The following is a 72,089-nucleotide window of genomic DNA, read 5'->3' as shown; positions in this document are numbered from 1 at the left end:
TCGAAATAGAAAGAAAGCGCCAAAATCACAACCCAACCATACGTGCCAACCCGTTTGACTAAGGCCAAAAGCCCCACTGTCGTCGTTAATGCAGGTTCAGTGGCAAACGGGTTTGTATGGCATACTATTCACAAGAACACGAAAGTTCCAAAATCGCAATCCGACTATAGGTTAAGATAAGATTTTTATTTATTTATTTGGTTGATCTGTGTTATGACCGCGAGTGCTTTGTTCCGTACAGATAACTATTTCGAGTTAAAGTACTTTTACTAGACAAATTATGCGAATGCTTTGTTGAAGAGAAAAGTTTTAAGTCTAGATTTAAAATTATCGACTGTGTCTGATTCTCGGACATCGGTTGGTAAATCATTCCAGAGTTTAGGGGCTAAGTAGGAAAATGACCTTCCACTTTTAGACACTTTTGAAAGTCTGGGGATAATCAAGAGACCAGAATTTTGCGACCGTAGTGTGCGTGATGGATTGTATTCTGATAGTAATTCTCTAAGATATGAGGGTGCTAGGCCATTTAAAGCTTTGTAGGTGATTAGTGATATTTTAAATTGTATGCGATATTTAACTGGTAGCCAGTGTAAAGATGCCAGAATTGGACTTATGTGGTCATACTTTTTAGATCGAGTAAGTACCCTTGCGGAAGCGTTTTGAACTAGCTGAAGCTTGTTTACTTGATTTGCATGGCATCCCCCGAGTAGCGAGTTACAATAGTCTATTCTAGAGGTCATAAAAGCATGGATAAGCTTCTCTGCGTCAGATGTAGACAGTATATGGCGTATTTTCGAGATATTTCTAAGATGGAAGAATGCTGTGCGGCAGACGTTGGCGATATGACTATCGAAGGATAAGTTGCTGTCGAACATCACACCTAAGTTCCTAACCGTGGAAGATGGCACCACAGTGCAGCCATCTATGTGCAACTTGTAATCTGACATATTATGTTTGTAGCGATTCGGTTCAATAATAAGTATCTCTGTCTTATTGGAGTTCAGCTTAAGAAAGTTATGTGCCATCCAGTCACTAACATCGCTAAGGCAGTCTGTTAGCTTAGAAAACGTGTGTGTTTCGCTGGGATGTGAGGAGATGTAAAGCTGGGTATCATCCGCATAGCAGTGAAAACTTATGTTATGTTTCCTGATAATGTCTCCTAGAGGTAACATGTATAACGAGAACAGGATAGGACCTAAAACCGATCCCTGCGGTACACCGTATTTAACCAGGGAGTGATATGACTCTTCCTCGTTTACATAAACAAAGTGATAGCGATTGGTTAGATACGACCTAAACCAGGCTAGCGCCTGACCACTGATACCAACATAGTTTTCTAGTCTATTGAGTAAGATTGTATGATCTATTGTGTCAAAGGCTGCACTAAGGTCTAATAATATAAGAATTGAGATTTCACCACGATCGGATGTTAATAGGAGGTCGTTTGTAACTCTAAGCAACGCTGTCTCTGTGCTATGGTGGGGCCTGAATCCTGATTGGAACTTTTCATATGTACTATTATTTGTCAAGAATGTGCGTAACTGGCTTGCTACTACCTTTTCTAATATTTTCGAAAGAAAAGGGAGATTTGTGATAGGTCTAAAGTTATTAAGCTCTCCCTGATCAAGCTGCGGTTTTTTAATCAGCGGTTTAATAACTGCTAGTTTGAAAGCTGCTGGAACGTATCCTATTTCTAGCGATGAGTTAAAGATATTTAGAACCGGGGTTGACACTACAGGGAATACCTCTTTAAGCAGTTTTGTGGGAACGGGGTCTAATATACAGGATGATGATTTGGATGATGTAACTAGTCTAGAGAGCTCATCTATTGTAGTAGGTTTAAATGAATCAAGATGTTCGTATGGTAGTCTAGTGTTAAGTGAACTAACGGGTTGAGTGGTGGCTGCCTGGGTAGCTACGATGTTTTCCCTTATAGCCGTAATTTTGTTAGAAAAGAAGTCCATGAAGTCGTTACTATTGTGTTGAAGTTTACTATTGGTTTCTGTTTGTTCTTTATTTCTAGTCAGTTTTGCAACCGTGCTGAAGAGGAAACGAGGGTTATTATGATTCTCATTTATAAGCTTGCTAAGATAGGTAGATCTGGCGGTTTTAATAGCCTGTCTGTATTGTTTAACACTCTCTTTCCATGCTGCACGCCATACCTCTAACTTTGTGCTTCTATAATTTCTTTCCATTTTCCTAGTTGCCTTTTTGAGTGCTGCGGTGTGATGATCATACCATGGAGCTGGCGGTTTTTCTTTGATTCTCTTTTTTCGAATGGGAGCAACGGCATCCAATGTGTTAGAACAGACATTGTTTAGGTTTTCTATTACAATATCTAGATCGTCAGAGTTATCTGCTACATGTTTAATTTGGGACAGGTCTGGAAGAGTGCTAATAAATCTATCTTTAGTGGTGGAAATTATTGTTCTGGCTAATCTGTAGCATGTTGTGGATTGACTGATCCTATCTAGAAGTACAGTGTATGACACAAGGTAATGGTCAGAAACTGCATCACTCTGAGGTGATATTTTGATGTCATTAATATTGAGCCCGAGTGACAGAATTAAGTCTAATGTGTGCTTACGAGTATGCGTTGGCCCTGTCACGTTTTGTCTAATATTGAGAGAATTTAGAACATCCATAAATGCACGTCCTAGTGCATCTTTTGGGTTATCCACATGAATATTAAAATCACCAACGATAAGAGCTTTATCTACAGTGACTACAAGCTCAGACAGGAAATCTGCTATTTCTTTAAGGAAATCTGCATGGTGGCCCGGAGGTCTATAGATTGTAGCTAAGGCAAAAGAGAGCTGTTTGTGGTTACGATCGGTTATTTCCATATTTAACAACATTAGTTCGAATGATTTAAATTTTACTTCAGATTTTTGGTTTACTTTAAAAATTTTGTTGTATATTGTAGCTACACCACCCCCTCTCCCCTTTAATCGAGGTTCGTGTTTATAATAATAGTCTTGTGGGGTGGATTCGTTTAAACTAATGTAGTCGTCTGCTTTAAGCCAGGTTTCTGTTAAACAGAGTGCATCTAAGTTTTGGTCTGTAACTATTTCATTGACAATAGGTTCTTTATTGGTAAGCGATCTAATGTTAAGAAGGCCGAATTTTAACATTCGAGGTTTATCCGTTAAAGTATTGTTTTCTAATTTTATATTAATCAGATTTGTACCAGATGTGGCAAGCGGTGCTCTGTATTTATTTGTTCGGGGAACAGATACAGTTGAAATGTGTTGATATTCTGGTAAGATTGACTCGAAGTGCTGGGATATAAGTGATCTTGACATATCACGGCAGCTAACAGATGGACGGTTAAGCCGATCCGTCTGTACAAACATACCTTTCTCATCTCCGTGCGTGCTGTAACTTTGTCTGAAACAGCCCCCGCTAGCTTAGCTTAGCACAAACACTGCAAGTGAATGGCTCCTGCTAGCAAACTGCTCCCAATAATTGACAAAATAATGCAAACATTTTCCTATTTATGTGTTGTTGTTTGTATAGTCACAATGTGTACAAATAACAAGGTCATATGAGACACAGCCATCTTTTAACAGTATACATACTGGGAACTATATTCTCAGAAGGCGAAGCACTGCTGCTTGGGCGGAGTGATTATAGTTATATAGAATATAGTATATAATTATAGAATATAGTTCCCAGTATGTATACTGTTAAAAGATGTCATTCTTTAAGAAAATCTGTGTGGTGGCCCGGAGGCCTATAGATGGTAGCTAAAATGAACGAAAGCTGTTTGTTGTTACGATTAGTTATTTTCATATTTAACAGTATTATTTCAAACGAATTACATTTTAGTTCGGATTTATGGTTTACTTTAAATATTTTGTTGTATATTGTAGCTACACCACCCCCTCTCCCTTTTAGAGGAGGAACGTGTTTATAATAATAGTCTTGTGGGGTGGATTTGTTTAAACTGATGTAATCGTCTGCTTTAAGCCAGGTCTCTGTTAAACAGAGTGCATCTAAGTTTTGGTCTGTAATTATTTCATTGATAATAGGGTCTTTATTTGCGTTTCATCTGTTAATGTATTGTGTTCTAATTTTATGTTAATAAGATTTGTACGAGACGAGGTAAACGGTGCTCTGTATTTTTTTGTTCGAGGAACAGACACAGTCGAGATGTGTTGGTACTCTGGTAAAAAAGGCTCTATGTGCTGCGATATATGTGATCTTGACATGTCAAGGCAGCTAACAGATGGATGGGTAAGCCGATCTGTCTGTTTCCTGACCTGGGCCCTGGATAGTCAGACAATATCAAAAGTAAGACTATCGGTCAGATTTCTAGAGAGAATAGCACTTCCTTCCGGAGACGGATGGAGGCCACTCTCTTTAGCAGGTCAGGTCTTCCCCAGAAATGCTTCCAATTGTCTATAAACCCTACATTATGCTGAAGGCACCACTTTGACATCCAGCCATGAAGAGACACTAATCTACTGTAAGTTTCATCCCCCCGGTAGGCGGGGAGGGGACCAGAGCAAATTACATTGTCTGACATTGTTTTTGCAATTTCACACATCTCTTTAATAGTATCTTTGGTGATCTCCGACTGGCGGTGTCTGGTGTCATTCATGCCGGCGTGAATAACAATCTTAGAAAACTTACATTTAGCATTAGCCAGCACTTTAAGTTTGGATCTAATGACAGACGCTCTGGCTCCCGGTATACAATCGACTATGCTGGCTGGTGCATCAATGTTAACGTTCCTGAGTATAGAATCTCCAAAAACCAGGGCACTTTTAACAGATGTCTCAGCCGGTGTATTGCTGAGTGGAGAAAATCTGTTTGATTTTAAAACAGGAGCGTATTTTGGGCGCCGAGTGTGACTATGCCGCCTGACAGTCTGAAGTCAGAACCGAGCCATGTGCATTACGCTTATGTTATGACCCCAGTCACATCCGGGTAATCGACACGCCGAACTTCCTTACAAAAGAACGCCAAAACGCTTTCAAATCATATTAAAAAAAAAGTTCGACGAGCCCCCATTTGTCACGGTCGGCTCGCAAACCGTGACAAAGAAGGAGACAACGCGTGAGGTAAGGGTGAAAGAATGAATTACATTTATTAAAGTAAATAATAAAACAGGGATTAAAGGTAAAGCAAACAACTAAACAGGAACTAAGACGGCACAGGAAGCGAGGGGAGCGAGCGACGTCACTCAAAAGGGAACTGCTTTTATCCGCTGGCGCCAGCATCCACACAGGTGTAAGTCCTCACAATCATGACGTCACACACTCGGACACCGTCCTGCAAAACAAGAAGACAAAACACACACCAACACTTTGACCCGGATAAAAGCAGTTCCCTTTTGAGTGACGTCGCTCGCTCCCCTCCCTTCCTGTGCCGTCTTAGTTCCTGTTTAGTTGTTTTTATTGCCGTGGGAAAGGTCATTGGAAAGATGAGTGCCCTGTGTTAAAATCAAAGGGTAAAGGGGGCAAAACGCGTGTCAAACCAGCTGTCCTGGTAGCACCGGTGTTAAATCCTGCTAGGGTTTGTGAGGTTTCTGCTACAACACAGAAAATAAATGATGGTGAGTTTTCACCGTTTATTAGTTATGGGCATGTATCTTTTGTTGGGGAAGAGAAAAACTCCCTGTAACAATATTGAGAGACACGGGAGCATCTGAATCTTTTATCTTGCAAGATGTGTTGCCTTTTTTCTCTTTGAGTAGCACTGGTACAAATGTGCTTATTAGAGGTATTGGATTGAATGTCCTGTCTGTTCCACTACATAAAATAATGTTGACTTCTGAGATTGTGAGTGGAGAAGTAGTGATCGGAGTGCGTCCATCTTTGCCAGTAAATGGAGTACACATAATACTGGGAAATAATTTGGCAGGGGACAAAGTTTGGCCTGATGTGTTATCTCCTCCTGTAGTTTCATCTGTTCCCATTTCAGGTCCTGATGAGAGCGGCAGAAGTTTTCCAGATGTGTTTACTGCATGTGCTGTGACTCGCTCAATGACCTCTGCACAACCAAAGTTGTCATCTGATTCTGTTGTGGTAAAACCGACATTTACCTTGCCTGATGACTTTTCTGTTTCTATTCCAGAATTGGTACAGGAGCAGCAACTTGATATTTCTCTTCAGAAACACGGGGAAAACAGTATGTACAGGTAGCCTTGCTTTCAAATTTTCTGATAATATTGTCACCCACTATCAGCGTGCTTGGCTCGGCTGCTGTCTGAGCGGAGCGCCGCTGCCTGTATGATATTGAGCGTCTGTTAGCTCTGTAAGCTACTGACTGATGTGATCTGTGTCCATTAACATTTGGGGATTCTTCACCCAAACTTATTAGTGCTTCAAATCTATTTTCAAGCTGTACAGGGGGTGGTAGAATACCAATATTGGCTACTCGAGTTGTACCCATATCTGGGGTAGATGATGCTAATGCAGCAATTTGTGACACTCGTGACAGTCTAATGTCTTGAGCACTTTTGGGTCTCGCACCCTGTTTATGCCATCGGTTTGTGTCTTCAATTACTTTAGGTTTCTCTGAGCTCACTATGACCTGTTTATAAGCATTAGGTTCACAGGACTCACCAGCTTTATGTTGAGATGGACCACGATGAAGCTCCGCTGTATGTTCTTGCAGGGTCGGCAGCGCCACAAGTAACTTTGTTTCGAGAACCACAATCTTTTGTAAAAGTCTGTGGCAGTTTGAGCAGCAGGTGGATTGAGATCCAAAGGAAGGCATTTTTTCTTCTTTTCTTCTGTTTGAGTGTGGGCAGCTGTTTTGTCCTGTTTTAGGATTGTCAGCTGCCGGCAATAGCAGACTGGTAGACTGCTATGATAGAAACCCAAAGTTGTTGAATATTCCAAATATCAATATAGTTCCAGGAATTTGTAGTTTTAGTTTGAGAGCCCAATTGTTTAGTTTGAGCACTGTGCTGAACTGCTGGTAGTTGAATCAAAAGATAAAAGATAAAAGCGCAAAGCACAGAGCGCAAGTAAAAGCGTCCGAACAGTAGCAAAGCAGGAAACAAAAAAAAACATGTTGCTCATGGTTACTTTTTACAGGATGGAATGTTGGTGAGGAAATGGGTTCCACATGGAAATGATTTTGCTGGAGATCCTATTGTACAAATAGTTGTACCTGAAAAATATCGCTCTCTGGTGTTGGAAATTGCTAATGACAAAGGTCATTTGGGGGTTAAAAAAACCTATGACAGAATCCTTCATCATTTTTTCTGGCCAAAATTGAAGAAGGATGTATCAAAGTATATCAAGACATGTCATACTTGTCAATTGACAGGCAAACCTAATAAAAAAGTAAAACCTGCTCCATTGTTTCCCATTCCAGTGGTTAGTCAACCTTTTGAGCATTTAGTTGTTGATTGCGTTGGCCCATTGCCGAGGTCAAAATCAGGGAGTATATATTTATTGACTGTTATGTGTGCATCAACTCGTTACCCTTCTGCTTATCCTCTTCGTACCATTACTGCTAAGTCTGTAGTAAAGGCCCTGACCCAGTTTATTTCTATTTTTGGCATTCCAAAGATTTTACAAAGTGATCAAGGTTCTAACTTTACCTCTCACCTATTTTCTCAGGTTTTGAAGTTGCTGCGCATTAGGCACAACAAGGCTAGTGCTTACCACCCTCAAAGTCAAGGGGTGTTGGAACGTTTCCATCAGTCGTTGAAGTCGTTGCTGCGTGCCTACTGTACAGAGATGAAGGGTGATTGGGAGGAGGGATTGCCTTGGTTGCTATTGTCTGCACGTGAGGTATGTCAAGAGAGCACAGGGTTTAGTCCCAATGAGTTGGTTTTCGGCCATACCGTTCGTGGGCCATTAGCTGTGTTGGGTGATAGTTGGACGGAGGGCACACCACCTCAGAATTTGTTAACTTATGTTAATGGTTTTAAGCGTCGGCTGTATGAGGCAGGTGAGATGGCCAAGAAACATTTAAAGTGTTCACAGACCCGCATGAAGTCCCTGTATGATAGACGTTCAGAGAAACGTCAGTTTATGCCAGGTGACCAAGTTTTGGCGTTATTACCTGTGGAGGGCTCACTGTTTCAGGCTCAGTATTCTGGTCCATTTGTAGTGGTGAAACAAGTCTCTGATTTAAATTATCTGGTTGCCACTCCAGATAGAAGGAAGTCAACACAGCTGTGCCACATTAATCTATTAAAACCATATTATTCCCGTTCTTGTCCAGATTACAATTTCAAGACTGAAGTAAAATCAGTCTTAGTAGCTGAAAGTACTTTGCCTGTTCTTTTGGAGAAAATCGATGAGGGGGTTTCTTTTCCAGAGGATACAGTACTGCCGGGGCATTTTAAAAACTCAGAGACTCTTAAAAATTTGCATGCCATGTTGGCCCATTTGCCAGAATGTAAACGTGCTGACATAGTTGCTCCTATTGGTCGCCATGTCTCTTTGTTTGGGGATGTGCCTTCACGTACGCACTGGTTGGAGCATGATATTGATGTTGGGAATGCTGAGCCCATTCGCCAACATTTTTATCGCGTGTCTCCAAATAAACTCGTACATCTTAAAAGTGAGGTTAAGTATATGCTGGATAATAATATTGCACAGCCATCTTTTTCTAGTTGGGCCTCTCCTTGCTTACTTGTGAATAAACCTGATGGCACTTATCGGTTTTGCACTGATTACCGGAAGATAAATAGTGTAACTAAACCAGACTCTTTTCCGCTTCCTCGTATTGAGGACTGTGTTGACCAGGTTGGGTCGGCCAAGTTCGTAAGTAAGTTCGATCTACTAAAGGGCTATTGGCAGGTCCCTTTGTCCGAGAGAGCGAAAGAAATTTCTGCTTTTATTACATCATATGGATTATATTCTTATAACGTAATGAGTTTTGGCCTTAGAAATGCACCTGCGACCTTTCAACGTTTGATGAATAGGGTTATTTTTGGGTTGGAGGGAGTTGCAGTCTATCTGGATGATGTGGTGGTTTTCAGTGACTCTTGGGAAAAGCACTTGGTGGGTATAGCAGATTTATTGTCACGTTTTGAAGAGGCTGGATTGACCGTTAATTTGGCTAAGTGTGAGTTTGCCAAAGCCACGGTGACTTACTTGGGCAAAGTTGTTGGACAGGGCTTTGTGCGTCCAGTTCGCGCAAAGGTTGAGGCTATTGACGGGTTCCCTTCTCCTACTACCAAGAAGGAATTGATGCGGTTCTTGGGTTTAGTGGGTTATTATCGGGGGTTTTGTAGAAACTTTTCCACTGTGGTAGCCCCACTTACTGATCTGTTAAAAGCTAAAGTAGCTTTTGTTTGGACCTCCGCCTGTCAGGAAGCTTTTGATGCCGCCAAATCATTACTTACCACCTCTCCTGTGTTAGCGGCTCCCTGTTTTGATCGTCCCTTTAGGTTGTGTGTGGATGCTAGCAACGTGGGTGCGGGAGCTGTCTTGTTGCAAGCTGACGATTCTGGATTTCATCGTCCGGTCAGTTACTTCTCAAAGAAGTTTTCATCATATCAGCTAAACTATTCTGTTGTGGAGAAGGAAGCATTGGCCTTGATTTGGGCCCTACAGCATTTTGAAGTGTATGTGGGATCAGTGTCCGACCCATTGGTTGTATATACCGACCACAACCCGCTTGTTTATTTGCATTCTTTGCGTTGTCCAAACCAGCGTTTGACTCGTTGGTGCCTTTTCCTCCAGTCCTATGCCCTTGAGATCAGACACATTAAGGGTGTTGATAATGTGGTGGCTGACGCCCTTTCTAGGATTCCTTACTCCTCTTAACTGTCAACTTTCTGAACTTGTTTTATTCTTTTTAACTCTCTTAAATTGCTTCTACAGGGCCCGTAGTTGCTGGGAGTAATGGGAGTATTGCTGAGTCATGGTGGTTCTACAGGAAGAGGTGTTTTAAATTTTGGATTGTGTGTCTTGTATAGACACCCTTTCTTATGGAGGAGGGTGTTATGGCCCCAGTGCGGGTCAAAGTGTTGGTGTGTGTTTTGTCTTCTTGTTTTGCAGGACGGTGTTCGAGTGTGTGACGTCATGATTGTGAGGACTTACCCCTGTGTGGATGCTGGCGCCAGCGGATAAAAGCAGTTCCCTTTTGAATGACGTCGCTCGCTCCCCTCGCTTCCTGTGCTGTCTTAGTTCCTGTTTAGTTGTTTGCTTTGCCATTAATCCCTGTTTTATTATTTACTTTAATAAATGTAATTCATTCTTTCACCCTTACCTCACGCGTTGTCTCCTTCTTTGTCACGGTTTGCGAGCCGGCCGTGACACTTAACACTAGGCACACCCGTTTGTAACATTAACATTAGCGATCTTACTGTGCTCAACTAGAGTTCGGATGCGCGCTTCTAGTTCTGCAACCTTCTCTGTCAGCCTTACTACTTCAATCCACTTAGCACATGTAAAACCCTCTATGCTGATGGATGAAGCTAAACTGTACATGTGGCAAGTAGTGCAGGTTACTATAACAAGTGGAGTCTTACCGTTTTCATGCTGGGCGATGGCGTCTCCGTTCACCCGAACGCTTTCCTTGAAGCTGCATCGCACCGCGTGCTCGCTCGCAGCACGCCTCAGTCGCCTGCGAATGTCTGTGGTCAGGGTGATGTAAGGCACGCTGACTCTGTGAAGGCCGGGCAGCACCTCCTTCACAGCTTCCCGATCTGTTGTGGACAGGTCAGAAAAGCATACATCGGATGAATCCGCCATTAGATCGCCAACGAAGGCAGGTTTAAGTAAACAGACGGTAAGAAATGCTAGCTTTAGCCGGCACCGACTGGTGATGCCAGCGGGCTATATTCTAACACTGGGTGTTACTAGTGATAAAATCGTTTTGCTTAGTAATACAATTCAGTAATCGTCAACGTAAAGTATTCCTAAGATAAACTAATAAGTTATATTATATATATATTAAATAGGATTTAGCTGATAAGCTCAACGGAGCTCCGGGCTTGCGACTCTCAGCATCACTTGTCTCTCAGCGTAACTCCATTAGTGATGGACAGTAAACCAAAAGATAGTAATGTGAATCCATTTCCATTTTAATCTATTCACTTCACACATGAAAAAATACTCTTCAATTTTACGTATGTTTACTATAATAAATTGGTACTGAGATTGTCACGGTAGGAAATCCATTGTTTCCTCCATGTCATGTGTGTGTGTGTGTGTGTGTGTGTGTGTGTGTGTGTGTGTGTGCACTTACTTATGTCACTTTTGGGGACATTCACCAGAGTACACACCAGTAAACTGAGGACCACCTTGACAATTTAGGACTTTTTTTGATGTCCTCATTTGTTTGACTATATAATGGCATTCAGCATGTCCTAAAATGGTGTCCTAACTTAAAATCTCACTTGTCCCAAAAATGCACTTTTACATGATTTGTGTACTCAAAGTGTGTATGCCCCCCCACTAATTTGTGTATAATGCAGCGCCCTCTAGGAGAACTGCACTTCCTGAAAGATACACACTCGGGAGATTCTGACCAATCACAGGCCAGGAAGATTAGGGCCCCATATCGCCCCAATCGGCCATTAAATGAACTGCACATTTTAAATATAATGATAATCTGACCAATCAGAGGCCAAATACGCGATCAGTAGAGATTGCGGAAGATATTATATGAAAGAATGGACACATTATTTACAGTTGTTTAAAATAAACCCTATCAATTTAAAACAGACTAACCTGTATTATGAATCAGGATCTCTTATGATGTGTTTCTCAACTTTGCATCGTATACTCGGTTTCTCTGTCGCGTCTGTGTAAAGATCCCGTGCAGCCTCTCCCTCGACTCACTCATCGAGTGACTGACAGGACCCGCGGTACAGTAATGCAGGCAGCACGTGTGTTTGTGCTGCACAGATCGATCGGTTTGTGACATCACAGTTTTGCGAAAGCGATTCAAAAGCACACTCAACCGTCTGTGCTCGCGGTAGTTTGATTTCATAGCCGGACCAATATGCGCAGCGCTGTATAAAATCGATAACAGTTGTTTATTAATGGTGCAGGAACAGTTTAATACAGGGGAGACGGACATTAGGCTTTAAAGGAAACATTTCTTTCTAAAAGTAAAGTGGTATGTTTACATTTAATGCAGTAGGTGTCATTACAATGTTTTTGTTTATTTAATTAATTATATATGACACAACGCTTACGAAAATTAACCATGGTTTTACTACAGTTAAACAAAAACAAATCGTAAACCATGGTAACCACAAAATAACCATGGTTGTTGATAACCAAAAACTATAATTGGTTAGTGTAGTAAAACCATGCTTTTGCTGATAGTAATCATTACCCTAAAAAACATGATTAATACACTTTTAACAAAATAGGCTAAAACCATGGTTAATTTTCGTAAGGATAATATGTTAAAACATGAGGAATTGTGTGCTTTTTGTTGCAGTTTGATTGGTTTGAATATTTTTTCCTTCTTTATGTTTAGTTTGAATAAAATCGATCTCTGACCATTCTGTTTAATTCAGATGGCTAAGCAGACTGTACCCAATCCCCACTCCACACAGTAGGCTAAGCACAGCAAACATCACCTCATGGCATCAGATAGTGATTTATAATATAATCATAGAAACAATCATTATCCTCATGCCATATTTCATCATTAATCATTATATTCAGTTTCTAGAATAAGAATAAATGTGTATTTTCAGTTTATTAACTAAAAGCTCTAAAAACAATCACAAATCAAGATGAAGTTTATATGATTTTTATAATTATATAGCTGGAATTCAAAGAAGTAAAGTTAGCAGTTTGTCAGTCAGTGATTTCATGCTTTCCACCACATGTCACATCAGACTTTACAACACATATACAATTCTCATTCAGAAATAAATAGGCTATAAGCTGTTTGTTAGAGAACTGTATCATTTAATTTAAAAGGTGCAGTCCTCTGAAGTAAAGTTAGTAGTTTGTCAGTCAGTGATTTCAGGCCTCACATGTCTAAACGCCCTTCCCCCGACATCACTGTAGCACATCAGACTTTACAACACATATACAATTCTCATTCAGAAATAAAGTCATATAAGCTGTTTGTTTAGAGAACTGTAACATTTAATTTAAAAGGTGCAGTCCTCTGTAGTATAGTTTGGAGTTTGTCTGTCAGTGATTTTAGGCCTCACATGTCTAAACGCCCTTCCCCCGACATCACAGTAGCACATCAGACTTTACAAAACATTTACAATTCTCATTTAGAAATAAAGTCATATAAGCTGTTTGTTTAGAGAACTGTATCATTTAATTTAAAAGGTGCAGTCCTCTGAAGTAAAGTTAGCAGTTTGTCAGTCAGTGATTTCAGGCCTCACATGTCTAAGCGCCCTTCCCCCGACATCACAGTAGCACATCAGACTTTACAACACATATACAATTCTCATTCAGAAATAAAGTCATATAAGCTGTTTGTTAGAGAACTTGATCATTTAATTTAAAAGGTGCAGTCCTCTGAAGTAAAGTTAGCAGTTTGTCAGTCAGTGATTTCAGGCCTCACATGTCTAAACGCCCTTCCCCCGACATCACAGTAGAACATCAGACTTTACAACACATATACAATTCTCATTCAGAAATAAAGTCATATAAGCTGTTTGTTAGAGAACTTGATCATTTAATTTAAAAGGTGCAGTCCTCTGAAGTAAAGTTAGTAGTTTGTCAGTCAGTGATTTTAGGCCTCACATGTCTAAACGCCCTTCCCCCGACATCACAGTAGCACATCAGACTTTACAACACATATACAATTCTCATTCAGAAATAAAGTCATATAAGCTGTTTGTTTAGAGAACTGTATCATTTAATTTAAAAGGTGCAGTCCACTGAAGTAAAGTTAGCAGTTTGTCAGTCAGTGATTTCAGGCCTCACATGTCTAAGCGCCCTTCCCCCAACATCACAGTAGCACATCAGACTTTACAACACATATACAATTCTCATTCAGAAATAAAGTCATATAAGCTGTTTGTTAGAGAACTTGATCATTTAATTTAAAAGGTGCAGTCCTCTGAAGTAAAGTTAGCAGTTTGTCAGTCAGTGATTTTAGGCCTCACATGTCTAAACGCCCTTCCCCCGACATCACAGTAGCACATCAGACTTTACAACACATATACAATTCTCATTCAGAAATAAAGTCATATAAGCTGTTTGTTAGAGAACTTGATCATTTAATTTAAAAGGTGCAGTCCTCTGAAGTAAAGTTAGTAGTTTGTCAGTCAGTGATTTTAGGCCTCACATGTCTAAACGCCCTTCCCCCGACATCACAGTAGCACATCAGACTTTACAACACATATACAATTCTCATTCAGAAATAAAGTCATATAAGCTGTTTGTTAGAGAACTTGATCATTTAATTTAAAAGGTGCAGTCCTCTGAAGTAAAGTTAGCAGTTTGTCAGTCAGTGATTTTAGGCCTCACATGTCTAAACGCCCTTCCCCCGACATCACAGTAGCACATCAGACTTTACAACACATATACAATTCTCATTCAGAAATAAAGTCATATAAGCTGTTTGTTAGAGAACTGTATCATTTAATTTAAAAGGTGCAGTCCTCTGAAGTAAAGTTAGTAGTTTGTCAGTCAGTGATTTTAGGCCTCACATGTCTAAACGCCCTTCCCCCGACATCACAGTAGCACATCAGACTTTACAATACAATTCTCATTCAGAAATAAAGTCATATAAGCTGTTTGTTAGAGAACTGTATCATTTAATTTAAAAGGTGCAGTCCACTGAAGTAAAGTTAGCAGTTTGTCAGTCAGTGATTTCTCACATGTCTGAGCACCCTTCCCCCGACATCACAGTAGCACATCAGACTTTACAACACATATACAATTCTCATTCAGAAATAAAGTCATATAAGCTGTTTGTTAGAGAACTGTATCATTTAATTTAAAAGGTGCAGTCCTCTGAAGTAAAGTAGTTTGTCAGTCAGTGATTTCAGGCCTCACATGTCTAAACGCCCTTCCCCCGACATCACAGTAGCACATCAGACTTTACAATACATATACAATTCTCATTCAGAAATAAAGTCATATAAGCTGTTTGTTAGAGAACTTGATCATTTAATTTAAAAGGTGCAGTCCTCTGAAGTAAAGTTAGTAGTTTGTCAGTCAGTGATTTTAGGCCTCACATGTCTAAGCGCCCTTCCCCCGACATCACAGTAGCACATCAGACTTTACAAAACATATACAATTCTCATTCAGAAATAAAGTCATATAAGCTGTTTGTTAGAGAACTTGATCATTTAATTTAAAAGGTGCAGTCCTCTGAAGTAAAGTTAGTAGTTTGTCAGTCAGTGATTTTAGGCCTCACATGTCTAAGCGCCCTTCCCCCGACATCACAGTAGCACATCAGACTTTACAACACATATACAATTCTCATTCAGAAATAAAGTCATATAAGCTGTTTGTTAGAGAACTGTATCATTTAATTTAAAAGGTGCAGTCCTCTGAAGTAAAGTTAGCAGTTTGTCAGTCAGTGATTTCTCACATGTCTGAGCACCCTTCCCCCGACATCACAGTAGCACATCAGACTTTACAACACATATACAATTCTCATTCAGAAATAAAGTCATATAAGCTGTTTGTTTAGAGAACTGTATCATTTAATTTAAAAGGTGCAGTCCTCTGAAGTAAAGTTAGCAGTTTGTCAGTCAGTGATTTCTCACATGTCTGAGCACCCTTCCCCCGACATCACAGTAGCACATCAGACTTTACAACACATATACAATTCTCATTCAGAAATAAAGTCATATAAGCTGTTTGTTAGAGAACTTGATCATTTAATTTAAAAGGTGCAGTCCTCTGAAGTAAAGTTAGCAGTTTGTCAGTCAGTGATTTCAGGCCTCACATGTCTAAGCGCCCTTCCCCCAACATCACAGTAGCACATCAGACTTTACAATACATATACAATTCTCATTCAGAAATAAAGTCATATAAGCTGTTTGTTAGAGAACTTGATCATTTAATTTAAAAGGTGCAGTCCTCTGAAGTAAAGTTAGTAGTTTGTCAGTCAGTGATTTTAGGCCTCACATGTCTAAGCGCCCTTCCCCCGACATCACAGTAGCACATCAGACTTTACAACACATATACAATTCTCATTCAGAAATAAAGTCATATAAGCTGTTTGTTAGAGAACTGTATCATTTAATTTAAAAGGTGCAGTCCTCTGAAGTAAAGTTAGCAGTTTGTCAGTCAGTGATTTCTCACATGTCTGAGCACCCTTCCCCCGACATCACAGTAGCACATCAGACTTTACAACACATATACAATTCTCATTCAGAAATAAAGTCATATAAGCTGTTTGTTTAGAGAACTGTATCATTTAATTTAAAAGGTGCAGTCCTCTGAAGTAAAGTTAGCAGTTTGTCAGTCAGTGATTTCTCACATGTCTAAACGCCCTTCCCCCGACATCACAATAGCACATCAGACTTTACAACACATATACAATTCTCATTCAGAAATAAAGTCATATAAGTTGTTTGTTTAGAGAACTGTATCATTTAATTTAAAAGGTGCAGTCCTCTGAAGTAAAGTTAGCAGTTTGTCAGTCAGTGATTTCAGGCCTCACATGTCTAAACGCCCTTCCCCCGACATCACAGTAGCACATCAGACTTTACAACACATATACAATTCTCATTCAGAAATAAAGTCATATAAGCTGTTTGTTTAGAGAACTTTATCATTTAATTTAAAAGGTGCAGTCCACTGAAGTAAAGTTAGCAGTTTGTCAGTCAGTGATTTCAGGCCTCACATGTCTAAACGCCCTTCCCCCGACATCACAGTAGCACATCAGACTTTACAACACATATACAATTCTCATTCAGAAATAAAGTCATATAAGCTGTTTGTTTAGAGAACTTTATCATTTAATTTAAAAGGTGCAGTCCACTGAAGTAAAGTTAGCAGTTTGTCAGTCAGTGATTTCAGGCCTCACATGTCTAAACGCCCTTCCCCCGACATCACAGTAGCACATCAGACTTTACAACACATATACAATTCTCATTCAGAAATAAAGTCATATAAGCTGTTTGTTTAGAGAACTGTATCATTTAATTTAAAAGGTGCAGTCCACTGAAGTAAAGTTAGCAGTTTGTCAGTCATTTCAGGCCTCACATGTCTAAACGCCCTTCCCCCGACATCACAGTAGCACATCAGACTTTACAACACATATACAATTCTCATTCAGAAATAAAGTCATATAAGCTGTTTGTTTAGAGAACTTTATCATTTAATTTAAAAGGTGCAGTCCACTGAAGTAAAGTTAGCAGGGTCAGCCAGTGATTATGTTTACATGGACAGTAGTAATCTAATTACTGACCTTATTCTAAATAATACAGTATTCAAATTAAGGTGTTTACATAAAATGCTTTTAATGCTTTCTTGTTCCCATTTTACATGTTATAGAATAAATCCATTAATCGCAGACATATTACATCGCCATGTTACTCCTGAACAACATAAAGTTCATTGTTGTTGTGATACTATATTATTTTTTATTTTAAATATTACGAAAGCTTAAAGTGCAGTTAATTATTTGTTATATGTGTTAGATGTAGGGTTGCTAACTTTGTCACCCTCACCAAATACAGGACAAAAGGTGCTCTGCTGCAGCAGTGCAGGCATGGTTTTGTTTGTATACAGTGTATTTTGTCCAAATGATAGCTAATCCCTTAATTAAAATTGTATAATAACTCTTATGCCTTGGCAACATACAATGGGTTTATTAACAGTTTGTTGGTACAGCAGGTACTTTTAACACAGTCCTTAAATTGAACCATTACCGTATAACGCTGCTGAAAAAAAAACAGCATCAAACCAGCATGGACCAGCATGGGAATTATGCTGGTCTATGCTGGTTTAGCTGGTGGTCACAGCATACCAGCACCAAAACACAACATATGCTGGTATGACCAGCATGGGATGCTGGTGCTAATGCTGGTTTAGCTGGTGCTAATGCTGGTTTGGTGCTGGTTTGGCTGGTGCTAATGCTGGTGCTGATGCTGGTTTGATGCTGGTTTAGCTGGTGTTCACTAGCAGACCAGCACCAAAACACAACATGTGCTGGTCTTGCTGGTGTGCTGGTTTTTTCAGCAGAGAAGACAAAACAGTTGTGACTTCTGCACTAAGGGTAATTAAACGTTATCCCCTTCATGTTCATCTTACATGTGACAAACTAAAACTAACATAGATTCAATGATTCTGTGAGCTGTAGTTTTGCAGAGTCAACTTCAAATACTTTAATTAAAACACACAGGATGTGAATTAGAAGTGTGAGAATGTCCAAGCAAAGTTGGAAATGTTTTGTTGGGGCCTTTAAGATCGATTTATTACGCAGGTCTGGATCAGTGATCTCTTTGTAATTGAGACTGAGCATTTTAATTATGAAGATCTTTGCACAAATAATAAAAGGATAACATGATATCATATTATATGACCCCCTTTAGCGTATACTGATTGTGTTTGAGATTATTCTCAAGTGTTCAGCACTGCTTGCTACTTGTTTGACTTCATGCGGTGCCGCATGAACAGACAGGCGGATGACATCAAAGTACCGCGAGAGCATTTCGATAGCAGTCCACTTTGTCTGAATTCTCAAATCACTCTTGTTGGATTTTGTCGTCATCTGCTTCTCAGTTGTTGTGGAGCCACAAGAAGTCGAGCAAGCCTGTTGTATCAGTCACTGTTTAGATCAACGTAGCAGTCAAAAACAAGACATGGGAGGTCACATACAGGACTAAAATCAAATGAGACCCAAAATACGGACATGCCGACTAATACGGGACAGTTGGAAACCTAGCTAGAGGGCCTTTCCTGCTTGAAGCCATCTGTTTACAGCCAAACGGTTGACCACTGTGTGTGTATGTGTCCTGTCACAAAACTCCCACACAACGTTAGTATTGTGATTGAAGTGTGTAGGTCACAGTGTTGGGGGTAACGCATTACAAGTAACTTGAGTTACGTAATAATATTACTTTTCTGAAGTAACGAGTAAAGTAACGCATTACTTTTTAAATGTAAACATTAATATTTGAGTTACTTTTTCAAAAAAGTAACTCAAGTTACTTTTTTAGTTTAATTAATTTGATAAAAAAATATGTACTGAATTAAACTAAACGTATGCACTCTCTGTGCCTGTGTGGAAACATTTTGAGTCAGAAACTGAGATGGCAGGCCAGAGCTAAACATTTTTGTGATGAAATATGCAATTTCTGAATGCAGAACTTTTCAGTCAAAAAAACACCTGCAAGGCCTGAAAGAGATCAAGCTTTAGCCAAGAAAAAGTAACGCAAAAGTAACTAAAAGTAACGTAAGCATTACTTTCCATGAAAAGTAACTAAGTAATGCAATTAGTTACTTTTTTTGGGAGTAACTTAATATTGTAATGCATTACTTTTAAAAGTAACTTTCCCCAACACTGGTAGGTCATGATGCACTTTGATAATGAAGCTAAAATATTAATATGAATTTGATTTGTGTTTACTTTGAGTATGACTTTAGCCAAATAAGAGTAATTAAAAACCACTGTTTACATCTTAGTTTTGCAGTTGTTTTATTTGAATATTGTTGTGCATGTAAACATTGAAACCCACTTGTTTTAGCCACTGATGCTCCACATCAGAGCAGCACATCAAACTGCTAACTACACAACCAGAAGAAATGAACAGGAGATTTAGTGTCATTTGAGGTTATCAACATATAAACATGCTTTTCACACTGGAAAAGTTAACACCAGGTTATTCTAAACCCCGGGTTAACGGAATCCTGGGTTATCTGTTTCACGTTTCACACTGTTCATACTTAACCAGGGGTTAAGAGATAACCCTGGGTATTCATAATCTGAAGTTACACATTGTGTATTCCTAAACCCTAGGTCAGGTGTCTAAAACCCTGCTCATACACCTGTCTGTAATTATCAAGCAACCCTGAACACCTTGATTTGCTGTTTCAGCTGTGTTCAATTTGGGTCAAAAGTTATTATATTATATTTTTTACTTGTTTAAAAAAGCTTTGTTGCATGTTTAATTTTTATTAGGTAATAAAAAAGACAGTCCAATAAGATATTGTAGGTGGAGCAGTAAATGTTCTCAAGAAACAGCTTTCATTAAGCTGTTTTGTTGTATGTATTAAATGTTTTTAAAAGTACATTCCATCAATTAATTTCCATGTGGATATGTCAACATTTAGAGGAATCTCTCTGTAAATAGCAGTTGTTTTGGACAGTAGCACGAGGTGCTGTGCTGATCCCCTTGTCTGTAGCGTAACAGCAAAAACACTAAGCTGTGTTCATACAGCGCTGCGCAGATCGAACAAGATATGACATCACAGTACCGCGAGATCAAACTTTATCAATACGTGCTCGAATCGCTCACGCGATATTTCAACGTGACATCCTTTCGGCCTTCCTATCAACGACACTTTTACTACGCAAGTCAGCAGCAGTGGATTCGTTTCCCTGGAAATGCAGACACGTGATAATGACATCACCGCTGTTAGCCACAATTTCCCGCGAAGCAGACTACACGCGCTCATTATAGGAGGAAAGGTGAGTTCAGTCCTATGTATAATAACATATTTTTGCAAAATATGAAAGATAAGCAGGATTAACATACGATTTGTGAAATATTTTATCTTATTTGACGGTTTGTGGTCAAAAATATTATCTTCCTGAGTAGCCTATAATGATATTGGCATTGGTCAGTAAACAAACATTCGGTTTCAGAGTAACTTAACTTACTTTACTGATCTATTAATGTTGTCCATAAACGACTAAGTGCTTAGTAAAATGATGTGAAATAGCAGTAATAGATTGGGTAATTAGTAATTAATTCTTATTGTTTAATCTAAGTTTCAATCATGCGATTTTCTTATCATGCACAGTGGCACGAATAGCCACAGATATCTTTAAAGATTTTAAGTTGTGTATGTATATCTAAGTTAACTACAGTTGTGTATGTATGTGTGTGTGTGTGTATATATCTAAGCTATATGTATATTTACAAAAGTATACATGCATATACATAAGTTAGATACATATGTTATACCATTTGTTGGCTATTTGGGTAAACAATTTTAGCAACCTTAATATTATGGTTGATTAATCGATTGATTAATTTAATTATTTTCAGTCATTGCATGTCACTGCAGTCGCCATGATGCTGGGTATACCAAGGCAGAAAAAAACGAAAAAGACCTCAACAGGATGCTGAGCATCACATTACTTGCAAAACAGACAAGCCTGAGCTTTATGAGCAAGTTATCAGCAAATATAAAGGTAAGATAAATTCTGTAGTATAGACGGTTTTCTTTCATCTTCATGTGCATACAGACTTTTGATGCATGCGCATTGCGACAAAATGCAACACATCGCCTGGGCTACCTACTTCAAAATCCGTCAGTGAATGCATGATGGAAATTGTGTCACGTGCACTCTACATGGACTCTTGTGATAGATCCTGCTGACTTAAAGGGGCAATGAATCTGTCGATTTTATTGTTTTACTACTGTTGTCTGATATCTACTTATGGGGGTGGTTTCCCGGACAGGGATTAGCTTAAACCAGGACTAGGCCTTAGTTTTAAAAGGAAATATAACTAGTTTTAATGAACATGCCTTACTAAAAATATTACTTGTGTGCTTTTTAAGGCAAAACAATGGGCACTGATGTATTTTAAGATATGTGCAAGCTGTTTTCAGTTTGGATGCTCTTACATTTATTTTAGTCTAGGACTAGTCTAATCCCTGTCTGGAAAACCGCCCCATGATGTTCAAGTGGTTTTTCCATTCAAAAACATCAAAGGCACTAGGTAATAGGTTATTTTGTAACATGGATTAGTTGCTCTCTGGATAATGGTTCGTTTGAAGGGGCGGGCCGCAGTGAAGACCTGGACGTAAACGCCCACTGCTATGATCCCCGTCATTACATGTGGGGAAATGTTTTAAAAACATTGATGTGTAAAAATAGCAGCCGAACACAAATATGTTTGAGCCACAAAAGATTCTGGGTGCTAAAGATGATACCCATAAATGACAATACGTATAGTAAAGTATAAACAAAACTATAAACTCAACGTGACTAAATTACCATAAACAACACAAGTAAGCACGCATCAGAATCTAAACCACGGCTGATAAGTCCTTATCACTAACTTTGTATATTTCTATTGTGCTTGTGAGGTTGCTCTTACATACACAACGTTACATACCACAGTTATATGAGAAAAAAGCTTTGTTGAGTGTTGGACCTTACAAACGCGACTTGCCTAAATTACCGTATACAACACAGTAAGCAGGCATCAGAATCTAAATTAGGGCTGGTAAGTTTTTCCTTATCACTAACTTTGTATATTTCTATCGTTATATTACAGTCATATTGTTAAGTGTTGCACCTTTATTAATGGTTTAATTTTTTTAGTAAATTAAAACAGTAAAATATACGTGTTTAGACACTGATGTTACAACAGGACATATCAAGCGATCTTTTACTAAACAGTAGTGACGCGTAGTAACTTAAAGTAAAATGTATTACTCACTGTGTATACTGTTGTGTCATTCCTGCCAGATGCAATATTACTGGTGCTTTTAATCACAGTTTCTCTGCAAATCCAGCACCGACTCATGGCTTCTTTACAAATGAATCCGTGGTACACATAGTAAACAAACACTCCCCACCCGAGCTGGAACTTCTTCAAAAACAAACTTTAACCACGCATTCCTAATGTTATGTTCCAAGCCTCCGTTAAACAGCGTCTGTGTTCTTCCCATAGACGGTTCTTCCACAACCGAACACTTTGTTGGGTACTTATAACAGATCACCACCTCAAAATAAAAGGAAACATGTTTTCAAAAGTCATTTTGGTTACATTTGTCAATCTTTAAAGACATGTTTACTAGGGGTGGCACGGTTCACAAAACCCTCGGTTCGGTTCGTATCACGGTTTAATGGCCACAGTTCTCGGTTCTGTACGGTTCTTAATTTTTAACACTCCAGAAATGTATTATCTTATTAATGTAGTAATTATCCATAATTTAGGATACATTATTAAAAAAGTTATATCATGTAATCATGCACAAACTGAATTTGACTTTAAGCACATTATTGGGACCCTCTCTTTTTTTGGCAAAAAAGGAGAATGTGTATATCCATCTTATGTGCCTTTTTAGCACACAAAGATAACTTGCATTTATCAAACTGCCAACTTCAGTGTAGCTTTAAGATTTATCACTGAGAGGCTGCTTAAATACTGCAGAGAGTATATGTGGACGAGAGAGAAACATAACGTTTACACCTGTAATATTTAAATCCGTCTCTTTTTTCCACTTTTGACCACTTCTGTCCTGGTTACTTTAAGAGGCAATTTATGAAATAAGATCGCGCAACTTTCCTACGCTAGCAAAATGAAACTACGCGGAAATCAGCCGCTTTAGTTTTATCAATAAAAGGCTAAAAATAGCGCACGTTCACTGTGTTTTCGCGGCAGAAGTCAGAAAAGACGTTCAGTACCTTAGCTTAGATAAATGGGCGGAGAGAAGGCGGTCTCCTGTGGCTGTTTGAACAAATTCAACCCATAGACTGCAGTTCTATCTATTGTTTTTTTCTACTGTCATTGTAGGTAACATCATCCAACTCCGGGCAGACTTCCTTTTCTCTCCCACTTGCCATTTCTACATGTAACATAACCTGCAGCACTCACTCTCCACAACAGTCAACTTTTCTTTCGCGAAAGGGAAACACGCCATCTGAGGCAAGGTCACATACAGGGCACGAGGCTATTGCGCATGCCATGAACCGTGCGACGCACACACGCTCCGAACTGAACGGTTCGGATTTTTTTCATGAACCGTGCCACCCCTAATGTTTACTGATTGTTGAGACACTGCATGGTTTGCTTTACCCCTGACCCACACATGTCACGCAAAGCTGTGGACGGGGCTACAAAAGTGGTCATTGTATATGGGTTTGGGGAGGTGTTTCAATTCTACTCTGACATCATATTTCAGCACATTCCTGAATAGACCATTTTCCTGGCTTGGTGCAAAAAACTGTTATATTTCAATAGCACGGAGGTTTTCAAATTTGTGATGTTCATTTAAGTATGATGACCTCTTATATAACAAATTATCAAGGTAAAATGTATTGTTTTACTCCTTTTAATCCAGCCGACAACAACAAAATGAAAGATCCAACTAGGGCAATGTCCAAATTTGTTGGATACCACAGATAAAACTTCAGATCGAGTAATTTTTATTATTGTTTTTGGATAAGAGCTCATGAAAATAATAATTAACTTTAAAGGAACATCAGAACTTACTGGTATTTTTTTCTTTTTTAGGACGTGGAGTTTTCACCACTGAAGCATTTTTTAGAGGTGATTTTGTCCTTGAATACAGAGGTAAACTTCTGACTTTAGAGGAGAGCCTTGATCGATCTAAACTCTACAATGACGTTGAGAACACATTCTTGTTTGATTTTCAGTGGCATGGCAAAAATTGGTGGTGAGTATAGAGTTATTGTCTTGAGGTAATAGGGCGGTTAAGGGTTAGTTCACCAAAACTCCTGTGGCCGGTTGCATAAAACTTTAAGACTAGTCTTTAAAGTTAGTCATGAATTATTTTCTTCAAGACTGATCATAACTGTTTTAAGTATGTTACATAGAAAGGTAGATTGGTCTAATTTAAATCCAAATAATAAGACTGATTAGCCCTAACTAATTGCTAGTTAGTCAGAATAATTCTTAAGACGCAGTCTTAATGTCACGGCTATGTTTATGCAACCGGCCCCTGGGTCCTGGTGATCCTCGTCTATGCACAATTGGTATGACGCACTCAGTACCCAGCTGATGATTTTTATTGTGTGTAAAAAAGCAGACACAAAGGGGCAGTTTACCATACAGGGTTTAGATTAATCCAGGACTAGGGCTTAGTAATATTAGGACATTTTACAAAAAAAATTTGCTGTGCATCTTGTGATAAAAACAGTGGCACTGATATGTTAAAGAGCACCTATTGTTTTTAAATTTCCTCTGGTGTTTAAGTGTGTATTTGTACATGTTAACAATATGCAAAAGTTACAAACCCCAAAGTAAACCATGACGCGAGTTATTGTCTCCAACGTAAATCTCTTTTCTTGGATTACAACAAACACACGGATTGTAGGCAAAAGGTTTACTTCCTGGGATTGGTGATGTAGACAAGACCGACATTATCATAATTCATCCTGCTTCGAACTCAACCTGTAAGTTAACTCCTGTAACTCCTGTTAGTAACTGAATCTTTCAATCATGGTAAGAAGTCTCACGTTTCCAGCTGACAGAGCTAATCAGACCAATCACAACATACAGATTAGCTGACCAATTAGGCACACAGCTTTTCAAATCCGTGCGTTTCAGGAAGAGAGTGAAATCTGGAAATACAAAAATAAACCTTACGTGGAAAATAATGTGTTTTTTAACCATAAACCACATGAACACATTATATTATACCAAATACACAAAATAATATTGTTTTTTAGCAATGAAATAGGCGCTCTCTAAGATATCTCAGTGAAAGCTGTTTTCTGTTCAGACAATTCAAACTTGTATTCAAGTCTGCGAATAGACTTTAGCCCTGTTCAGGAATCTGCCCCAAAATGTGTAGAGCAGACCATATAACCAGACCCACTGATGTAAAATGCCTTAAAGCCCAAAAAACTCATTTTGATTTCATGTAGTTGTTAAGATATGTTTACAGAAGTTACTCTTACGAGGTACAGGCATAAAGGAAACAACTGCTGTACAAGATTACAAATCAGTCTCTTATGCTTGGTGGTATTTTTATGTATTTATAGCATGGATGCATCCAAGGAAGATGGGTCCTTGGGAAGACTTGTAAATGATGAGCACAGAAATCCTACATGCAAAATAAGAACTGTTGAAGTGAACAAAAAACCTCATCTGTGTCTTTTTGCTGTACGAGATATCCAACCAGGGGAAGAAATCACTTACAGTTATGGAGATTCAGATTGGCCTTGGCGAGCTAAGGTACTGTCAAGTATATCCTAAGAATCTTTAACAATATTTCATGATGACATTTTTCTCTTATGCTGATTTGATACCATATGATTGTGTTCTCATATTTCTCAAATCTTTCATTTAGGTATCATCAACAGAATCCAGTGATAAAAGCCCAGTCAGCAGTTTGGATTTGCAGAAATTGGTAAGTACACAAAACATCTATATTCGGGTTCTATACAGTCATGTGGGAAACTAGCAATTTGAGAGGTTTTTGACATATTGGACAAGCATTTAATCCTCTGTGAAACAATGCCACAACTTCTAAATCATGCATTTTTTCAGTAAACATATTCTTGTTTGTTTTTTTAAACAGAGGAATACTGACAGATTTAAAAAGTAGGTTCAGCTAAAGTTACTGTAGGACAGATGAACGTGTACCTTATATTACTGCATCTCACTGTCTTTTATACATCACAGTATAAAACAAAACCATACAAAAGCTTAGCAAATACAGTACAAAATTTACCCCCTAACTCTTCTTTTCTGACTTTCAGTTCCATCAGGCTCCTCCTGTTTCCTCATCTGCCCTGTATAAGGTGTACATCAATGAACCACATAAGCAAGTTGAGCCACAACAGTCAGGCAAAGCAAGTACATCAGAGAATAAAATGGTAACCATTCTATACATGCAGAAAGTATCTTAGGCCGTTTACTTCATCAGATAACTAGTTACACTATATGGACAAAAGTATTGGACGGCAACTTCTAGTGAACACATTTAACTACTCATTTCTGTGAGCACAAATCTTAATGCTACAGTATATAATGATATTTTCCAAAATTGTGTGTGTCTAATTTTATAGCAGCAGTTCGGGCAGAGCTCTTTTCTATTCAAACATGACAATGGTCCCACAATCGATTTTGTATTTTAAAGACATTCAAGTCTTTAATAAATCACAACAGTCGTTATGTAACAAAATGATGGTTTGCGCTGGCACAAGCTGTTAGTAGATCTGGCCCATAGACTCTTCTTACTTTATGTGCTATATCTTTTCTAACAGATTTATGGGTTTCCTTATTTAGTTTACTAAACTAAATTTATTTGGCTTGCTCTTAAAGGAATAGTCTACTCATTTTCAATATTAAACTATGTTATTACCTTAACTAAGAATTGTTGATACATCCCTTTATCATCTGTGTGCGTGCACGTAAGCGCTGGAGCGCGCTGCGACATTTCGTTCCATTCATTCAATGGTACCAATCAGAGATAAAGTTAGAAGTGAGCAAACACATCAACGTTTTTCCTGTTTAAAACGAGTAGTTATACGAGCAAGTTTGGTGGTACAAAATAAAACGTAGCGCTTTTCTAAGCGGATTTAAAAGAGGAACTATATTTTATGGCGTAATAGCACTTTTGGGAGTACTTTGACTCGCCTGAAAAGTCCGCTCCCCTTCTCACTCTCATAATGGGAGAGGGAGGGTGTTACTGCGCCGAGTCGAAGTACTCCCAAAAGTGCTATTACGCCATAAAATATAGTTACTCTTTTAAATCCACTTAGAAAAGCGCTACGTTTTATTTTGTACCACCAAACTTGCTCGTATAACTACTCGTCTTAAATAGGAAAAACGTTGATGTGTTTGGTCACTTCTAACTTTATCTCTGATTGGTAGCATTGAATGAATGGGGCTAAGCTAAATGCTATCAAAGTGTCGCAACGCGCTCCAGCGCTTACGTGCACGCACACAGATGATAGAGGGATGTATCAACAATTCTTAGTTAAGGTAATAACATAGTTTAATATTGAAAAGGAGTAGACTATTCTTTTAATCTAAACCAGAGCACTTGAAATTAAGCAATATTTTATATTTACTTTTTGTTTTCTATATTTTTGATTGGTTTTGCCTAATGTCTTTGAGTGTCACAGCTTTTAACATTATGTACATTTTACTTTTATTTTAAGTTTAATACCTTTTCATATATCCTCAGAAACTCAAAGATTGCCATAAGCGCTTTAACAGAGCACAAATTAAAACGAAAAAGACTGCCATAGAGCCATTACAAGAATATTTCATGGTGAGTAATATTTGGATATGATCATCACATTACTTGATTAGCACCTCAGTCAATTAAGACTTTATTATTTAAAGTGTTAATAGTCGTTGAACAGTTTCCATGCTGCTTTTATTTTTAACTTTTTTTTCAATTATACTTTTAAAGTTACAGACAGTATTATAGCATACACATTTAATGCACTGTCTTAGGCACCCTGTGCAATGTCTACCTCTGTAAAAGCCTTATTGCCCTCATACCCTTCTCCTTCTCCTGTGCAGCCCTCATCACCTGTGATGACCACATCATCTTTCTCTGCACTTGTGCAGCCCTCATCACCTGTGAAGACCACATCATCGTCCTCTTCTCCTGTGCAGCCCTCATCACCTGTGAAGACCACATCATCTTCCTCTGCACTTGTGCAGCCCTCATCATCTGTGATGACCACATCATCGTCCTCTTCTCCTGTGCAGCCCTCATCACCTGTGAAGACCACATCATCGTCCTCTTCTCCTGTGCAGCCCTCATCACCTGTGATGACCACATCATCGTCCTCTGCACTTGTGCAGCCCTCATCACCTGTGAAGACCACATCATCGTCCTCTTCTCCTGTGCAGCCCTCATCACCTGTGAAGACCACATCATCGTCCTCTTCTCCTGTGCAGCCCTCATCACCTGTGAAGACCACATCATCTTCCTCTGCACTTGTGCAGCCCTCATCATCTGTGATGACCACATCATCGTCCTCTACTCCTGTGCATCCCTCTACACCCTTGCCCTGTGCTGCTTCCACCCCTGTGATTTCCTCATCACAGGTGTCTGAGACACTATCTTTAATGGAGGTGGGTAATTGAGATTAGTAATGACTGTTTAATGTGAATTCACAGACCTAATATTATTATCATCTATGTCATGGTGCAAAAAGATTTTATGATACAGTTGTATTGTACAGAGTTTCTGTTTGTGATTATCAAACCGTGCCAAGTGTGCCATCTACTAAGGCCTTATTTGCTAAGCTACAGTTTGAAATATATCTAGTTGAAATAACTGTTTTTTGCTCTTAAGTGTTTTATTTTTTAAATTATTATTATTTACATTTAATTATTATATACAATTTTATGTACATTAGTTTTGTTTGTTCTTTTTTCAGATGCACTCATTAAGGCAATCAAGAAAAAGACAGGTTTGTAATTAACCATGCACTTTATATGCTTAAATGAGTTCCTCTTGTTGAAAATCAGTTGGATTCTGGCAGTTGTCTATCCCATTAAGCAAGTTTTTAAACATTTAGTTAAAGAAATAATTTTGCATGATTTAAGTAAGTGTAACATTTTTCTCATTTAGTATTCTGGGAGTGCCTACAGTGATTCAGATGTTACGGACTACAGTGATGTTGACTACATACCCCAGTTCAGCTCAGATGAATCAGATGGGAGTGCTTCTGGACAAAGCAAGGCTGAAAGGAGTTCAGATGGATCAAACAATAAGTCTGAATGTAGTGATCCTAGACCCAACAAACGTTTAAGACATACTAAATCACCCCTTTCAAAAAGGAAAGCTGAAGAGGCAGGTAGTTCATCTGCCAAATGTATGACAGCAATGTCATCAAAAAAGATGAAATGCCAAACTGAAGAGACCGAAACCTCATCTGACAAAAAGACTTTGGTTCAGTCAATGCCATCACCACAAAAAAAGAGCAGGTCATATAACAAAAAACAGTATTGCCTTTATTGCTCTAAGCCATATGCAAAAATGGCAAGACACCTTGAGTTTGTACATCGCAATGAAGTAGAGGTTGCAAAGGCTGTAGCTTTCCCAAAACGTTCCAAAGAACGAAGAGTCCAGTTAAACCTTCTTAGAAAAAGGGGCAACTTTGCCCACAACACAGATGTGGTGAGAAAAGGGGAAGGTGAGATGATTGCCTGCTACCGTCCAAAAAAGTGCAAAAACCCCAAAGAATTTATCCACTGTATTCACTGTCAAGGCCTTTACAACAAGCTCAGCCTATGGAAACACATTAAAAACTGTCCACTTAAACCGAAGGATGATGAAGCTCAGGGCAGAAAAAGAGTAAGATCTCTTTGTGCCCTAAAAACACCTGTTGGCTTAGAGGTGAGTAAAGGTTTCAAGAAAGTACTTTCCCTGATGAACTATGACGAAGTTTCAAGGGTGATTCATAGTGACAGATGCATCATGCAACTGGGAGAGCACATGTTTAACAGGATGGGATCTGATGTGACCAAACATGACTACATCCGACAGAAAATGAGAGAAGTTGGCAGACTTCTTCTTGAAGCAAGAAGGATAACCCCACTGAAAACAATGGAGGACTTCATGATACCAGCAAACTTCAAACATGTCATATCAGCTGTGAAAGTTGTGTCTGGCTTTGACGAAGAGAAGAACTCTTACCGCATTCCCTCTTTAGCCCTCAAACTTGGACATTCTTTAAAAAAGATCTGTAGCATTGTTGAAAGTAATGCGATGATGTATGGAGACCATGAGCGTGCTGAGTGTGCTCGAGACTTCAGAAAAGTACACCAAGCAAGGTGGAATGAATACATTTCTGCTGGTGCTATAACTACATTGAAGGAAGCCAAGTGGAATGCACCACAGATCATTCCTTTCACTCAGGATGTCAAAGTCCTGCACGCACATCTAGAAAAGAAACGGGATAAATTCCTTAATAAACTTAAAAACTGCCCCTCTGCAGACAGCTATGCTGCTTTGGCCAAAGTCACACTCTCCCAAGTTATCCTGTTCAATAGACGAAGAGAAGGTGAGGTGTCACGGATGCTTTTGTCAGCTTTTCAAAGCCGGGATTCTTCTGAGCTGCATGAAGACATAGCCATCTGTCTTTCTGAGTTTGAGAGGAAGCTGTGTAAACACTTTACCAGAGTAGAGATCCGTGGTAAGCAAGGCAAGGCAAAGTTTATTTGTATAGCACATTTCATACACAAAGGTCATTCAAAGTGCTTTACATAGAAATGAGAAAACAAAAATCAAAGATACATGAAATTGAAATATCAATTAAAAGAAAATAAATGTGATTTTAATAAAAACTGTTTAAATGTGTGAAAAAGAATAAAACAGGAATAAAAGTATAAAACAGTTAAAAATAAGAATAAAAACAAGAGAAATAGAAAGTAATTAAAATAGTGCATATATAATATAGTGCAATCAGTTCGGACGCAGCATAGTGCTCATTCAGTAAATGCATAGCTAAACAGATGTGTTTTGAGTCTGGATTTGAATGTGGCTACTGTTGGAGCACATCTGATCTCTTCTGGAAGCTGGTTCCAGCTGCGACTGGCATAATAGCTAAAAGCTGACTCTCCTTGCTTTGAGTGAACCCTTGGTATTTCTAGCTGATGTGATCCTAATGATCTGAGTGATCTGATAGGTTTGTATTCAATGAGCATATCAGCAATGTATTGAGGTCCTAGTCCAATGAGTGATTTATATACCATTAATAATACTTTAAAATCAATCCTAAATGTAACTGGTAGCCAGTGTAGCGACCTGAGGACTGGTGTGATGTGTTCATATTTTCTGGTTCTGCTCAGAATCCTGGCAGCAGCGTTCTGAATGAGCTGGAGCTGTCTAATGGTCTTTTTGGGAAGGCCAGTGAGGAGGCCATTACAATAATCCACCCTGCTGGTGATGAAAGCATGCACAATTTTCTCTAAGTCTTGTCTGGAAACAAAGCATCTAATTCTTGCGATATTTTTGAGATGATAGTATGCTGATTTAGTTATTGCTTTGACATGACTGCTGAAACTAAGGTCAGACTCCAGAATCACACCAAGATTCCTGACTTGATTTTTAGTTGTTTGACCCCTAGCGTCAAGGTATGCATTCACCTTGAGAACTTCATCTTTGTTTCCAAACGCAATGACTTCAGTTTTCTCTTTGTTTAACTGAAGAAAGTTTTGGCACATCCAACTGTTAACTTCATCAATGCATTTGCACAGGGAGTCAATGGGGCTATAGTCGTTAGGGGATAGAGCTAAGTAGATCTGGGTGTCGTCTGCATAACTGTGATAGGCAATTTTGTTCTCTCTCATTATTTGGCTTAGTGGGAGCATATACAGGTTGAACAGGAGTGGCGCAAGAATTGAGCCTTGCGGGACTCCGCATGTCATGGATGTCCACTCAGATTTATGGCCACCTATACTTACATAATAACCTCTCCCTTCTAAGTATGACTTGAACCATTTCAGGACCACCCCAGAAAGTCCGACCCAGTTTTCCAGCCTGTCAAGAAGTATGTTGTGATCGACAGTGTCAAAAGCAGCACTGAGGTCGAGTAGCACCAGCACTGATAGTTTGCCTGTGTCTGTGTTGAGGCGAATATCATTTATTATCTTTATGAGCGCTGTCTCTGTACTGTGGTGTGGTCTGAAACCAGATTGAAAAATGTCAAAGTAACCATTAGAAATTAAGAATTTGTTCAGCTGATTGAAAACAACTTTTTCAATGATCTTGCCTATGAAAGGAAGATTTGAGATTGGTCTGTAGTTGCTCAATACAGTGTTATCTAGGTTGCTCTTTTTCAGGAGGGGCTTAACAACTGCAGTTTTAAGGGACTTTGGAAAAGTCCCAGAGTGAAGTGATGAATTTACCACTTTTAGGAGATCTGCTTCTAAACAGTTAAAGACACTTTTGAAAAAAGATGTTGGGAGTGTGTCAAGGGCACAGGTTGATGTTTTAAGATGCTGTACTGTTTCTTCCAAAATTTTACCATCAACTGCTTCGAAATCAGACATCGTAACTACTTTCTGATGTTGTGGTCTGATTTGTCTGACCCCGGCGCAGCTCAAGGATGTGCTGATCACCTTTCTGATATTATTGATTTTCTCAGAGAAGAAGTTAGCAAATTCACTACATTTGCTGTCTGAGAGCATTTCACTTGGAAAGTGACTTGGGGGGGTTGTTAGTCTCTCTATAGTAGCAAAAAGAGTGCGTGTGTTATTTATGTTTTTGTTTATAATATTTGAAAAGAAAGTCTGTCTAGCTTTGCCTAGTTCCACACTGAAAGCACGAAGGCTGTCTTTATAGATATTATAATGGACTACAAGTTTTGTCTTCCGCCACATGCGCTCAGCTTTTCTGCATTGTCTCTTCATATTCTGCACCTCTGTTGAGTTTCTCCAAGGTGATTTTTGCCTGCCATTCTTCTTCCTGACTTTTACAGGAGCAATATCATCGATTACACTCTTAACTTTCGAATTAAAGGAATCAAGGAGAAAATCAACAGAGTCTGCAGATATGCTTGGTGTTAAAGATATAGCCTTCATAAATAGCACACTGGTTTTCTCATTTAAGGATCTCTTTTTGACAGACACAGATCTAGTTTCAATAGTAGGAGAGATTAATATATCAAAGAAAATACAGAAATGATCAGACATTGCTACATCCTTAATAACAACTGATGAAATGTTTACACCCTTACTGATAATTAAATCTAGAGTGTGTCCACGATTGTGTGTGGGTCCATGTACATGTTGAGTCAGATCAAAAGTATTTAAAACAGCTGTGACATCTTTTGTCATAATGCTTTCTGGCTTATCTATGTGAATGTTAAAATCTCCAGCAATAGCAAAACAGTCAAACTCTGAGGAAATAGTTGATAACAGTTCTGTAAAGTCCTCAACAAATGCTGGAGAGTATTTTGGGGGCCTGTAAATAATGATCAGTAGAATGCGTGGGGTACCTTTCAACACAATACCTAGATGTTCAAAAGACGGGTAATTCCCAAATGACACTTGCTTACATTGATAGACATCTTTAAAAAGAGCAGCAAGACCTCCACCCCTCCTAGCAGCTCTGCAAAAACTCAAATAGGTAAAGTTAGGAGGGGCTGTTTCATTAAGGACTGTTGCACTGTAGCTTTCTTCTAGCCATGTTTCATTTAGAAACATAAAATCCAGGTTGTTTGTGGCTATTAAGTCGCTGACTAGAAGTGATTTGTTTTTAAGTGAACAGATATTTAAAAGTGCTAACTTAATAGTACAATTTTTTTCCCTAACAGAGATCTTAGTTTGACAAGTCACAGGCAGCAGATTAGATTGATTTGCCACACGATTTGATCTAGCCTTACACTTTCTATCATGTACTAAAACAGAAATAGAGAAAGATATAGGCACACTGAGTTCCTGCTTTTGTAAACATTTGATAAAAGTATTAGTATTCTCATAGCAGGAACCCGAAACACATCACTGAGAGCCATTATCAGTTGTTTTTGGTTCACCTACAGCAGATGGAGGAGGGTGTGTGCCTTGGCGTTGTGTCAGAGACCGAAGAGCTCTCACAGGACGAGGAGGGGGAACTGGGCCCACTGGCTTTGGTGGTTTTGGGGCTTGCTGTTTTCTGGTTGAAATCTGTGGGCTTGCAGCGATAGAGTGGGATAGTTTAGTTCCAGCATAAACCAGTTCCTCCATTTTTCCGGAGAAGGTCAAAAGCGGGGATGCTGGAGAGAGGAATGACATATCTAGTGAGGAGTCCTGTTGTTCTGATGTGAGCGGAGGCTGTGATATGTTGTCCTGGTTTCCCTGGCTGTTTTCCAGAAAGTCGTCCTTGGGTGCTGAATCTTGGAGCCGTTCTAATCTGACACAGTCTGACTGTAGTAAGCTCTGTGGGCATGACTCAGCTGAGATTGTGTCCATGAGCAGTGGTTGTTGTGGCTGAGTGGTGTTATCTCTGTCCTTGTGGGATATGTCAACATCATGTCCATTTCGGTGCTGGAAAGAAGTCCTGTGGTCATTCATACTCTGTCCAGGTGTGTGTGTGCCATTCAGGTTGAGTGGATTGGCACACACTGCTGAAGGATGATGAAGGGAGAAATAGATGTTGTCCTTTAGAACTCTTGCACCCAGCCTGTTTGGGTGGATGCCATCCTGTTTAAATAGTTGTCTCTGACTCCAGAAAAGATTGAAGTTGTTGATAAAGTTCAATCCTTTTATGTTGCAGGTTTTTTGCAGCCATGTATTAAGTCCAAGCAAACGTGAAAACCTATTTGTTCCTCTTGCTGGAAGTGGTCCACTGATGAACGGCTGAGCTTTTACTGTTCTGAGTGTTTCAAAAAGTTTGTTGAAATCCCTCTTAAGGAGTTCAGATTGCTCTTTGTGAATATCATTCTTCCCTACATGAATGACAACTCGATTTACAGTCTTATGTTTCATCAGAATGTTCTTAAGTTCCCTGTTTACATCAGAAACGGTTGCTTGTGGAAGGCAGCACGTAGTTGAGTCTCTGTTGCTATAGTTTCTTATTATTGAGTCACCCAATATCAGAGTTCTGGGCTCGGATGCGCTCTGCGCTGAGTGCCGCTGTCTGCTCGATCTTGAGCGGCAGTTAGCATCAGTGTTAGCTGCTGGCTGATTTGATCGGTGTTTAGTCACATTTATCACATTTGGGGATTCCTCACTCATATTCATTAATACTTCAAATCTGTTCTCAAGATGTATAGGTGGTGGTAGAAAGTCAGTGTTTGCAATCCTTGTCCTAGCTGTATCTGGCGTAGAGGAAGCTATTGCGGCAAAATGTGATGCTCGTGACAGTCTGATTTCTTGAGTGATTTTGGGTCTTGCTCCCTGTTTGTACCATTGATTAGTGTGTTGATCATTAGATTTATGGGACTCACCGGCCGTGTGCTGATGACGAAGCTCTGTTGTGTGTTCCGTCTGGTTTGGTAGTCCTGTAAGTAACTTTGTTTCAAGAACAGCAATCCTTTGTAAAAGTCTGTGGCAGTTTGTGCAGCAAGTAGATTGTTGATGAGGCATTCCTTTTTCTTATCCTTTTCAATGAAGGCAGCTGTGTTTTTCCTTCTGGAACGTAAGCTGATGGCGGTGGGAGGCTAGACGGATGAAAAATTCCACTTTTTTGTAATCCTCCAGTCCCGAAAGTTTGTAAATTGACGTTGATGCCAAGCTTTGTTGTTTGAGCACTATGCTGATTTGCTGAAGTTAAAATTATAAGATAAAATATAAAAGCGATAGAGCAAAGCGCAGAGCAGTAAGCAAAAGCGTCCGAACAGTAGCAGAGCAGGAAGTGCTGTTTTTAAGTGAGGGAGAAAGGTCCCTGTCCTCCTCAAACCTTCATTGATTTCGGCCATGGAGCTGCTTGTTGAAACACGTGAGGCTTGTGGTGTCCCAAATGAGAATCCTTTTATGTTTGCCAGATCTGGTGCAATGTCTGCCTACAGAGGAGGAGAGTGCATAAGTAAAGCTGCTCGTGAATGTGGCATTAAGAATCCTGAAGCTCTTTCCTCAACCAGGCTCAGGAAACACATAGCTACCATGTCAAAGATTCTCAACCTTGATGAAAATGAAGCAGATCAACTGGCTGATTTTCTCGGTCACGATATAAGGATCCACAGACAGTATTACCGGTTACCAGAGGGGACATTGCAGCTGGCAAAAATGAGTAAGGTCTTAATGGCAATGGAGAAAGGAACACTGTCCAGCTTTAAAGGAAAGAGACTTGATGACATTGAAATCGACCCAAATGGTATGTATGAAATTAGATTTTTGTGCGCGTCTGTGCTTTACATATTTGCAAATCTGTATCTTTCATCATCTTTTGCAAAAAATACATTGATACACAGATTCCCTTTTATTGTTATAGAGCAACTTGAGGCCGAAGGTGATTCAATGTCAAGTGATGAAGAGGATTGTAGTGACCTGCCTCAGACAACATCACCAGTACCAGCAGAGACTGATCAACCATCTGCTTCCCAGAAAGATCAAGGTAAAAAAAATCTTTAAACTACACAAACAGCAAGAAATGGCAAACCCTGAATTACTAAATACAATACCTATAGGCAACAGTAGCAAGACAGGAGCTTTTCAAAATTTGAGTTTGTTGTACAGTCAGTTTGAAGAAATAGATAAACATATATTATGTGATTTGTCATTTATTCACTAAGGCTGCGTTTACATTTTGCATTAACATGCGATCTCGGTGATCCGTTCACGCAGATCCGATCATTCGTATATCAGGACACGGCGCGTTTACATTTGTCACATAAATGTGGCTTCTGTATCTGGATGTGTGACCTGATCCCGTGCGGGGAGACGCGCGCTGGGTGGATAGCTGTCAATCAAAATGGGTACAGCTGTCTTTAGCCACATGATTTAGGGTTTTCGCGCTAACCGCAATCCCGTATTGTACAGTGCTACTGAGAAGCCAACAGCAGAGAATAACTAGCAACCCCAACAACCGTGATGTTCACATTTTAAGCGTTATATTTTTTAGCTTTAAAAGCCTTTATAGCGTCCGCACCGCGGATGAATATCCTGTTTTTACCTAAACTTGACTTTCACCCGCATGCTTTAAATCAACAACAAAATCCGTGTGAAACATGACCGACTCCACTGTTTTATTCTGCCTTAATAACGGGCTTTTGGCTCTGCCTGAACTTATATGTATATTTATATTTTAACCATAAACTGTTGTTAGTTATGTTTCCTGGTAATTTTAATATGATTTAATTAAAAGAGCTAACAATTTCCTAAATTTCCTATTCATAGTGCGTAAGAAGTAATGTAATTTACAAACACATATAAGTAACCTTGCATAAAACCAACACTGAATAAATGTATTTGGTTAATGTTGTTATGGTTTGTACGTGTTTTAAAGTAACTTAAAATGTATTAAATGAGACAGAAACAGCCGATTGACCAGAAAGAAGCGCAACATTCACGCTGATATGTCACCATGGAAACTCAAACATTATAACGATCCTGAATTCTGCCATTAAATATTAAATCTCTTTATGAATAGGAACATTTAACATATGCCTGAATAACTTAAATACAATCAGCAGTGTTAAAATGCTTTTGAATATCGATTTATTAAGATACTTTTAAGCGTAGCTTCCATTGCTCCACAAATATGAATGTATGCGTCTCTCACCTGCGCTCCATGACATAACATGCTTTATTTTTGACAGCTGTCAGTAAAAGGAGATGATAGTGGGCGGGGTTTTTTTGTGATGTTGACCTGTTAATGCAGATACGATGGCTGGATTGCGTTTACATTACACTGAGATCTGATCACAATGCGTCCTCGACTACCTCTTCATCAGGACACACAGATCGGATAACATTCAGATCACAGACGCGTTTACACTTGTCTTTTCAATGTGTATGTGGACAACATCCGGATACAGGTCGCATGTTAATGCCAAGTGTAAACGCAACCGCCTTCTGCCTACACTGTTATGTGAAAAACCTGCAATGAAATTCACATAGACAGTATGATTTTTATTTACATTGTTATATTTAAATGCATCAATGCAGAATACTTAATTATAAAAAGGATTTTACTATACAGCTGTAATATGGTAAATTGGGTATATCCAAGTCTTAAAAACAGTAATATGTGCCCCGTCACGGAAACCAGTGACACAAGTCGGGAGAACAACTTTTGAGCTAATGATAGAAAAGCATTTTTATATTTTTTGCAGAATCTGTTGAGATCACGAAGTAGCCTCTACATGTTTGATATAGCAGTATTTGTATATTTAAAAGGGTACATTTTGAGGTTGATATCTGCTATTTTTACGCAGTTTCTAGAATGCAGTAGGTGGTGTCGTCGTCTGTGTGCATTTACATACTGGATAAGCCAGCTTTTGTTTCTTTTGTTATTGCCCCTGCCCTCAGCGTGGCTACTTAACCTCTTGAGAAGGAGCCCCACTGTAGCCCAAACCAACCTATGTTCACTAAAATGGTTGTTTTTACCAAAAATACTCACAGTTAGGAGTCGTCTTCGTTTCATAGCTATTCGAGCTATTCAAGAAATCTTACGGAGTAGTCTAATTTCGACTCGCTCTTGCAGTACTTTGACGTCATCCGCCTGTCAGTTCTTGCAGCGCCACATGAAGTCGAACACACAAAAAAATCACACAATGATTGTTGAATTCGTTATGTAATTGGCTACGTATTTTGTCTATCAATATTTGCCATGAAGTCATTGGCTGATGGAGGAACGATCGAGCGATACAGTGATATAAAGTGTTACGACGTAAATGGTCATCAGATTATATATTATAATCTATTACCAGACTTTCATTCGAAATCTGATGTAAACAATAGACTATATATTTCTATATTTCATGGCATTTGTGGACAAAAATGGTCATTGGATGATTCACACGTCTGAAACAGACTGGATGCGACTTGTGATGAACACAAAAAGTCCTGTTTATTTTTTGTCTGTTTTCATCCAGACTTCTTTCACAAAAAACGACATATGATGATAGAGCATCTGTATCTCAAAACGGCTTTACAGGGTGTATGGCTTAGCTAAATGAGATGTAAATGAGCCCTATTGTCACTCCCAGCAGAACAGAGGTGAAAATGATCCAAACTTTAAAAGGCTATATCTCCGCTTTGAGGTCTTTTGAGTTCCTACATTCAAATGGCAACAACTTCTCCAAATATGATCAGATTCCCATGTGTTACACATTGCTGGAAAGCTTAGATACTACACATTAAGAATCTGCCCCAGACTTGTGTCCCTACTTTCCGTGTTCGGTCACATATCTAAAAATTACAATGTTGGCGTTTTGGTGAAATATCAATTTCTTTTTAGTAGTGCTGCAACGACGCGTCGACGTCATCGATTACGTCGACTACGAAAATACGTCGACATGCGTAAAATGCGTCGACGCGTCACGCTGTTTACATTCATCTATGTGCTTGTGCGCGAGCTCTCTCTCTCCTATGCCCGCGCATGTCTTCTGTAGTAACTCTGTGTAATGGCAATTTTTTAAATTTGCGCCGAATTGTCTGCGATGTCGCGTTTATAAATCAAAATTTTAGTAACTTAGTAGTTAAAGTAACAGCTGGTTGAATTAAACACAAGGTTATTGGGTCATGTTTTGTCACTATTTTAATAGTCTTTGGGGTGGTTTCCTGGACAGAGATTAGTTTAAGCCAGGACTAGACCTTCGTTTAATTAGGAAATATAATTAGTTTAAACAAACATGCCTTACTAAAAACATTACTTGTGTGCATTTTGAGGCCAAACTAAAGGCACTGATGTATTTAAAGATATGTCAGTGGAAAATGTTTTCAGTTTGGACAGCTCTTATATTTATTTTAGTCTAGGACTAGTCTAATCCCTGTCTGGAAAAACGGCTCTATATGTCTGACAACAGAACAGATAATATGTGAAAATAGCATTCAGTTGTGTTAAAATACAATAAAACAACCAATGACTGTCAGATCAGACAGAGAGTAGAAAACAGATTATCCAACAGATTAAATAGCTAATCAAAAAAAGAACACTTTATTAATAAAAAAAAATAATTGTTAGAGTAGTCGACTAATCGGAAAAATAATCGCTAGATTAGTCGACAGAAGAAATAGTCGTTAGTTGCAGCTCTACTTTTTAGTGATCTGGCTCCCAACTGCATGAATATTGCTTTTCAAGCTACTTTGTTTGAACTTGAAATGTCAAAGTTCAATATCTATGTAGATGTTCCTCTGTGTGGCCAGGTTATGTTTCCTCATGTCATATTCTCTAGGGGCTAGGCTTCATTTATATGGGTCTAATATTTAAATTACTATAGTTTTCATTCGCCACATTTATCAACACCCATTCATTTGTGTGATGGAATTGGCCACATGAAAGTTTAATGAATCACACATGAGTGGTGTTGTAAGATTGTGTTTGCGTTTAATCTGCGCTTGTTTCTACATTTGATTGATAAATAAATCCCATTGACTTTAGTTGTAATAAGGATATGATTTTTCACTTTATAGGTTCATCAATACCTCCAAAAAGAAAATGGGAAGAAGTTGAGGTAAAAGCTGTTGAAAAACACATGATGAAGTTCATAAAGACATGCAAAGTTCCTGGTAAGCAAGACTGCGAGAGATGCATTCAAGCAGAGCCAGAAGCCTTGAAGGAACGTACTTGGACTGGTGTGAAAAATTATGTGAGAAACAGGATCACCACTTTAAAAAAACAGGGTGGATTATAGGGGAGCAAATAAAAAACACTTTTCTTTTTACTGTAAAAAAACAGAGCATGGTGAGGAAAAGTTGCCATGTTACAAAAACATAAAATAATGAATGCCTTTTCTAGAATAACTTTTTAACATGTTTAGGGCTGCAAAATGATGAATTATGACTAATCGTTTGCAGAATAAAAGTTTTTTTTTTTACATCATATGTGTGTATACTGTGTATAATAATTATCTATATATAAATACACACACATGCATGTTTATATGTAATTTATATTATATAAACACTTAAAATATAAATAGATTTTGTTTCTTCAAATTATACATTCATGTGTGTGTATGAGCTACATAATTATTATACACAGTACACACATATATGATGTAAACAAAAGCTTTTCTTCTGCAAACGATTCATCATTTTGTATGTTTGTAATATATAATAGGTTCCTTTCAGACAAACTATATTTATAGTTTACACATCATGCTCTGTTTTTTTAAAAATGAGTGAAAATAGTAAGGAAGAGTAAAGGTGTATGAAGGGGGAGAATTTGTTTGAGTACAGGAGGAAACAGAATATTAATGAGGTAAGCAAGACAGGAGAAGAGAGAGGATTGAATGTAATGGTTAGACGATAATTTCTGTAAAAAGCTGAGGAAAGCAAAAAGAACAAGCTGAACTGACAAATTTCTAATTTTCATTCTTTGTTTACATGCATGTTTACATGTTGTTATATGTTTACATGTTGCTATTTTTTCTGTCATTCATTCTGTTCTATATGCACTTTTAAAATATATCAGTATTGTTTATTTCCTTTAATTGTAATTACAATAGTTCAATGTAGACAGAAGTTAATTGAGTGAACTGAAAGTAAAGAGATAAAAGGAGAAGCAAAGATAAAAGAGAAGAGGGAGGAGCAAAAGGAAAGTGAAGTGGGAGGAGCAAGGTAGAAGGCAAGAAAGTAAAGGTGAAGAAAAGAGTGAAAGAGTTCATATCAGTTTCATTGATTATACTGTCTATATTTTATACTGACACTTTTATTGGCAAACTAAAATGCACTTAACTTTTAAGTAACTGTGTTTATGATTAAGTGCTGTTACTGGTATTGCCTAAAACTTCTGACATTTATAGCATGCATTTGCATGGTAAATAAATGGTTTGGAAGTCATTTTTCCTTGTTTTCTTGTAGTCCTCAAAGTGACTTAAAATCTGAGTTTGTGTATCAACTAAAGTCCTCAAAGTGACTTAAAATCTGAGTTTGTGTATCAACTAAAGTCCCCAAAGTGACTTAAAATCTGAGTTTGTGTATCAACCAAAGTCCCCAAAGTGACTTAAAATTTGAGTTTGTGTATCAACCAAAGTCCCCAAAGTGACTTAAAATTTGAGTTTGTGTATCAACCAAAGTCCCCAAAGTGACTTAAAATCTGAGTTTGTGTATCAACCAAAGTCCCCAAAGTGACTTAAAATCTGAGTTTGTGTATCAACCAAAGTCCCCAAAGTGACTTAAAATTTGAGTTTGTGTTTCAACCAAAGTCCCCAAAGTGACTTAAAATTTGAGTTTGTGTATCAACCAAAGTCCCCAAAGTGACTTAAAATCTGAGTTTGTGTATCAACCAAAGTCCCCAAAGTGACTTAAAATTTGAGTTTGTGTATCAACCAAAGTCCCCAAAGTGACTTAAAATTTGAGTTTGTGTATCAACCAAAGTCCCCAAAGTGACTTAAAATCTGAGTTTGTGTATCAACCAAAGTCCCCAAAGTGACTTAAAATCTGAGTTTGTGTATCAACCAAAGTCCCCAAAGTGACTTAAAATTTGAGTTTGTGTTTCAACCAAAGTCCCCAAAGTGACTTAAAATTTGAGTTTGTGTATCAACCAAAGTCCCCAAAGTGACTTAAAATCTGAGTTTGTGTATCAACCAAAGTCCCCAAAGTGACTTAAAATCTGAGTTTGTGTATCAACCAAAGTCCCCAAAGTGACTTAAAATTTGAGTTTGTGTTTCAACCAAAGTCCCCAAAGTGACTTAAAATTTGAGTTTGTGTATCAACCAAAGTGACTTAAAATCTGAGTTTGTGTATCAACCAAAGTCCCCAAAGTGACTTAAAATCTGAGTTTGTGTTTCAACCAAAGTGAATTGATATTATGTTGTTGTGTATGACCAGACTGCCCAAAGTGACTTAAAATATGAATTTGTGTATCACCAGAGTCTTGGATTTCAAGAAAGCAATAATTTTGGTCTATTGACATTAACTAGGCCAGTGGTTCTCAACGTTATTCCTGGAGGCCAACTGCTCTGCACATTTTCTAAGTCTCCCTTATTTAACACACCTGATTCAAATTATTAGCTCATTAGTAGAGATCACCATGAACTAAACTAAGTCTGTCAGATGGGAGAGACATACAGGATGTGCAGGGCAGTGGGCCTCCGGGGGTGGAGTTGAGAACCACTGAACTAGGCAATTCCTGTCTTTTATGTATGTTGAAGTAGTATATATTCATAAAATCAGCTTACCAATCAATAATCACTAAATAATAGAAGAACTTAACTGTAACCGCTGTATATCTGCACTAGGCTGTTTTCAAGTCAGTATTTGAACTTTGAATTGTAATGTTGCTTATTAGAGTGAGTCATATACAGCATAATCTTAAAGTCCTCAAAGGTTAACATAATCAGAGTTTGTGTATCACCATTGTCCTCAAAAGTCGACTAGATCAGAGTTTGTGTTTGTCCTCAAATTGGACATAAAAAATACTGTCCCCAAAGTGAAGGCAAAATGTCAGGTCTGGAAAGAAGGCTTTTATTGAAAATATCAACTGATATCTGTAATGAGGGCATTTCCAGTAGTGCAGGGATATCTTTATTTTGTCTCTAGACCCTTCAGAAAGGGGTGTACCCAAAGGTAGGGTGTTCAGTCATACGTCCCCACTTGGTAGATAAGTAGGTATGTGTGTGTGTGTGTGTGTGTGTGTGTGTGTGTGCGTGCGTGCGTGTTGTATGTTTGTGTGATTTTATCTCTGTGTGTGTTTATTTGTGTGTGTGTGTTCATCTGTGTGTGTGTGTGTGTGTGTGTGTTCATCAGGGTTTGTGTTGGTTTTGTGTTGTGTGTGTGTGTTGTGTTTGTATTGTGTGTGAGTTGTGTTTATATTTTGTGTGTGTTGTGTTTTTATTTTGTGTGTTTGTTGAGTGTGTGTTTACCTTTAAGGCCTGGCCGAAGCAGCCTGTTCATCTGTGTTGGTGTTGTGTTTGTATTGTGTGTGCGCGCGTGTGTGTGTGTGTGTGTGAGTTTGTGTTGTGTGTGTGTTTCCAAACTGAAAAATCCAGCTAAGACCAGCATAAGCTGGTGAGCTGGTTTTAGCTGGTCCCCAGCTTGGTTTTAGCTGGTTTTGCTGGTGTAGGAAGCTGGTTTTGCTGGTGTAGCAGCTGGTCTAGGTGTGTTTTGGTCACATTTTAAGCTGGTCTAGCTGGACTTAGCTGGTCATGCTGGAATACCAGCTGGCCCACCAGCATGACCAGCTTTGTCAGGCTGGGAGGACCAGCATAAACCACCTTAAACCAGCTAAAACCAGCTACCAGCTTATGCTTGTTTTAGCTGGATTTTTCAGTAGGGTTACCTTTAAGGCCTGGCCGAAGCAGTCCGTTCATCTGTGTTTGTGTTGTGTGTGTGTTGTGTTTGTATTGTGTGTGTGTGTGTGTGTGTGTGTGTTGTATTTGTATGTTGTGTTTGTATTGTGTGTGTGTGTGTGTGTGTGTGTGTTTACCTTTAAGGCCTGGCCGAAGCAGCATGTTCATCTGTGTTTGTGTTGTGTGATTTTATCTCTGTGTGTGTTTATTTGTGTGTGTGCGTGTGTGTGTGTGTGTGTGTGTGTGTGTTTGTTTACTCACCGCTCTGACATGTGCTCATTAGAGTGATCCCGCTTACCTGTGTGTTGATTGTCTCGCTCCAGCTGATCATCATTGCATCTCCTCCATAAATACTCACATGACTCTCTGTTCCCTGCCAGATTCTCACTCTTTGTTTGGTTCCTGTGTTGTGTGGATCATCATGTCGTTTGTGGATTATCGTGTCGTTTGTGGATTACCGTTTGTCAAATTGGATTGTTTATTGTCGTCGTCGTCGTCGTCTTCGTGTGGATGTTCCCGTGTTCAGTTTGGATCGTCACCACTGCTCACCACTCCACCAACATCGCACTCAATGAACATTCGTCACCAGCTTACCACCGTAATCTTCGCCACCATTGCCAACAACACTGGACATTGCTTGCCTGATCATTTAATCTGTCATCTCTCTCTCTCTCTGTTTATTTAATAAACATTGTGTTTTCACCTGCAATTGCTTCCATGCAGTTTGTGTCATTACAAAGATACTATGGGGTTTTATAACCTTACTATAGTGAATACCAAAGAATGAAATAACACTCTGGGCAAGTGAACACATTTTTATAAAAACACACCTGCAATTTTTAATAAAGAAAAAAAACAGCTGTTTAAAACTTTCAACTCTCCCCTCTGTCCCCCACTACCCACTTCCTCTTTGTCAACTAATAACCTTGCAAAGTTTTTCACAATACGTCATCCGTCTGCAGCTGATTTTCACCACCACAAACCTCAAAACACACTACACTCACATCCGACATCTATTTCTCATCTTTTTCTCCAGTGACTGACACTGAAGTTACTAAAGGTATCCTTACCAACCCTACCACCTCCCCCCTCGTCCCAATCACCGTCCATATGGTATCATTAGAGAGAAAACACTTCATTTTACAGGTTTCAACATTATTTTGAGTTAAAAAGTTAGAGAGGCTGAAGTACTTTAGAATAAAGCTTCTTTTGCATATCATTTTTTTTAATTACTAAAAAAATTAATGATAAATATGTGTGTGAAACCTAGAAATGCAAAGCCACAAGTCTAAAGAAGTTGTGTTTCACAATTGAGGATAATAGGCCCAAAAATGAGGTTCTTGCAAGGGTTTTTGTAAGACTAGTTTGTAAGCCTTTTCTAAGTGCCATTCAGCCCCAAAATAAAAGTATTCTGTTTACATGCATATACATTCGTTTTTATTATTGTTTATCCTTATGTTAGCATTAAAAATGCAGTTTCCACACCAGGAAATAAAACGTCACACAAAGATTGTTGGATTCGTCATGTAATTGGCTACACGTTCTGTCTATCATTATTTTCCATGAAGTCATTGGAGGAACGAGCAAGTCAAATGTCGTCACGAAATTTGACAGCGCTGTTTGGATATTATGTATTATACTCCCGCCTAGGGTTGTAACTAGGGCTGTAACGATAAATCGCGTGTCCCATTAAAAAGACCTGTCTAAAATCGTTTCTGCATTGCAAGGCTACAATTCTTTGTTTTATGCACAGTTTATGCGTGTACTATGGCATTTTGGTCAGTAAGTTATCAATCTAAAATCATTATGAGTCGTTTATAATGTGCATTAAACAAAATCATTCAAAATATTCTTAATTATCATGAAAATACCTGAAACAATCTGAAAAACGGCGATATAAATATTCTTCTAGACATTTCCTGGAATAGGGTTTGTAATGCTACTTGTTCTGTGGCACAATTGGAGTTTCTGCACGAGAGCGCCCCCTGGCTTTTGGATGTGGCTGCATTTTACCATAATTCATTCAAATTCATTCATTGAGAAAACACGCATTTGCACGATTAATCTTTACAGCCCTAGTTGTAACGGTATGAAATTTTCACGGTATGATAATCGTCTCATAAACTATCGCGGTTTACGGTATTAACCCTCTGGGGTCCGACCATTTTGGGACACTGTCAGAGGTTCTGACATGCTCTTACATTTGGTATTTTTTCAGTTGCTTTAAAGCATAATAATGGCAAGTGTCTCATAACACTGTGGTGAGCACAAACTGGGACACAATATTATATGAGCTACATGTATGTACATGTAACGGTATCAAAAATTATATTTCGGTGTGATACCCACGGTACGGTAATTATTGAAACATTTACAGGAAGAAAAAACAAATGAAGACTTGGAAAAACTGCCATAAGTGTTTATTAAACAAGACTGAACATTACAATGTACAAAGTGTAGTGTAGTGTTTACAAAAAAGGACAAAAATAATTAGACCATGTAATAAAATAAAAAAATAAAGTTTCAGTTTAGTTTGTCAACTTTAAACAACTCCCAATCAGTCAGGTTTTAAGAATTGAGTCACTCCCTCAATTTACTTTTTTTTTTTTAATTATTATTATTAATGCTAATGCTTGGTACTCCTATGAAAGCAACAGTTGGGATTGTAGAATCAAGAAAAGATGATGGGTTTTAAGATGGGTCAATTCCTGAAAACAAAAACAACCCAGTAAAAATGAAAATAGCAGCTTACTTATTGTAGCTAGGGTTGGGTACCGAAACGCGGTGCCATAAGCCTATATGGGCGGTACCTACCGGACCGAATCAGAACACAGATTTCGGTGCCTCTTAATGCATGAACGGTTGACTGAAGTATTTTGTTCTCTGTAGCGCAAAAAGCATAATCACACAAGCACAGCACAATCGCTAGTTAAATTATACTGCACTCATATGGTGTAAATAATTTCCTCACTTACAAAATTCACATGAATGTGAAAGTCGGAAAGATTTGATAATACAGAGGGTTCAAGGTTGATTTCTTCGCTTAACTTAGGTGAGTTTGTTCATATTTTACAATATTGTAGTTTTATATTGATTAAAAAAACGGAAACCAATCATTTGTTTTGAAAAATCTAAGGATCTTAGATTTATTTATAGGGCGGGTAAAATGTTTTCCGTCTATTCGTTTTTGTTAAACGTTTTGTTTAATATAAGCGAATCATTTTACATTTTTATTGTTGTTCTGTTTTAATAAAAAAAAAAATGAACAAATAAGCATTCATAGTAATGAAAATTATGTTAATTAAATCTTTCATTTATTTGTGTTTTAACGCAGATACCATCCGTCGAATTCGTTTTATTAATAAACAAGCAATATAAGCAAGTTTGTCATTGGAGCTACTATTTTATTGGAGTTGAGTTTTTCGTTAAGAGTAATAATGAACAAACAGCCAACTTTTAAACTTCTTTGCCAAATATATTTTCATTTAAAATATGCGCTATGTTTAATAAGTTTAAAATGTGAAAAAATCCTCATCTGCACATCCCTAATAATACAAATCGAACAAATTTTGTAAGAATATATGTCCAGGTTATTTTTATATTATGACTTAAAAGAACAATTTGGAAAATTAGATCCTCAGAGGAGCGCGTGAATGCCGCAATTGATCTGATGGCAGCTTATTTTATATGGTAACATTCCTTCAGAGAATTTGCTAAAACGTATTACCTCACTAATGTTTTTATTAGTACTTCGGCTGATATTTGCCTGAGATGGGCCGCGGCAGTCTCGGGTGTCAAGTTCATCGGAGACAAGCAGAAAGCGTCAAAACGTGAATGGTTTTGCAAGCCGATAAGAAAATATTTTGGGTGAATTCCAAATGCCGTTTTGGGCCATTGAAGGGCACTTCAGGATGTCGCATGAACAGTCGATCCAAATAAAGAGAAATAGACGCTGTATGTTATTTCTCTATTTGCCAAGTGTGTTTAATTAGCTACACTATGAGAAACAATTGCGCAACTTTCTCTAGAGTTCAAGAGATCTGATCTTCGAAGGGAATAGGACATAGGAAGGATCACTTTCGATTAGAACTCGCCCTTTATCTTTTTGTGAGCGGCAGCCGCATAGGCTTTAACCAATCATTGAACAGATTATTAACAACCAATCATAGAACATTTTTCTGAACTCAAAGTGGAGTGTTGAGAAGATTTTATTTAATTCACAAATCAAAAATTTCATAAAAAAGAAATCAAGAATGCAGGTCTTAAAAGATGATGGTGCTTTAGGCAAATCATTAATAAACAAATGACAAACAGAGAAGAATTTTCATTGTGTTTTATGCTGTACTTTCATCTACCATCTTTCTGTGATTTTTTTTTTCAAAGTACCGCTTTAGGCACCGTTTAGGCACCGGAACCGTTTCAAAAGTATCGATTTGGCACCGGTATCGGAAAAACCCAAACAATACCCATCCCTAATTGTAGCTGGACCTAGAGCTGAGCTCAGCTCACTCCATACATGGGCCGTTTCCCAATCGGAAGTCTGCAGCCTCCATAGGTCGCAATTGTAGGCTGCATACATCATGCCCCTTTACTCCTTTGCTCGACCGTATTTCAATGAAGCTCGGTGCGTATAGATTTGTGGCGTTAAGCCCACTGGTCGGGGGCGGGACTTTAGTCCTTCTAAGGGACTCACTGCGTCGATTTCCAAAAATATGCGCTGACCCATCTATTTTCCTCGTTCTCCCTAAACCAAACTGTGCAGATGCTGTCAGAGGGGTGACATTGTATCTTCAATATATATATATGTATATGTGTGTGTGTGTGTGTGTGTGTGTGTATATATGTATGTGAATGGCCCCTACGCTAATAGGATTTTGTTTTCTTTCTTCATGTCTCGTGCTCGACCCCGAGGACAATGAGACAAACAGATCCAGTTCTGGTAAATGTGAAAGTCGGCACACCTCTGATCTACTGGCTGACCTTCAACGTGATGCCCAGCTGATGCCTGACCAACGACCACCGGCAGAACCCGATTAACCTCCGCTTAATCTCCTTATCCGTTTCTATGTATATATATATATACAGGGAGTGCAGAATTATTAGGCAAGTTGTATTTTTGAGGATTACTTTTGTTATTGTACAACTACAGTGCTCTTGGTCAATTCAAAATGTTAACAAACCCTCAAACCTGAACATTTAAGTAGTAAAAGTGAAATTTTGGCTTTATTAAGAAAATATTTCTATGTACATCATTATTAGGCAACTATTAGTGTGCAGAATTATTAGGCAACTAAATGAAAAACAAAGATTTTACCATCTCACTTGTTTTTTTTCAACTGTTAAAGTGAGAATATTAAAAAACTCTACATTTACAAAAAAATTAATAAAACAATAAAAAATAAAAAAATATATAGACTCAGTGACCAATATAGCCACCCTTCTTTTTGATAACAGTCACAAGCCTTCCATTCACGGATTCAGTCAGTTTCTTGATCTGGTCTGAACCAACATTTTGTGCAGACGCAACCACAGCCTCCCAGACACTGTTCAGAGAGGTGTACGGTTTACCTTCACTGTAAATGTCCTGCTTAAGAAGGGATCAAAAGGTCTCAATAGGGTTTAAGTCAGGTAAAGAAGGGGGCCATGGCATTAGTTTTTCATCTCTCAGGCCTTTAATGGCCAGCCTTGCAGTGGAGTACTTGTGATGTATGTTATGGAGCGTTGTCTTGCAAAATAATCAGTCTTCTTGAAAGATGCAAACTTTTTCCTGTACCACTGCTTGAAGAAAGTGTCTTCTACATTACAGGCAGGCAGGCACAGACAGGTATTATTAAACATGAGCTTGTTGGACCTTTTTGGGTTGAAAATGGAAATAAAATACAACTCTCAGACCTACTGCCAATTTTTGGAGGGCGCTTTCTTCGAGCAGTGGTACAGGAAAAAATCAGCATCTTTCAATAAGACTTTTTTATGCAAGACAACGCTTCAGCACATGCATCAAAGTACTCAACTGAGTGGCTGGCCAGTAAATGCCTTGAAGGTGAAAAACTAATGACATGGCCCCTTCTTCACCTGGCTTAAACCCTGTTGAGACCTTTTGATCCCTTCTTAAGCAGGACATTTACAGTGAAGGTAAACAGTACACCTCTCTGAACAGTGTCTGGGAGGCTGTGGTTGTGGCTGCACAAAATGTTGGTTCAGACCAGATCAAGAAACTGACTGAATCTGTGAATGGAAGGCTTGTGACTGTTATCGAAAAGAAGGGTGGCTATATTGGTCACTGAGTCTATATATTTTTTTTTATTTTTTATTGTTGTATTATTTTTTTTTGTAAATGTAGAGTTTGTTTATTATTCTCACTTTAACAGGTGAAAAAAAAACAAGTGGATGGTAAAATCTTTGTTTTTCATTTAGTTGCCTAATAATTCTGCACACTAATAGTTGCCTAATAATGATGTACATAGAAATATTCTCTTTAGAAAGCCAAAATTTCACTTTTACTACTCAAATGTTCAGGTTTGAGGGTTTGTTAACATTTTGAATTGACCAAGAGCACCGTAGTTGTACAATAACAAAAGTAATCCTCAAAAATACAACTTGCCTAATAATTCTGCACTCCCTGTATATATATATATATATATATATATATATATATATATATGAAGAGTTTGGTTCCAAAACGCGATAAACGCCATTTTTGAAAAAAATTAGTTACTGCCAAAATCAGTATTATATCAGGTCAGTAGTTAAAAGTAAATAATTAATTTTACGCAAAATCCATTACCCGCCGTGATATTCTGTCATCTTTTCTCCCTTTTTTCCCAAAATGCGACAAACGCCACTTCTCCTTTTTTACAGAACGCAATAAATCCTACAGCGGACCATTCACGCAATGTAAACAAACATGGCGGCGCGCTGAGTACACGGAATCCTAATTTTCCTCATCTACTTTGTACTTCGTGATCAACAAACAAAACAAAATAATACTTTAATAGCATTGCCAAACCTGTGATGGTTTTCTGTGACGGGAAAGAAACGTAAGCCATCAACAGCTAATAATTTCCGCGAGAGGCACTCGGTTGCTTGTTCTCCAGACAGCGTCAAGCTTCTCATGCTAAAACATTGTGTTCTTAATATAACAAAGTAAGTGTTTTGGTTAATGCCATTAATGTTTATTTTTTAATCATTGTATACCACTAATCAACTAAATAAATATAAAATGGTAAAGAAGAAAGCACATTTATACATTGATTTAATAGATTTATAGCATTTTGAAATAAAAAACTGTCATGGATTTATTGCATTTTGTGGAAAAAAGAATTAGTTATTATAATAAATCTTTGAAAATCATGTTATGGATTTGAATTTTTTATGTTTTTATAACCTAAAGATGCTATGTGAAAGTTTGTAACAGAAAATAGTGGTTTTCATCTTGTCACTTTCTTGGTATAGAAAACACGTTTTTACCGAAATTTGTCAAAATGGATTTATTGCGTTTTGGAACCAAACTCTTCATATATATATATATATATATATATACTTAACTTAGCACCCTCTTATTTACGTTACATTAGTAATACGCACGCTTATAATGTTGATTCATAGCCGCAGCAAATTTAGCTGCTTGTGCTATCGTGTTATTATGTTGTGCTATCTGTGCTTTTCACTGCTTCTATTAATGTAACACTGCTTTGAAACAATCACCAATTGTGAAAAGCTCTATATAAATAAAATGTAATTGAATTGAAGACCTCTTATTTCAGAATATTAAAATTTTTCAAGTTGACAATTGTTCTATTGTTGTATTTAATCGTATGATGTTGTAACACGCTTATGACTTGGGAATGTAATACTCACTCAGTTAACTTAAGTACACCAGGAGTATAATGACGGATGCAGTCTGCATATGCGACCTAAGGAGGCTGCCTTCTAATTGAGAAACGGCATACACACTCTCCTCCCTCACGGATTTACTTACACTCGTTTTTTGTATGTCCATCACATTTTGTCCTTTCTCGTTTCTTGTCAGAGCGAACGCAAACTTTTTCCACACATCAGGTTTAAAATTTGCGTTTCTTTTGCTTCCGCCATTGTCGTTCCACTTGTAGAGAGGCACGCATGGGATAATGGGAATTGTAGTTCCCGCGTCCCTCCACTCGCTCCACTTGGCCGGAAGACCTAACGTTTTACCGAACCATGTGACCACGGTGGTACTGGGAAAATTTTGTACCGCAATACCATGAAATTTACAATACCGTTACATCCCTAATGTACATGTTTGTATTTTTGAGAGAAGAAAATTTGTATGCGTGGTTTTTAAAAAAAGCAAAAATTTTAAGTCACTGATATAAGTCCACAAAACCCATACTAAACATGTTTTAACAAGACTTTTCTAAACAGAATCTAGTAGTCAAGAGTTTTTTCTTTAAAATGATGTGAAAATCATTCTGCCTACTCACTCACATAAAACAATATATTGATTTAGAAATTGTAAGACACTTTTTGTTTAGAGGGGCCATATGCGAGGAGGATTGATTGACAGCTCTGGGGCCTGATGTAGAAACGTTGCGTATAAAATGGGCAAAGAAATATGCATATGCAATTTTCCATGCACATATCGGGATTTATAAAAAATAAACTTGGCGTAAATAAGTGCACACCATACGGATGCTCTCCACTGTGCGTACGCACTCTTTTTGAGCGGAGTGAAAGAACACAAACTTTGTAATATTCTTGTTTCATTCATGAAGATCAGCACTCAAATTGCATCTAGGAGTCGCACCTGCCTTTGAGTAGCAAATATTTAACAGATGAAAAGTATTGAAAAGACGAAGCCTCTACGGTGAATGGAGTGCCACACACATCTGTCATGAGCGCGTCTGCGTGTTTGAAACGCAAAAGAACTATATGAATAAGTCTTCTCTTCACTCAAACACTAAAGGCTAATGTTTCATGTATTTGAGGAATGTTAAGAAGTTTGCTAGTCTTTTTCATCTAATTATAGAAAAACTGTAAAAAAATTAAAAGTTTTAATTTTTATTAGGCCAAATGACAAAAACAAACCCGAGTGCCTACATTGCTACAATACTCTTTATAACCTGTAAGATTATGAAAAATAATGTGATGTACTAGGACATTTAACTCTTTCACCGCCAGCGTTTTTTAAAAAAGTTGCCAGCCAGCGCCAGCGTTTTTCATGATTTTCACAAAAGTTTATTGTCTTCCAGAAAATGTTCTCCTTAAATATATAAACATACAATATATCAAATGAAAAACAGAGCCTCTGCTTTCAAAAAAAAAAAAATGTTTCATCCTACCTTAAGTAGTTCTTTTGTAATCAGCTTTTGAATATGGGTAGGTTTCTGCAAAAACACCACATTTTGAGCAAAAAGCAGAGATAATTCCATTTTTGTGACGGACTTTTCATAGAGATCCCATTCAGAGCGATCTTTAAAACAGACACGGACATGCAGCAGCTTGCCATAGGGCAATACTTCCAGTTTTAAGTTGCGTAAAGACGGAAATACTCGTCATTGGCGGAGAAGCGTTTTCTCTTGATTTATGAGATATCTCGTCAATGGCGGGGAAAGAGTTAATAAGGTAGCCCATTTAAAGTTTAGCCTAAAATAAAGAGACGTTCTTTCAATGCGGGTTTCTATAAGAAAAACACTAACAAGTATTTAAGCTCATTGGTTTTCATATTCTGGTTTCATCTGCTTACCTGTAAATATGCTTTTTTAAGTTTGCACTGAACTTATTTTTTTATATCTTAATGCCTTGGCTGCGCCGCTTAATATATCATTGTCTTTATGTTTTATTATGGGAATCACTTAACGCAAAACTCTTATATGCTGGGCTCGTCTACTTGCCTATAGCAGCCTATTCTCTATAAGGTATCTAATATTGCAGTCTTAATGCATCGCGTTCAATTGTATAATTGATGCACTTGCCGCCTCAGAAAAAGACGAACATGACTCGAAACGATCTCCACCATCCGCTGGTCAAAAACATTTCATCTCCCTCTGAGTTTGTTTTCCATTAAAAATGTTATGAATATAATGACACCTGTCTGGCCATATGTGAAACCAGTATCAACTTTGACAATGCCAGTGTTTGTTTTTATAATTTCATAAAAACCCAAGGCAAAAAAAATTATCTGGCCAAAACTATATTTTAAATATACGCGAAATAAGTTAATTTGATAAAGTATATTTTTTAAGTTTAAACTAATTTTAACCTTTTTAAAACTTTTGTTTACAGGTTCGTAACAAAGTTATCTTCCAATGTGAAGTGAATATATTTCCTTGAATTCAAATATACGAAGGGCTAAATATATTTTTTAAGGCTTTAAAATGCATTTTATATATTTAAATATATATAAATATATATATAAATTATATATACTTTTTGCCGTATGGGTAAGTAGCGGTTTTTGGAAATGCAGGGTTCAATCGGACAGCGTCGATATTTTCTTTGCGTTTTGTAACGTCAATCCATATTAAAATTATATGCAGACCACATTATGCCCAGTAAAACTAAGGATGGAATCTACGCAAAGTTTTATACATGAGGCCCCAGGAAACAAAAGGATTGCATAATGAGCTGCATAATGAGCCTTCAGGCAGGAATGTGAGAAGGACAAATAAATGTATACATGTTTGTTTGTGGTTTATTAAGAAGTTAACAATATAATCAAAATAAAAATGAAGATCAGTAGGACATTTTCGCATTTATTTGGAAACAAACCCTATTCAAAAACTTAACTTGTATAACACTGATTCTTGAGAGTCGGGACAAAACATGTCCAATATAGAAAAGTCTAATTTATAGCAAAAATTAAGTAATTCATCATGATTGACATTAATACAAAGTTAAATCTAAAGGAATTGTATATACCTATCTGATTTTTAGAATAACCTTTTTTTTATCTTTTGGGGTTTCTTTTTTTAATGTTTGGTCTGTGGTTAGAAGGTCCATGTTATTGCACTTGTCCTCAGCAAGAGATCACAATATTAATCATCCCCAAAAACTTAAAAAAAAGCTCTACAATTGTAAAATCATATCAGGCATGAAAATCCCTCACCTTTCGTTTTGAAGCCAAAAAAGGTGACCCACATGAATCGTGTAGATTCGATGAGAAAACATTTTGGGGGGAATTGGGGTATGTGCGCGTTGTTTGTAGACATGCCCTTCGTAATGTAACCCAGACATTGAGTTTGTTTGAGTTCGTGCTGTGCTGCAAAAACCGACAGGCAGGCAGGTGACATCACAGTATCATGAGAGTGAATCGAAAAGTCATAAGGAAGTCTGCTTTCGAATGGCTCTCGCTCTACTGTGATTTCATCCGCATTTCTGTGTTCTTCGTCATACAAGCTTGTTAAAAGGTGCGTAGAGCGACTGCCTTCGGGACGTAAAGTCAACACAAAACGCTGTAAAACTATCATTGTAGAATTCTAAGGCATCAATCAATTAAAACAACATATATACACAGACTGACATTGCAAAGTGACCTAAAAGATTTTTTGTTGGAATGGATTGGAACGAATTTTGTACATACTCCTCACTGGTAAGTCACATTGGTCTACTAGTCTACGGCTTTGTAAGTACTTAAATGTAAATATGGTGCAACGGCAAAATATTGCATGAAATGCTGTAATAAGAACATACTGTTACTAATACTGTTAGGGTTGCCAACCGTTCCGTATAATACGGAATCGTCCCGTATTTGACACATAAAATTCTTGTTCCGTATTGAACTGATACGGGACGCAGTTTGTTCCGTATTTTATGAAAATTAATTCAGTGCAAATACATGCTTATAATATGTCAGCCATGAACGAAGACCCTGTCATTTGTATAAGAAAACCCTGAGGGTGCGGTAATTTCTCCCTCTGTTTGTCTATCAGCGTATAGCGTTTTAACATCTTGCAGCCCCATCAGGGAATGCCCTTTTAATTGGTCGTTTCAGTCATTGTGATGTCACGTATCATAGCAACGATGACGACAAGTGACAACAGCGGGAAATGTAAAAATGACTGCATCCGAGCAGCCGGCGAAAAAGAAACGAGAACAAAAATATAGAATTGAATGGGAAAATGACTACCCGTGGCTGAAATGCGTGAGGGACAATAATTACAAGGCCAGGCAATTGTACCATATGCCGTCGCGTTTTTTCTGGTTGTCACGGCGGAGTGTGTGATATAAAGCAGCACGCATGAGGAGATAATCACAAGAGGAGCGAGAGGCTGCGGGCACAGGATGGAGCAATGTCAAGGTTCATTGTCCGTCAGTCGTCTCCAGAGGCTCATATGGTATGTAATTATGTGGATTTTTAAAACTTAAATATAGTTGATAAGAAAGTAATTATAATTAAAAGAGATAGTTCAGGTTTAGCCTAACATATATATCCACATATATATCTCTCCAGCGCTCTCCCTCTGTTCCTGTGTCCCGCTCCCTCCCGTCTCATAATGTGTCAATCATTTCTGATGGGTTTCTTATTAAATAATTATGGATTTAGATAGCTCAAGGTTTAAAAAGGGGTGGGGTCTTTGAAGAGGGCGTATTATAAACTTGAATAAAACCATGGTGTTGGCAAAATGATCATGATAGCCTTTATATTTCACATCTATGTGGTTCAGTCTTGTATACTTATTAGGCATACTTTGCTATTCATTAAATATTTAGGCCTAAGAAGTTGTATGAAATATATTTATCTAAATGTATAAATTAGTTTCCACTATTTTCACCAGAAGTCTTTATTTCAGGGGTTATTTTTTCAAAATTCTCTTCCGTGGGGGCATGTCAGGCAAAATCCCCCAACCCCCCACCCCCGTTCCTTATTTCCATTTCAGAAAGTTGGCAACCCTAAATACTGTTAATGAGAAAGTTTACCATTTACAGTAACATTTAAGCGATTTTAGACTATTTGAGCGACAAAGATGCTAACAAACTCAAAAGCCCACGCTGTCAGGAATCGGGACGAAAGGCGCGGAACACGAAGGAGGATGCAGATGCAGGTTATGAACAAAAATGACATTTATTTAAATAAATAACATCAAACAAACCAACAGGCAAGTAAAACTGGAACAAAACAGAACACGGAGCACAACTGACAGGTAACAGGCGACGATGAACCGGTGAGTGAATGACAGAAAACAAGGGTATAAATACACAGACAATCAAACAAGGAACAGGAGTAATGAGTTAATGTAATCAGTCAATGAAAGTCCAGGTGACAAGGATCAGAGACAAACACAAAACATGACACAGATCAAACCGTGACACACGCACAACGCGCGTTTCAAAAATCACGCAAACGCATGATTTTTTGGGCTTAACAGGAGATATACGCACAAACTATATTGTAATAATACCACAGTCTCTGCAAGTATTCTCATAAAAACAGTCGTTTATTAGATCAGCGTTTCTCCACCGGTGTTAAAGGGACAGTTCCTTTTATAAGAAATACTTATGTTTGAGTCATTATGTTAATCAAACTACAGAAGACAAAAGGCAACTCACTTTTATAGCTTTAAAAAGATCAATTATATTTAATTTTAGAATGAAAACATTGATATTGTTTCTCTACCTAATCAATACTGTTAGATCATACTTTGTTTGTAACTTTGTTCTTTTCTATTTTATATGCTTGTAATTTCTTGATTTGTTCTTATTTTATTTTCCCACATCACTTTTTTGCTTATCTGAAAATTATTCAACCCATGACTCAAAAACCACAATGTAATTCATTTAACCAGTACTGTATTGTAAAATTAAGTAATTTAAATTACATGTAGGCCTTCGGGTCCACCCTATTCCAAGGCCAACTTAAAATTGTATGGCCTTGCGACTGATGGTCAGATTATGGCAAAATAAAATTATTACAGATTTAAAATAGTACAATGCTACCTGTAACAGCTTTCCACATTTATCAACCCATTTAATTAAACATGGTTTCGGTTACTAGTCAAATGTTTACATTTTAAATTTTAAATCTAAATTGTCCGTCAGAATTTAATAATTCAAATAATGTTCATAATGTATTTTTTGCGTATGTTATGGTGTGCATTTTGTTTCTGCGCACGTGGAGGGATGTTGAGTTCCTTCCTTTTTTTTGTCCTTGGCCAATCACATGCCTAAAGAATAAATGAGTTAAGTTACAGCATGTTCCCTAATGATGCCATAATATTTATTCTGGGGGGCGTCCTCCCACCTCGCGGCCCCATCAGAGACCACATCGCCCCCTGAGCACCCTCCTCACCTTTTTTACCCCTGACCCATTTTCATGCCTGACATATATATCCAATAAAAAATAAGGGGTATAAATATAAAATATAGCTGCAAGCAGCAATTACCGGGGTCAAGCCAAAAAGGGCACAGAAGAAAGTAAAGTTGAGTCCAGATGAGCAGTTTCAAAAAACCTAGCAAAACCTCTTGATTTCAGACAAAATAACATAACAGTTATCAGCAAAAAAGCTGTGTTCTCATTCAGTAAAATCTCTCCCTCTTTTCTCGAGGAGCAGTGACAACTAGAACACTGACGGATGTGAGTGGTGATTGCAGTGGCAATACTCTGGTCACAAAATGTTACAGTGGTGTTAACGTGTCAAAAGAGCCTACCCCCATGTCTCTACGATGTTCTGATGCAGAGAAATAGCTCTTGCAAAAACAGTTGACAAGGTTCTCATTGGTTGCTTAGGAGTGAATTGACATGAACCAATGAAAATACTCCAAGCCATTAAAAATTCATGGTGATTCAAGGTTTTAGTTGTACTGTAACAGTAGTGTTAGGCAAAAATACCATATTTCTATCTCAAAACCACTAGGTGGCGCAATCACAAAATTGTGCATGCAACGTCAGGTCATAACTGTGTAACATCTAGTTAGTTTTATGACTATACACTTTAGTTTAGTGAAGAAACGATAGTATGACCATAGGGTTGCTTGATTTCAAGGCTTTGTTCAATTATAAGGCCAACAAGTGGTGCAAGCATTAAACATTTTTTGTGTAGGCTCAGACTGTGGTCATACATCAGCGTATCAAATCTGGTGAAAAAAATTCTTTTCGTTGTGGAGTTATATCTATTTATGTGTAAAAACCGTAATCGTAAAGCGAATTTTGACATGTTTGGTATCGTTGGACTCGGCGACTATTCAGTGAAAATACGTCAATCACAGCCAAAGTTATAGGGGTGTAAAGCATTAGTCTGACCACTAGGTGGCGCTGTGACGAAACTCTGCATGCTTCCTCAGTTCCTGACTGGGATCACAACTACCAAGTGTTGTGTCAATAGACATAAGATTGGCGAAGATACAGACTAAAACCTGTTTTTTTGCGCTCTACACAAATTTTCTTGACGCGCTATATGACAATGGATTGTTTTATCAAAATTCTTTTAATAACTTTTTGCCTAGAGTGTCTCTAGATGCTGCATACCGATTTTCGTCGCAATCAGGCAAAAGCTCTAGGACGAGTTTGCAAAAGTAGGTTTTACGAATAATTCAAAGTGGCGGAAAACTTTTCTGGACGGAAAATGAGGTCATAGGGTCCAGTCGAATCGTCTTGAGCCAAGGAATCAGAGGAAACAAGAATTTAGTTTCTAGGACTTACGGGTCAGAAGTTATAAGCAAAAACGTAAGTGCAACTTTGTACTGTTGGTGGGGCTAGCGGGTTTGAGATAGAGACTCCAAATTCGCTGTGGACATTATTTGGATTGTCCTCTATCAGTGTGCCAAATTTCATAACTTTCCTATGTACGGTTCTATGGGCTGCCATAGACCACAATGGCGGAGGAATAATAATAAAAAGAAAACTAACGGATACAAGAGGGGTCTTTGTCCATTCTGGGCTTGACCCCTAAAAACAATGCATGAAGTGAACATCAAACTACATTTTCCATAAAAATCTGCTTATTAAAGTTGTGTCCTCAGTTTCTGTCAACTCCGTCAGATTTTTTTTATAAAGCTATTTAAATCAGGAAATTCAGGTCAGCTATATCCCTGAGGACCCCTTTTCATCTCCCTGCCTGCGGTGAATGCAACACTACCACACATGCTCTGGTATGTTTACATTTTTTTATATTTTAGACAAACAATGTCAATATTCCTTTGGTCACAGCTAAATGTAAATACCATCTTTCAGTTAAGATAATTTTTATAAACCATAGTGGATTGAATTTAGGCATTTTAGTAAGGTTATTGGAACAGCTATCAACTGAGGAAAAACTACCTAGCTGCAGTGTACAATACATGTTTTGGAGGGAAAATACATGCCCTTATAGCATGCATTACATTAGGGCTGCACAATTAATCGTATTTTTATCATGATAACGATATGAACGCCCCACGATTAATTAAAGACAATCATCGCGATTAATGTGTAAAGACCCAGCACAAAGCAGTCTAGAATCAAGCAATGTGTTTGCTTGATATGGGCGGAGTCAGAGTATACGGAGTGGATATTTGCAAGCGCGGTCTGTATTATGGTGGAATTAAGTTGGCATCACAAGATTTACAGTCAGTCATTTTGAACTAACATAATGGCAGAGCAACAAGAAGAAAGTGCAGAAATAGGTACGTTAGTTCCCCGAAAAGGATTATATAATCCATTGTTTGGATATTTGCAAGCGCAGTCTGTATTATGGTGGAATTAAGTTGGCATCACAAGATTTACAGTCAGTCATCTTGAACGAACATAATGGCAGAGCAACAAGAAGAAAGTGTAGAAATACATACGTTAGTTCCCCGAAAAGGATTATATAATCCATTGTTTGGATATTTCGGATTTAAGGAAAGTAATGTTGATTAGGTAGCCTAAGTTACGAGTCTTGTGCAAACTGTGCTTTTTTTCGTCAAAAACGTGAAATATCAAGATTTTAAAAAGCTGAAGACACAAGCCGCAACCATAAAAACCCAGATCATCCACGACAAACAAATATATATTAGATCCCTGCATTTCAGCCTTTTTACGCCCCTCTGGTCGGGTTTCGGGACAATTTTAACGTCACAAATGATAAGCGGGCCAGCCCTCGGACTTTTTAGGCTTCTTCATCTTTTTATATTATTCAATTTAATTAAAAGAAACGTTGAGCCAACGTTTTAACCTATCGCAAGAGTCCGCTACGCACACACATACATTCACAATGCATCTGTTGCAAAGGTGATTAGCGTCTCCGCCCGCAGCACAGGGGGAAAATATAAATGAAGGACTGGATTAAAACCTTAAAATACTGCGCATAATCTATGCACACAGCATCCAATACATAATCTATAAAAGACTTCTTCCTGTAGTCATGTTAGAATGCGGTGTAATTTTTTCTTGTTTGAGATTGGACGTCTTTTTTAGTTTAGCAACTGTTGGATACACGAATAGCAATATTGTCTGTTAAAGCATTACATTTTAATTGATTTATAGCGAATGTGTAAGGTAAGGCAACCTGCATGTTTATTTCGTTTCATGTTTATTTTGTTTCGTTTTGTATAGCCCTTTTCATTATTTTTCTGCACCCTGTCGCGACTGCGAGGAACAGAGCAGCCTCCGCTTTTTAAAAATAGTGTGTGTTGATAATAAGCATTTAAACAAACATCGTTATATGCTGAAAATATATATTTTATATAAATGTTATTTTAGGTAAGTGAAGTGTTAATTTGAAAGGCTCAATTGATCAAACATGTCGTTAACTTGCAGTTGGCCGCTAACCGCTTGGTCATCATCAAAAACCTTAATTTAACGAACACAAAATCAGGCCGGCGCCACGAGGGGGCAAAAAGGGGCATTGCGCCCTCAGATCTGATTTGTGCCCCCTCTGTTTCATTTTTGTATTCATGGTTACAAATAAAATGTTCAACCTTTTGAGTTAAATAATATTTAAACCTTATCCCCATATGGGATTTAGAATGTTTAGTAACGTGACATACTGCCAGATTCAAACATCTTTCGTGTTGGTTGACGCTGAGCCAGACAGACGAGCTCAGCGCTGTCATATAGCCTATCAATGCAGTGTTTTCAACCTCATAATGTTTATTTTAGATTTTAGACATTCAAATACACATAAGCACTGGTAAAACAATAGCCTACATTTAGTTTGTAAAATGCACACCGATGTCTGTGGAAGCAGCAATAAAAATCTATTCAAATAAGATCATAATTTGCAAATAATAAATAAATATTATTTTCAAATAATAATAATTTGCCGACGTATGTTATTCATGACAGACAAACACAGTGGAAGTAACTATAAAGTTTACTCTACTGTTATAAAGGTTATAATGATTCCTGTTTGAAACACGGAGATGCGCATCTGTCAATCAGATATTACATAACAGAGCAACCGAGGACAGAGACGAACGTGCTCTTAAACAGGAATTAATATATGGAGTAATTTGTGCATCTTTGAATAACTGTAAGAATACATTTCCTTTAAATATCATTTTTGTCATATAAAGTTTTAAGAGATAATAATGTTTTATCCACTTTTATCGCTTATTTAAACTTGCGGTTAACAGCGTGTTTGTCGCATTTAGCTTACCTCAGAGTTTATTTTAGTAATATTGCTGTTTTTCCGGTAATAATAATACAATTTACATGTCAATCCTGCTTCCTTGTCTGTTTATTAATTTCATTATGCTGTTATGTTAAGTTATAGGCTATGTATATATTTATTGCCATATGAGACGTCCATTGCAGTTATATAAATACTCTCGTCTAATATTGAAGTCATATGCGGAATAATGTGTGCATCTTTGAATAACTAAGAATGCAATTCCTTTGAAAATAATTTTTGTCAAAGTTTTGAGAAATATTTATTTTGAGAAATAGTTATTTATTGCAGACGTTTATTGCCGTTAAATACTCTCGTCTATTATATGCAAATCACATAGAAAATATATAATGTGATATACTGCACAGTTACCCTGCTAATTTTAATTTATATGTGGAGATAAATAAACCTTTGCTGCTGATTTAATCTATTCATGTCCTGACCACCAGGCTATAGATTTTAAACATCCTTAACCCACACTTACTAGTCTATCAAATAATATCTCATGATCTATCATCATTTGCTAGTGAGTTTCTGGTATGTGCTGTGCAGTTGCACATGGAGTGTTTTATGGAGCGCTGCATGTAAAAATATGTCTTTCAAAACGAGTTCTATCATTGATGGTATAAAGTTAAGCCCCCTTAACAATTTAACATGCCCCCTCAGTCATTTCATCCTGCAGCCGGGCCTGCACAAAATGCTCTAAAATGTAAGAAATAAAAGATATTTAATTATTTTGACAGTTAAAACAAAACTGAACTGCTTTAATTGCTGTAAGAGTTTCAGCTACAATTGAATATATGTAAGGAGTTATTTTTGCTATTTCTGCTGATTTCTTTTGCAAAATCTATGCAGAATTTTGCGGAATGATTCTAAATGTTTTAAAAAGAGAAGGGGAGCTGTAAATATTACAAAACACAAAAATATTTTATAATATATAAAATATATATAGCCTAATATTATATACATGGCTATTAAGGGTAATAAAAGTACTGAAGTGAATAAAAGTTCTTCAGAGAATGATCGTGATTTCTAATCGTGATCAAAAGTTTGCGCAAAACAATCGTGTTCATCATTTTTCCTGGAATCATGCAGCCCTACATTACATTATTCAACCATAAGCATCTGACTTGCAAAGAATGCGCAGGCAGTGGTCTGCTTGTTATTGTGTAACATGTATATATATATTAGGGCTGTCAAAATTAACGCGTTAATGCAAATTCATTTTAACAGCACTTATTTTATTAACGCACAATTAACGCAACACATAGTTTCTGTTTGTCCCACAGCTGGATGAATTGAAGTGACCCACGCTGTCTAGATCAGTCGGAGGTTTTCATAAAAATAACTGTGCATTCAGACCGCCATCGGCGAGAGCGTCAATAAAAGCTCTGACTGCCCTGCCAACGACGCTAAAGAAAAGTTGTAGTGGACTTCCGATTGGTTGCCGCCGATCCGCATCATATCTCATTACCGGTGATTCTCTGAATTGGGTGCCTTTTGGGTCATACTTTTTTTTAAATATATACCTTAAATAGTTATATTTTTGATCATTTCATGTGATAGTGGATTAGTCAAACCTTTAAGAAAATACATTTTCCCACCTCAGGCATGAAATTCTAATCAATATTGAGTGTTTTTTTCCACTTGGACCCTGTTTAAATATGATTTAAAAAGATTTTCAAGTAAATTCTTGTAGAAGCTTTTCAATGAGATGTCCCTTGTTTGATATCATTTATTGCATGTAGAATTTTTTTTTAATGCCCACCATTTGAATACCAAATCAGGTCATGAAAACTGTATCTAACATTGGTCTTCATATCTTATCACAAAATATGCGTTAACATTAGAATTTAATCAGGCTTTCATATTTTTTCAGACTGTCCTGTAAATTCTGCACACAGCAAAACAAACTTTGACCTAATTTGTCGTTTTATCACCAAAATATTAATAAAAACTATCAAATAACAGGGTTGAACTCAGCATAACGGGGTTGAAAATGATAACAGGGTTGAAGTGATGATCATCATTTAATATAGCATGGATTTCTTACCTGTAAAATTAATGATATCACATTCAATAAAATTGTATTTTATTAAAGTTGGCAAAAACAAACAAACATTTTAATAAGTATTAAACATCAAATCAAAAGAATTAAGGATTAATTGATCAAAAACATCAATCGATCTTTCAATTTGGTTTTATTGAACATAAAATACCATAATCAATTATTTCTAACAGGTCACATAACAATATAACAAGTCTACAATTGAGTACTCTACTAAAAAGTGTCAAATTTTTAGTTGAATGTGACGGGGTTGAAGTTTTTGCCTAACAGTAGCTGTAACTCCGTACTTAACTAAGACAGTAGCATCACATGGCATTTAGGAAATCATACAAGTTTAATGTTTTGCAAAAACATTTATTTAATTTCTTAAACCGTTGTTTACTATCATTTAGTAATACAACAGAGTTGAAATGTTGAGCCTGACAATCTTAATCTGACAGTGAAAAACATGAAATAAATGTAAGAAAAGATTCTGACACTTGCCTTTCTTTGCAGCATGTTCTTCAAGAGACTTGTGTGATATCACTTTCTGGGTGTGATGCCACAGGGATTGATCCGTTATTTTTATAGGGGGGTAAATAGTATGGCGTGACGGGGTTGAAAACAAACTGGAGGACGTGTATAAATATTGCAATTTCATATATAATTAATGCATTTTTATATACATATATATATTTTAGTTAAAGTAAACCCACGTATGATTAAATTAGCAGTAACTATTTTGCATTAATTGCAGTTTTTATTGTTTGATATTCAATGAAAATGTAATGATGGTTAGTGGGGACATGCAAGTATGCTTGTTGTCTACTACTTCGGCAACCCATATCTATAAATTAAAATAAAATAAAAGCATTTTTTGTTGCATTATAATGCAAAGGCACCTGGTTCTATTAATTGATTGCGTTAAAATGCATTTTGTGATTTCCTTTAATTAAAAATCTTTGAAGTAAGTTTGGGGGACTTAAAGGGCACCCAATTCAGAGAATCACCCTTACCATAAAGTTGAGCTGATTTCAAATCTCCTCGATGCTCATGCTGTACATGACGCGCCGCAGCTCGTCGCCGGCTCTCATTGAAAATGAATGATTTCCCGGCACTTTGACGCTCTCGCCGGTGGTGGTCTGAATGCACAGTAAGAACATTAAGCTCTCTTCTAGTGAATCCAATGTTGTAAATGGTCATTAAATATCTAAAATGATTTTTATCTACACGTTTCCTGAAAGGTGTACTGTCCCAAATCCATAAAAGATGCATCATCATTCACTTTTTTGTTTAATTTTTAAAGCATTCAGAAATGATAGAAAATAGACTGCAAGACTTGCTTGCATTGCATAATTATTAAGAAAGATAAAGTTCGGGACCTGTTGATGTTAAAAGAGTTATTACGAGTGACAAGACTCAAGAGCGAAGTCTGACGCAGACGTCTGAAACGCATGCATACAAACGCACAAGTGCGCGACCCCGATATATACGGACATCTAACACAAAATTGCCGTTTTAAAAATATCTGTTTTGACAAGAATTCACGCAGGTATGACCTATAATCTGTTATATCTGAAGTGAATGTTTGGATTAACTGTTGAGTAAAAGTATCTGTTGTGTATCATTATATTAAACACTTGCATTAGCCTACAGTATCTTAAAGTGGTCTGTCTCAATGTCAAAATGAAACAATAAAAGAATAACATATTTAACATATATTGATATTGTTTTTGCTCTGCGTAAACAGGTGTAGTTCTGTCATGCTTTGTCAGGAATGCTTCTCATTCCTCTCATATATATATATATATATATATATATATATATATATATATATATATATATATATATATATGAGAGGAATGAGAAGCCAGTGTGTAGATTTATATGAAAACTACATACTACACCTTGAGGATTTTACATCCATCCATTATTCAATCAATCATGTCAAGTAAATAGAAATCTGATTCTACAGTCTTATTCAAGTAAATTTTTCTTTATTTCAATTTGTATTTTAGGAAAGCATGGCTACACAGAAATTGTCAGTTGAGGATCAAAGGAGAAGAAATAGAGAGTACCAACGAAAAAGAAGAGAAAAAATAAACAGTGACCAAGAGAGCAAGCATGCTATGCAAGAGAAGGAAAGACAAAGGTGGAAGAAGAGAGTTAAAGACAAAAAAGTAATACAAATAGACGAGATGGGAGACAGGGCAAAGAGGAATCGGAGAAAGTATTGGAGAGAGGCACAGAAAAGGTCCAGAGAGAAAAGATCCATTGAAGATGCAGTGCCGAGGGCACACACCCCTCCAGATAGTCCGCAAGATCAGGAAATTCAAGAATATAATGCCAGACACAGCAGACAGTCTCTTAGACAGAAGAGGGAGAGGAGAAAAACGAGAAAAAGGCTTTCAAGAGAAATAAAAGCTTTGAAAGAGAAGCTTAAGAAGGTAACAAAGCAACTAAACAAACTGAGAAAGAAAATATATCGAAGAAGAAACGCTACAAATAAAACACCACTTGACTCGCCAGGCACAGAAACAACAAAGATGCTATCAGGAAGCAACATTAGTAATCCATAAATCAAGAAAGCCCTTTTATTCCACAACATCCTCAGAAGAGAGCTGAAGAAAAACAAACAAACTCCTGGGACACGGCGTCAGAAACCAGCACTAAGTGTGTCTTCAGGCAAGATTCTTGTCTCCTTCACCAAATCCACCAGTTTGGGATAACCTACAAGTTAATGAGAGGAAAGAAACAGACAAAGAAAAAGCCAACATTCCTAAAGGGTATAACAGAAACTGTTAAGAATTTTTTTCTGAACTCTGCATGTGTGACCACTGATAAGACTGACACCATCACTAGGAATAAGATAAAGAAGCAGAGAATGATCCTGGCAGACTCCATGATCAACCTCCACTCTGATTTCCTCATTGGTAACCCCACTGTGAAGCTGAGCTATTCTTCTTTCTGTTCTCTGAAACCATTCTATATTACAGCACCAAAAGCGTCTGATCGGAAGACATGTCTATGTCAAAAGCATGAAAATGCATACTTAATGCTTGAGGTCCTTAGAATGTCTGGTGTTGTGAAGTCAAACAAACTGGATGACAGTTTTCAATTAGTTTGTTGCTCTCCAGCAAGTGAGGCCTGCCTTCTTCACACCTGCTCACAATGTCTAAACAAAGGAACAGTTACAAACCAAGAGCAAGACAAAATCCATGTTCAGTGGAAGCAGTGGGAGAGAGTTCAAGAAGAGACAGTCAATGGAATCAACACTAAACTCGTCCAACACAGTGGCAGTCTTTCTGAGCTAATTAAACTCTATGAGCAAATACTCCGAAATGAAACCACAACACATGTGTGTTTAGTCCGAAACCAGTCAAAAGCATACAGAAACACAATTGAGACTTGTGAAGAAACTACAGCAATTGTTCACATTGACTTTTCAGAATCCTGGAGATGCAAGTATAAATCTGAAGTACAGGCCTGCCATTTTGGACAAAATCTGCCACATCTAACTCTACATACCGGAATGTATTACATTAAGGGTGGAAAGGCAGGTTTTTGCACACTTTCAGAGTCAAAGAGACAGGATGCTGCAGCAATCTGGACACACATTGATCCAGTCCTAAAAGATATCAAAGCGAGATATTCAATTCAATTCAATTTTATTTATATAGCGCTTTTCACAATTGTTAATTGTTGCAAAGCAGCTTTACATGAGTAAAGGAGAACACAGAAAATCAATAGATAATATAAGAAGTAGAATATAGCGGCTAAGGTTAAACCATACAAGCAAGCGTATTAATAATGTAACGTATACAGTAAAGTGCTAAGTTAAGCCAAAGTTGGCTGACTCTCCCTGGGACGAAAAACCCCCCTAGGAGAAAACCCGGTGGGAAAAACTCCTTGAAGGACAAAAACCCTTGGGAGAAATTAATGTATTCATATATGTAGAAACGGTAGGGATAGGAAGCGGGTAAGCGGGTTAAACTGGTTTAGCCGGTGGTTGCCGGTCGCGCATCGGCTAGGCATCACGTTGAAGGACAGCCAGTAGATCAGTGGTGCGATGACCTTCACAGCAACAGGAACTGGGTCTGTTTGTGTCATTGTCCTCAGGGTCGAGGACGAGACAGGGAGACAAAAATAGAGTTCTATTAGCGTAGGGGCCGTTCGCATGTAATGCAAGTGTCATACATTATAGTAGTTTAAGTCATCTCGGTTCCAGACAGGCTAACTATTGCGGCAATAGTGTATTACCCATATGAGGTGTGTGAGTGCTTTGTTCTAGACAAAATAACTACTGCGGGAAAAGTACATTTACTGGACATTTTATGTGAATGCTTTGTTAAAGAAGAATGTCTTAAGTTTAGATTTAAATTGATCGACTGTGTCTGATTCTCAAACATTGTTTGGTAAGTCATTCCAGAGCTTAGGGGCCAAGTAGGAAAAGGATCTACCACCTTTAGACACTTTTGATATTCTAGGGATAATTAAGTGACCAGAATTTTGTGAGCGCAGTTTACGTGGCGCTAGGTCATTTAAGGCTTTGTAGGTGATTAGTAATATTTTAAATTGTATGCGATATTTAACTGGTAGCCAATGTAAAGATGCCAGAATTGGTCTAATGTGGTCATACTTTTTAGATCGAGTAAGCACTCTCGCGGCGGCGTTTTGAACCAGCTGTAACTTGTTTACCTGATTTGAATGGCATCCCCCGAGTAACAAGTTACAATAGTCTATTCTAGAGGTCATAAAAGCATGTATAAGCTTTTCTGCATCTGATGCAGACAGCATATGGCGTATTTTTTTATTTATTTCTAAGATGGAAGAATGTTGTGCGGCAGACGTTGGAGATGTGACTATCGAAAGATAGATTGCTGTCGAACATTATGCCTAAATTCTTAACCGTGGAAGATGGCACCACCGTGCAGCCATCTATGGACAACTTGTAATCTGACATATTATGTTTGGAGTGATTTGGTTCAATAATAAGTATCTCAGTCTTATTGGAGTTTAGCATAAGAAAGTTATGTGCCATCCAGTCCCTAATATCACTAATGCAGTCTGTTAGCTTAGCAAACTGGTGGGTTTCGCTAGGATGTGACGAGATGTAAAGCTGGGTATCATCTGCATAGCAGTGAAAACTTATGTTATGTTTCCTGATAATGTCTCCTAGAGGTAACATATATAATGAGAATAGCATAGGGCCTAGAACTGATCCCTGAGGTACGCCGTATTTAACGGGGGAGTGATATGACTCTTCCTCATTTACAAAAACAAAGTGATATCGATTGTTTAGATATGATCTAAACCAGGCTAATGCCTGACCACTGATGTCAACATAGTTTTCTAGTCTATTGAGTAAGATTCTGTGATCTATTGTGTCAAAGGCTGCACTAAGGTCTAGTAATATAAGGATTGAGATCTCACCACGATCGGATGTTAATAGGAGGTCATTTGTGACTCTAAGCAGCGCTGTCTCTGTGCTATGATATCCACAGGTCACCACAGTGCACTTTTGGTCTGATGGTCCAAGTAAACAATATAAGAACAAGAAGAATTTTTTCCTTCTGTCTTGTATCCCCCCTACACTTGGGTTTGAAAGAGCCACATGGAACTTTTTTCCCACTTCCCATGGTAAGGGCGCACCAGACGGCATTGGCGGAACAGTGAAAAAAATAGCTGACAACCTGGTCCTGAGAGGAAATGATGTGACAGATGGACACACAATCTTTGAAAAGGTCTCAAACAGTCTGAAGAGCATTCAGCTGTATCACATTGCAAAAGAAGACATGCAAAGATATGATACACTTCTCATGCATCTTCTAAAACAGGTTCCCTCAACCAGAAAAATACACCAGGTCATTCCACATGAGAACAGGATCCAGCACAGACAACTATCCTGCTTTTGAAGCAAGATGTTGGTTTGCCAGTGCTTCAGCCCAGCTAACTTCTATTTCCATGGCTGACCAGAGGAACAGCAGAGTGATACAAAGAGGGCAGGGAAGAAATGACCTTTGGCCATGTTGTTGGAGGAGATGGAAAAAGAGATGGTAGGGGGGATACGGAAATAGAAGATGTAATGGAGGAGGAGTTAGATGAGGAGCCTCTGAAAAGTCCTGAGGGTACTGTGACAGTAACAACTGTTAGCAGCCTTAACAATGGAGACTGGCTAGCAGTAGTATATGATGACCACTGGTGGCTAGCCAAGACCATTGCCGTGGATACTGAGCATCAAGATGTGAAAGTGGAGTTTCTGTATCCCCATGGTCCAACAGCAAAGTATCAGCCTAAGCTTCTCACAAAGGATGTCTGTTTCTGCCCAGTTAAAGACATCATAGTGAAACTAATGGGAATTGCATCACCAGTCAAATTAAGAAAATGAGAGATCTACAGCATAGCCCCTGATGTTATGGACTTCATAGAGCGTGAGCATGTCCGACGCCTGCTGCTTAAGGCATAAGCACAGCTTAGATTATATGTTGCAGTATTGTTGTCATTTTAAGATCACACCCAGTATAAAGTAGGCAGTGCAGGGCAATCATACATCCAACACACACATGTACGCGTACGCGCACACACACACACACACACAGACACACACACTCACTTACTCACTCCACTTCAAAGTAAAAAGAAGAGGAGAAGAGGTGGATAAGAAAAAGAAGAGCAGGAAGTGGTATAGAGGAGGTGAAAAAAATGGGGGAGGAGGGCCCCTGGTTTCCCTTATTGTTCTTTTTTTTGATAGTTGGAAACGGTGTAATTTATAATAGTTGGAAATGGTGTTTGTGCAATATCTTAATTATAGTTTGTTTTACAGTAAGTTCAATACTTTAAAAACAATAAGTAGTTTTAGTATAGTATTTGAAAAGCACATCTGTTCAGTAATCAGCAAT

The 72,089-nt window shown here is 37.9% G+C and overlaps 2 protein-coding genes and 1 pseudogene across 2 annotated transcripts; 2 read left to right on the top strand and 1 right to left on the bottom strand.

The window, feature by feature from the left end:
• Window positions 1-4,280: 4,280 nt before the first annotated feature.
• On the bottom strand, window positions 4,281-4,882 carry LOC141361678 (uncharacterized; annotated as a pseudogene).
• A 15,188-nt stretch (window positions 4,883-20,070) lies between these two features.
• Window positions 20,071-33,695, top strand: LOC129419425 (uncharacterized). The gene is made up of 11 exons (XM_073863327.1): window positions 20,071-20,511; window positions 21,095-21,240; window positions 24,299-24,461; window positions 25,792-25,984; window positions 26,100-26,159; window positions 26,512-26,628; window positions 27,945-28,031; window positions 28,289-28,849; window positions 29,158-29,190; window positions 29,352-30,927; window positions 33,604-33,695. The coding sequence occupies exons 4-11, from the start codon at window positions 25,793-25,795 to the stop codon at window positions 33,693-33,695; spliced, it is 2,718 nt and encodes a 905-aa protein (XP_073719428.1). The 5' UTR covers window positions 20,071-20,511; window positions 21,095-21,240; window positions 24,299-24,461; window position 25,792.
• A 2,426-nt stretch (window positions 33,696-36,121) lies between these two features.
• LOC141361588 (uncharacterized) lies at window positions 36,122-42,151 on the top strand. The gene is made up of 3 exons (XM_073863129.1): window positions 36,122-36,518; window positions 36,636-36,758; window positions 40,781-42,151. Exons 1-3 carry the CDS (start codon window positions 36,122-36,124, stop codon window positions 40,999-41,001), a joined length of 741 nt encoding a protein of 246 aa, XP_073719230.1. The 3' UTR covers window positions 41,002-42,151.
• The last annotated feature ends 29,938 nt before the right edge of the window (window positions 42,152-72,089 follow it).

This window comes from Misgurnus anguillicaudatus, chromosome 24, assembly GCF_027580225.2.
Source record: "Misgurnus anguillicaudatus chromosome 24, ASM2758022v2, whole genome shotgun sequence".
NCBI lineage: Eukaryota > Metazoa > Chordata > Actinopteri > Cypriniformes > Cobitidae > Misgurnus > Misgurnus anguillicaudatus.
The sequence above is the reverse complement of the archived record's forward strand: the minus strand, read 5'-3'. Positions and strand labels throughout refer to the sequence as shown.

Excerpts from the sequence above, each read along its gene's own strand:
- LOC129419425 (XM_073863327.1), top strand. The coding sequence starts at position 25,793 with ATGGATGCATCCAAGGAAGATGGGTCCTTGGGAAGACTTGTAAATGAT. Across the intron at positions 28,032-28,288 it reads CATTACAAGAATATTTCATG|CCCTCATCACCTGTGATGAC; the intron begins GTGAGTAATATT and ends TCTCCTGTGCAG. Across the intron at positions 29,191-29,351 it reads GGCAATCAAGAAAAAGACAG|TATTCTGGGAGTGCCTACAG; the intron begins GTTTGTAATTAA and ends TTTCTCATTTAG.
- LOC141361588 (XM_073863129.1), top strand. The coding sequence starts at position 36,122 with ATGGAGCTGCTTGTTGAAACACGTGAGGCTTGTGGTGTCCCAAATGAG. Across the intron at positions 36,519-36,635 it reads CATTGAAATCGACCCAAATG|AGCAACTTGAGGCCGAAGGT; the intron begins GTATGTATGAAA and ends TTATTGTTATAG. Across the intron at positions 36,759-40,780 it reads TGCTTCCCAGAAAGATCAAG|GTTCATCAATACCTCCAAAA; the intron begins GTAAAAAAAATC and ends TTCACTTTATAG.